Below are 60,948 nucleotides of genomic sequence, written 5' to 3'. Positions count from 1 at the left end.
CGCAGCCGTTTTGTTGCTATGAATTGTTGTAAAGATTAAGCTATTTCTGGCAGCGACGTAACAAAGCATGAAACAGTTTTTTTTTAGGTATGTCAAAATCTCTGTTTTATTCTCGTTTTCAGTGGTGTATCCATTTTTCTAATTGCTCAAGTTTGATTAACAAAAATTTGAAATTTGACATTTAATATGGCCGTGTATTTTTGCATGATGTCATTTTTGAACGCTCATGATTTAAATAGTGATTCTTATACATATGCTAGAGATTGTTTTGAAACAATGCATTTTAGGATAAGAAATCACCTGTTGCACAATGGCATTTAAACAGACAGGCAAAGAGGAGGCGAAGACCACCGGTGAATGCAGCGAAGTTATACACAAGAAGGTAATTTTACACTTTGCGATTACACTATGAGATTGTTCTGAAATGTTGTGTCTAACAACTTAAACAATAGCACCACACAACCCCACCACCACCACCAACACCATCAACAACAACAACATCTACAATGCATATACAACTGCTTCTAATTAAGCGACGTTTTATTCATATAATAACTACACGATATCCATATTGCCAAAAGTGTTATCATATATATGCACAATGAATAACAGTCATGCTAGTAAGTCCTCTCATACATTTAGTTCATCCAGTTTGTCAATGCAGTCGTGTTGCTGTTATTTTAAAGCCTCTATAACGCTCTAAATCAACGAAAAATTTCGTAAAGTTTTTTCGTAAAATAAAGTTAAACAATTATAAATCAGTGTTCCTTATGGCAATAGCCAAATTCCAACGCCAGATGTGGTCTAGTAATATAGATGTTTGAAGATACAAAATGCTCGCTTTTATTATTGATTTGCATATTTAATTCCATTTTAATTTCCTGCAACGATATCTATTCATACGACACATGAACAGTAACATGGTACCATTTAAGTGTTCGTGTGTCGTATGAAGAGATATATTCGCGGGAAATTAAAATAGAATTCAATATGCAAAACAGTAATAAAAACGAGCATTTTGTATTTACAAAAATCTATGTAATCATACCACATCTAGCGTTGAAATTGTGGCTATTGCTTTAAAGAACACTGATTGTTTAGGGTTAACTTTTTTTACGAAATACTTTACGAAATTTTCATTGATTTTGAGCGTTATAGAGGCTTTAAACACCAACTTTTATGGTTTAACAGGGTGACGCTCATGGAAATGGCCATAGCAGAAAGTGAGTACTTGTGTTATTAGATCAGTACAAAATGTTGCGTGTCTATCTTCTTTGAGAATTGGGTACAGGGCAAAATAAAAAAAGAACCACGCAAGTTCTTCATTTTACAGCTATACACTTTGTATTCAAAAGTATATATTTACGCACCAAAATCTTACTCTGTTTGTTAGTAATATAAACATCCAATAATTATTTCACCCATTTTAAGCATGTTGATAGTATACCTTAATACAGATTAAAACAAAGAACGAGCCTAATATATCGTAATCAAATAGGATCATACCTGATACGCACGTTCTTTGTTGGGACCTTTATTCATAAAGTTTATATTTATGATTTACCAAACAGGAAGAAACGTCTATTGAGTGCATGTAGTCAATTAAATAAAACGAAAAATATGAATAACACACACCAATACAATGTTCAGACTAGTGATACCTATTACATACATTGATCAATAACGTGGGCGAATAACTCTGATATAAATAATTGATTTGAACACATCGGTTGTCGTGTGTTGACATAATAACGGGATTCTACAGACGACACTCGGTACTAGGTTTATAAGTACATATGTTGTTGTATTATGTTCATGTGTCCAAACTTTACTGCTGAAGTTAGGCTAAATTATGCGCCAACAACAATAACATTTGAAGTACCACGATTTTATTGTACAGTCATTTTTGACACAAAACAAAATAATAATTTCATCTGAAAAATGTTCTTTAAAAAGTTTACCATTAATAAAATGTTGTCTCAAAATAATTTGATTACACTATTCAGGCATTATCCTAAGGACGCTCTTTCTAAAACTTATTTAAATAGTTTCACTCCTTTATAACTTACGGCACGAAAGCTTAATCTTGGTTTAGGGAGTTAAAACTTCGTGTGACATATGCCCTTAAATTGAATTGCAAATGTAGATAAAACTTTGAAGAAAAATTATTGGGTAGTCATATACAAATGTTATATAAATGGTTTTTGTCGTTGATAATTTTTAGCGACAAGAAAGCCTAATTAGATAAATGATCTCTTGATGGTTTTCCAAATAAGCAATACAAATTGATTCGCTCTGAAGAATAATAATGTAATTCATTACAGCTTACACGTGAGTTTTGAAAGTGAAAACTTCAAACGACATTACATAAACAATCAAATGGAATTGTACGAACTGATCAAAGAAATTATCGTTGGTGCTTTTTAAAAGTTTAATATATTGGTTTGATCTGTTGTACACCTAAAGCACGGGGGCAAAATATATTTGGGATGAACAACTTTAACTTTATATTTCTATAAACTACTATGAGAATTGGCATTTAAATTAACAGGAATCAATTATGGACGGTCTTTAACAGAAGCCAAGCTTGGTATTATTTGCACAATACCAGTTGATCAATATTGAGCAAAATTATGCCACAATGTTACTCTCGGTATATATTTGGGATTCGACTCTTTTAATTTTGTTGACACCTGTTAAGTGCCTTCACTATCGCTTAAAAACATTTTTTTTAAATAGAGCCCATTTTCTTAGCAGCTCATTAAATTGCAAATATATATTTATAAATACTTTATAGGAAATTTAAAAATATTTACAGAACAGGATGAAACAAGACTATTACCAAGCCATAAAAATCCCCTACATGTTAAACTTCACAATTTTCAGCAATAATTCTAGTCTATTTGTTGCCAAAGCAACCAGAATTATTGACGTAGGAACAAAATAAAATGACGTGCATAATCTCTATATTGCCATCTGTCCATGTTTCAAGTTTCATGAAAAAATATGAAGAACTGTTAAAGTTATCGCAGAGCGCAAGCCATAGTTCCCCTCCGGTTTCACCGGTACAGGACTAAAAAGCACGGAGGGGGGGGGGCGCTAAGGGCGATACCTGCCTTTCATATATTAAACGTGTAATAAACAACTTCCTACAATTTAATGTTCTTTTTCTACTGACTAGAAGCTTGTTGGATATTTGTTTCTAGATGTACTGTGTTTTCTTTTGATTAGAAAAATAACCTTTTAAATTATATATTTATTAATAAATAAATTATTCAGAACGCAGGTTAACGTATTCTGCGATTAAAGTTGTAGTTATCAAGTTAAACTAAATATTTAGTTTTGTCTCGTCATTTTCCAACTATCCCGGGAAATTCTTGAGAACTAACAATGCTATGGAGTTCAATGTTTTAAGGATGCATTTCAGATATGAAGCATGGTAGCGAAAATGTTACTAAATATTAGCAAAATGTTTATTTTTAGACTACAAAATCCTGAGCAAGACAAAGTCGACGAGTTACAGACGAAAGTAGACCTTCTTGAAAAGACATTTGCGTAAGCATATTATCTATCTTATTAACGCAAATGTAACATTTTGCTATAACTGCATATGCTGTGCATGCACAAAGTTACCAATAAAACACGATTTCCTCCAATATCTTGCACATTAAACAATTCGACATTTCTTTTAGAATTTTATTTTCATTGTAAACACAATAACATTTTTTAGTAAGTGAAGACATTAAATTCACAAAGAATATATCCGTTTAAAAAAAAGTTACTTCTAATAAAAATTATGTAAAAGAGCCTGTTTCGCTGTTTCCGTTTTTAACTATCAAGACTTCTGTATGAACCGTTTTACAAAAGTGATATCACAGTAAATTATAGTTAAAACTTAAAAGCTTATTAAGTATTATTAAGACTAAAGGATGCATACAATGACTGCAGAGACTATACATACCATTCCAGTGATCGTTTAGATGTACGTCATTTAGAATGAAAGTGTGAGCATATTATTAAAGGGATAAATCGACGGTTTTTACGTCAATTATTTTCATAAATTAGATAATGCAGTCTTGGTAACTGGGGTGTGGGTATTTTAGTCAACTACACTATGTATATATCGTGCAACGATTAAAGAAGCACATGATGTACAGCAACTTTTCATTATCGATTTGTTGAATCAAATATCTTCCCTTCTCTTTTGTTAATCCCACTCATTGCTTGGTGTATACTGTTCATTGGTGTAAGTGTCAGGTAATCAAAGCATACTCACTGTAATGTATACGCTGTTTTGCAAGTTATCATTACACAAATATCGATAATATTATTTCGGTTTTCAAATTTCCTCTGCTATCACTAGTTATGTTCTGTTTTCTTGCCTATTGTTGTATTTATTGTTTTGGTACAATACATAAATAGCTAAATGTCCTTAGAGCTGGTTTGATCGATCATGTTATTTTTTCCAAATACAGCTAACACGTTGATAAATGTAAATGTGGAAGAAAACTTCAGAAAATGTAAGACCATAACGAAAACTATTTTTTTTTTATAATTTAACTTATTTGCTGATGTACAGTCGAAAATCCATTCACACACCATACTCACTATCGGAAAATCACCACGCGTCAGTTCGAATTATTTGATACGACACATGTGAAGATTTTTTTTGGCGACAAATACGATCAAATGTGTCGGTATCGGCGCAAACTTAATCGTTATAAATTTTATTGTGCCATTTAATGTTATTTAATAAATTGAATATAACAATGCACTCATTTGTTGGTTTACCATTGCACACGTTAACTGGTTGTATAACGCTTTATACCGGAAATCCCCTTTACTGTATAATAGCATTCCCCAATCTCAAAACATTGCACGCTACATATTCTTTTCCAGGAACGCAAAGAACTCGTTGAAAACCCACTGGTATGATTTCTATTGTAAAACAGCTGATGTAGGCACGACGACAGACGAAAAAATAGCCGAGGTATGAATGTTGTTCGAGAGCATCAACGATATAGAACAAATGAACTTTAATACAATTTAAAATAAATAAATATAACAAACCATTAATACCGTCTCTCTCTATTTCTCGCTCTCCCCAAAATAAAAATAATATCTATATGTTTGAAATGTTATTAATGTACTTAAGTCCAATGTCGGGTAATAATACGATCTATGACGATTGTATAAAAATGGTGGTGTATTCAAACAACAAAACAGCTTTTTGTTCGTATGTTTTGTGTCTTTGCTTACTTGCTTGCTTGTTTGTTTGTTCGTCTGTCAATCCGTTCGTTCGTCCGTGTGTTTGTTTGTTCGTTCGTTCTATCGTTCGTTCCTTTTTGGAATTTTCGCTGTTTTCAACAGTATTTAACTTTATCACGGTGGTCATTTAAACTAAAACACGCTTTTCCTTGGCAAGCTGTTTACCGGTGCTTTTCTTTGACCTTTTTTTGACTGTTCCAGAGCGGCATATGCAATTGATAAATTGGTTATATAATGATATATATATATATATATATATATATATATATATATATATATATATATATATATATATATATATATATATATATATATATATATATATATATATATATATATATAACCACGTACTGAATATTCGCCTGTTTAAATAAAACATCAATACTCTAATATAACCCTATAGCATAAACGTTATGTCATGCTCTACGATATATTCAACATCATACATTTGCATGTCAAGAATCTACTTTATCACCTGACTGTATTGTATCTAATCGAATGTATCTTGATTTAATAGGATATCGTCTTGAAAGAGGAAACCATTCAAGAAATGAAGTAAGTATATACAAACTTATTCAAGTACTGATTGAAGAAACATGTAGCTTCCATTATTTACTGACTAGATACAAAACTGTCTTGTTATTGATCTCCTAGGTCGTTCCCTTATATCAAAAACATATTTGAAATGTCTTACATTTACAAGACAACAACACAAAACGTTAACGAATGGCCATTAAGTAATTGTTTAAACCGCAGTTCCGTAATTTTCTTAGAACTGCTATTCGATTTCTGGAAAGTTAGTGTTTGCTTATTATAAAGATATTAGTTGCCATGTTTAGGATGATCATTCGCGAGAATTTCGGTGCTTAGTTGAAAGTAGGTCATTTTTTATCTAGTCCAGTGGGATGTTTACTTACATCACACGACACATTATTGTATTTGCGTTTGAGGTTTTATTAGAAGTTTGAAAATGTGTTAAAAGTAGATAATGTGTTCAAAATTGTAAATATATTTTCGGAAAAAACATGACCACAAGCTTCTTATTTCCATTCATGTAACTAATTATAGAATAAGCACATGTACATATTAACAAACTTAAGAAACCAATAAGAAGTGCCGAACAGACAATACATTGTTTACATGATACGTATTACCACGGTGAGCTAAAGCTAGCTTGTAATTTGTCAAAATATTGCTGGTTGACGATGCTGCGAAGCAGCTCGTCTAAGTCATCATACCATTGTAGCGCGAGCCGCCGACTACCTGAGACCGCCACCGAGCGCTATGTGCGCGGCCTCACAATGCCGATGTTCCTTCCGAAACCCTCGGAAGGCCAATTACAAAATAACAATGTAATTATAATTTTCCTTAGGCTACCTTCTGATTATGAACTTAAAATAATCGAGTCGCTTCAAATATATACAATGCGACCAAAGAGGGGACCGATGCCTTCAACGAATCCTCCGGCTTCCGTGAAACTACTGGTTACCGCCTCCGTGAGGCTACTGGCTTCCGCGAAGACACTGGCTCACGTCACCCCAAGGCCTTAGGTGAAGCTTCCGTCACTGCCTTGTACGACGTCCGTAGTATCCAACACTCTGAAAACCCTCTCTAAGAAACAGGAACTCTGCAGCCCGGGCAGCACCGTTTAAAGCTTGCAGCCAACGTAAATACACAACTGCTCCAGAATACTATTCTTTTTAGAGTAACGTCCCTTTTCTGCAGATGTTGATCACCTCGCATACACCGGAGAACTGACCAACCTGCCTATTTGCAAGCCTTTTATATACTGGCGAACAGAGCGCCACCTAGCCAACGGAAAGACACGATCCGGAAACTACCGACGTTACCAAATTCCCTCCGCACTCTACGGAAATTACCGATCATCATTTCTCCTTCACTTACACAGAAACTAGCCGAATATATATGCAGGGGTTTACTAAAAGCATTCCTTAAATATCAAATACTCTTTAAATGCTTAATACATTATTTTTAGCTATACAATTAACTTACTTTATGAAGAACAAGTTACCATTTCACATTGTTTACCTGGCAAATTTAAAACTAAGAGAGGTAATTATACTGTAGCAGTGAAGAAAGGCAAAGCATCTATATCGACCACGAATCCTTTCGTTATATTACCCACGCCTCCGATTTGACATGAGTCCCTTCATGATTTCAATATACAAAACTAATACAATCAAACATTACAAGTAATCCAAAAACTGCACATAAGCAAACTACAACAAGAGCTAACATACACCATGCAATAGCGAATCTCTTCATGAGATAATAAATGTATCAAGATCAGTGCCAAAAAAAAACAACAACTCACTACTTAACATGGTTCGTACTGAACCGAAAACACAAAGTCCCCATTATCATACCCAATGATAATGACACCGAGGCTTGCCGTGCCTCCGCATATCTCTCAAAGACATGCTGGCCATTCACCTGTAACTGAGTTACTAGAGGTCTCTCTTGCATAGACTGTATAACCTTTAAAGGCTTCAATGAAGGCCTTTCTCGCAAAGTGACGTTTGCGTCGAAGACACTCGACTTTCCTGAAGTCGTCTTCTCTTCATCGCGAGACCCACATCCATAATCAGGATACTTTCTCTTCAAGTGAAACTTTGAACCGCAGGTATAACACCCTCATTCCATGACGCTTGGCCTTGAACCATATCTGGGTTGTGAGATTTCCGCGGTGCCCATGAACTGACTTAGCCGTTTGTTGAGCATGCCAACCATCTTTTGAAGCTCATTTATTCGCTTCATTGGCTTATTGCCATCTGTAGCTACCGCAGACACATGTCTGTCAGGCTTAGTTCTTTCTGCACGATACAAAGCTTCGAGCTCCACAGCGTGCCTGATGGCATCATTGCGGCTTACTGGTCGGGCCTGTTTGATGCGTAGTCTCATGTCCGCACTTTGAAAAGCATCAAGGAACTGATCTTTGGCCAATGTTTCTTTCAGGTCTGCCGGTGCAGAGGGGTATGCCAGGTTGTTTAATCTTCGAATGTCTTGCCCCAGCTCTCCCAACGTCTCCGATTTTTTTTGTCTGCGATCACGTAACTGCACTATGTACAGTCCCGTCTGGTTAGGATGCTCAAAACGTTCTTCTAGGGCTTGCAACAGTGAATCATAATATCTGGAATTGTGTGCAAGGTTTCCCAATACCCCTTGCGCTTGGCAACGCAACGACACTGCCAAATACAATCCCCTGTCGTTGTAGTCCCATTGGTTAATCTCAGCGCACGTCTCAAAATCTCGCCACGATGATTGACCATCATACGTAGCTGCCTTCACGGAAGCTGAAGGCTTCAATGAAGTCTTCTTTCTTGTTGTTACGTTTTCACCGGAAAAAAATATCTTTGATTGAGGCTTAGGTGTCTCTGTTTCTAAACCAGGAGTAGAGAAGCGAGTCCGGATTTTGTTACGCTCTAATATATCAAGTTCCTTCTCCAAAGTCAACGTTTAACACTTTGCAACGAGCGCTTCATTTTCCCGCTTCAACCGCTCCATTGCTTCAAGAAGACTTGCGTCACCACCTTGAGCCATTTGAACTGTCGAAAGGTTTCTGTACCCTATCCCACCGCTGCCACCAAATATGTAGCGCGAGCCGCCGACTACCTGAGACCGCCACCGAGCGCTATGTGCGCGGCCTCACAATGCCGATGTTCCTCCCGAAACCCTCGGAAGGCCAATTACAAAATAACAATGTAATTATAATTTTCCTTAGGCTACCTGCCTTCTGATTATGAACTTAAAATAATCGAGTCGCTTCAAATATATACAATGCGACCAAAGAGGGAATCGATGCCTTCAACGAATCCTCCGGCTTCCGTGAAGCTACTGGTTACCGCCTCCGTGAGGCTACTGACTTCCGCGAAGACACTGGCTCACGTCACCCCAAGGCCTAAGGTGAAGCTTCCGTCACTGCCTTGTACGACGTCCGCAGTATCCAACACTCTGAAAACCCTCTCCAAGAAACAGGAACTCTGCAGCCCGGGCAGCACCGTTTAAAGCTTGCAGCCAACGTAAATACCCAACTGCTCCAGAATACTGTTCTTTTTAGAGTAACGTCCCTTTTCTTCAGATGTTGATCCGCTCGCATACACCGGAGAACTGACCAACTTGCGTGTGTGTATCTGAGATTTATTTACAGGTCGTCCAGCGTCTTCTCGACTACAGATGTATCGACCTGCCCCTGTGACCCTTCAGGGGAGAAAATAAGGTCATATTAAACATCATAGCACGATGGGCAATGAGACCTTAATGTGACTAGATGCTTTTTTTTTTTGTTTTTTTTTTTGTTTTTTTTAATGGATTATGTAGTGGTTTGCCTTTTATCAAAATGGTTTTTGCAAAACTTGCATATTTGCAAGCCTTTTATATACTGGCGAACAGAGCGCCACCTAGCCAACGGAAAGACACGATCCGGAAACTACCGACGTTTCCGAATTCCCTCCGCACTCTACGGAAATTACCGATCAGCATTTCTCCTTCACTTACTAGTACACAGAAACTAGCCGAATATATATGCAGGGGCTAACTAAAAGCATTCCTTAAATATCAAATACTCTTTAAATGCTTAATACATTATTTTTAGCTATATAATTAACTTACTTTATGAAGAACAAGTTACAATTTCATAGTTTTTACCTGGCACATTATAAAAGTAAGGGAGGTAATTAAACTGTAGCAGTGAAGAAAGGCAAAGCATCTATATCGACCACGAATCCTTTCCTTATACCATGAAAAAATTCTTCACAATGGCAACCTATGTAAAAGAGCCAATCTGATTGAGATAGCTCGATTTTTCTAATCGGGCATACCTCGCTGATTATCATTGTTAAAGGTAAAGGAAGCTCAGCTATAAAAAGGACAGGATATTCTGGGAAAAAGATTTAATAATGGTTTGAAAACATTAATTTTAAATCAGTTATATTCAATCCATTATATGTTTATAGATCAATGAAAAAACTATGCATTTTTTGTATTGTATTTGACATTTGTCGTAATTTTGTAAATAAATTGCGAATGAAAACGTGTATAATTAACGTTTAACGCGATCATGAGCGTAAAGAAAACGAATTATTTTAAACCTACCATTTGTAAACGTTATAGCGGATATAGAATATAAACAACATAATAGCCGTTCGATATCTATGAAAATCGCTTTTATGCGTGCTTTCTCATTTTGCATATTTAATAAACTGATCAAACAGAAATTACAGAGCCACATCGTGCACATACCATGTTTGATAATTCATTCGTTTGTTGGATATTGTTTTCTGTTTTAAACACATATAAGGTCATATCGCGGAGATTTAGTTAACCTTACCATGTGTTCATGGGCGAACTCACGTATTCAAGTGCTCTTACGACTATGTGCTCATACCTACTTTCGGGAATCATGATAAAAGTATTGTCGTACTTAACGAACAAACATGCTAAAGCTTATTGAATTAGAGAAAACACAATAATCAAAAGATTTTTTTTTATATGTTCATACAGATGGGAATGTGAAATCACATCCGTACACAATTATCATTAACATAGGAAAGGAAACAACGAAATATAAAGTTTGGTATGATAAACTTGTGAAATTAAAGAGCACGGTGTAATTAAAGAGCATGTCAAGGTTTGAATATATCTGCTGAAACGTCATGTTATAACCCACAAACGTTTTACTGTAACAGAACGTTTTTTAAGATAAGTGGTACAGAACATACACGTCGAATATTTTTTTTAATAAAAAAATTCTTGTTATATTTGATCAAGAATGTAACCCGTCTCCCAGATTCGCTGAATGGGTCAAGTTCCCCTCGGGTACTACTTCCCCGTACCCCCAAATGTTTTTTCGTACCCAAATTTATTTTCCTACCCAATTTTTTTCCTACCCAATTTATTTTTGTAACGAAATTTTTGTTCGTACCCGATTATTCTTTGGCATAATTTTTGTACCCAAAATTTTCGTACACATTTTTGTTCTGACCCAAAATTTTCGTACCCACATACACAATTGTGGTGATGTAGATAAACTTAAATTGATGCTTTTATATCCATCCTTTTCAAAAGCATCGTCACACCAGTACTGTCAGTACTTCGATTTTAATACAGTTTGTGTTGTTATGTTCAAGAATAAACATTTACAAATACATTGACATAACAACACGTGTGTTTGCTTTCACGTAGAAATCTAAGGCGTTTCCAACTAGAGGCTGGATCGATGGGTATATATATGTAAGATAAAAATAACTCTTAATTTAGCATGTTTTAGCTTACAGGTTTTCATGCACTAGCGTTTAGATACCTATGCGCGTAATATTTTGAGAAAATAGACACACATTTTCGTAACAAGATTCTCCAATACAAAAATGTTTCCATTAAGGAAAAAAGTGACATCTAGGTTTCAAACAAAGGTCAGGGACCGTTTAAAACATTTTGTGTTATTGAACATTGGTAAACACAAAGTACATGAGTGGGATTTAACATGAATTTCGATTATTTTAATACAATTTACAATACACATATTATTATATAAGAAACTGTATAACATTAATGAATAATAAACAAAACTCATTTGGCAGACCTCACAATATTTCGGACATGTGCATTTGCAGTACGGAGTCATACACAGTAACCAACAGAACCACCGATAACTTTCTGAATTGTTCCAATGACTCGTTCACTTTTCATAATACTTAATAATGTCAGAATGATAGACCCCATATTTGAATGGACTTAAATTACCACCATCATTTTCTTTAGAGCCTGGTTCCAAAACAGAATCATCATTATTTTTGATAAAAATTTGTGTAAAGACAAGGATTAATTGAAACTATTTACAACAATCTAAACATATCCATATCATGTCAATTTTTATGCGTTTAATATAGATATTGATTGTTGTTTGATTAACTAAAAAAGTAATTACATGAAAAAAGGTGACGCATGATTTGCGCGCTATCGCATAAACATACAAATGGTACTTTATAAAGCATTTCTCCGTGTATTTTCGTCTGCTGTGGTCATAAAATGAGCAGCAAATTGAAACATAGCAACTGCTTTCTGATGAAACAACTGCTGAAATTCAAACATTGTTGCATCGCCATACAGGAGGCTGACACAACATTGGATTTCAAAGTAATTTAGAGCAGTAAAAAACTATTGCAGACAAATGAATTGCGTTTATTTGATCTATAGTGATTTATATAATAACGAGGTCAGTAAAATATTTATAATTAGAATAATAATTATGTGACTTTTTGTTGTTGATAATTATTTCATTTATGTTTTGCAGGGAGCTTAAGGAAAGATGCATTCGAGTTGAGAAAACTTTATCCACAGAAATTGGTACACTTATCGAAGAACTATCTGCACTAGATGGAGACATTTTGAAACTGAAAAAAAAGTATTTGCACATATTTGTACTATACAATGAGTTTTTTTCCATAAAATTATTAAGATGTAAGTTCTATATTGTCACGTAACAGTTGACGTCTAACAATTATTTTTTTTCTTTGTAGAATACGTCATGCTGAATCCGAAAAGATGAAGCTTATAATCCAGTAAGGTCAAATTTGTTTCATATACTTGACATTTATTTGAACCTTGCTTTAACTTTCTTAAACGTAATGAAAAGGGGTAGGAGTGGAAATAATCCGACCACCGCTCGACGTTCAAGTATTTATGATAACGACCGAAAGTATATCAGGTGATGTCTTGTATATATTGAATATATATAAACATCATTGAAACCTTTTCAAAAATAAACTGTACTATAAGGGAAAAACATTACAGTCAAGGGGACTAACTTATATGTATACAGTCTATTCCGTTGTTGTGTTACACGTATTGCTTTTAATTTCATTCTAGTATCGGATGGAAAAAACCACATCTCAGTGATTCTAGTTTATGACTCTAGAGTTTTTGCATAGCTAACTTGTCTTAAGAAACGTAGGAATATGCTCCCAAATCACAAGAAATTCACTTGATCTTTGTTTACCTGCTTGTGTGCGTGCGCCAAATCGATATTCCGCTTCATAATGTATTAAACACTGAACAAATAAAAATGACTACGCGACGTCGGCGTGTACCTTTTTTGACGTATCGAGTGTTTATTAAAAGTTTGTTATTAAGAACGTTATCAACAATAATATTACCCGAATGAGTTTAAAGTACAATACAAATGCATGGCATAACGTTTAACAACCATACTGTCAAAGCTGTATATATTAAAAACTAATCAAGGCCATGAAGTTAAAAAAAATACATATGATCCCTATAGTTCCCGCAAACTTTTGCGTTAATTTTTCCTGGTGAAAAACTTTAAATCCACGTAACCGACTTACAAAAAGTAGAACACAAATGTGGTAATTATATTATCTTAACAAAATCCCAATGGAAGTTTCGAGCCTATATTTTATTCATTCCTTTCTCTTCCTTGCTAAATTTCTAAAAAATTAGGATGGACATGGCAGTGTATTTTTACAGTATAGCATTTTAGCCTTTAAAAACACTTTCAATAACTTTAAAATGATCACAGACGGGTATACATGTCGTCATGTATTGAATACTTTAAATTGATAATATATGCATTTTTCTATGTTGAATTGAGCTTAAAAGAATTAACAGGTCAAAAGAGTTAGTTAAAAAATGATAACTGACCAATTATCTGCAACTTATCTTGCTTCCAGTTGTTTATAAAAAATATATATAGTATTTCCGATATTTTACATGACTGGTGAGTCCTCAAAGCCGAAATGATCCGTAAAACAAAATAGTTCCTTTGTGTCGTATGAACGAATCTGCACTAAAACCAAATTTAGATTCAAATCGTACATCGAATTATTTCTGTCGTCAGTTGTCAAAACAAAAGTACGGTTGATATTCAAATGCATTATTTTTTTTCTTTCCGGGATATTGTTTTGATTTGTTGATGCTGGATTAACAAATATAAGTGTATGTGAAGTGAACACACAAAAAATAAACAACGGTTGCGATAGACACCTATCAACTGATAGATGCCCATAATATCACTTTAATAGGCATTCTGTTATGTTTACGAAGATCTCCATTCAACAATAGATATAGGATGTTCACGTCTTCAGCTCACGTCGCAATCGCTAGATAATTTTATCAAGTGAATGCTTTGTTTTTATATAATGGACAGTGAACAGCAATTATTTTATGATTTTTAGATATTTAAATTTGTCTGCTTGATTTTAATTAGTATATATTTTCTTGTGAAACGTTTCGTTATATATGTGTTATCATTTGAACAATTCTTTATGAAACTCCCTGATGTTTAGTTCATGTACACGGACCAATAGGCCATAGGTGATACATTTAGATAAGTTTTGGTAAATTCTATGCATCAGTATTCGAATTAAGTTTTGATCGGACAAGACAAGATGACTGATAAAAATTTACGTGCAAAATAATAACACCCAAAAGTTTAAATATTTGTTTAACCAATAAAATGTATTGAATCCACCAGACTTTGACTTTACTTATATCAATTGTATATTTTCCATGTTCAAATATTTTTATTATTGTCTTGTTATTATTAAAACTAAATCAAAATTGTATAACAGATTGCGGGAAAAAGAGGAAGAAGTTGAACAACTGAAACAACAAAGAGATCTACTTCAAAAACGATATAAGTAGGGTTGACATCAGTTTTTTTAATACTTTCACATTTTCTGTATTTTCAGTTTTCATATTTTGTTCAAGAAAAAACCACCATGTTTTCAGTCATATTTCAAACTGAAATGCCTCCATATTAACGATGAATGTGATTTGCTCAAACTTTATGTTTATCTTACAGCAAGATGAAGGAAGCAAACTTTATGTTGAGGAATGAAAAGAATTGTTATAAAGGAACGCAAGAGAGGTATACTGTAAAATAGAATTTAAACTATTATACGGATGTGAGAGGTGAATCTATTTAAAATGCATATAGTTATTTGTAATTCGAAGAACAGTTCCACAGTTTCAAATAAATCATGTTGATTGGAAACAAAAGTATTTATTAATTTAAAGGGGCCTTTTCACAGATTATGGCATTTTTTAACTTATTCATTAAATGCTTTATATTGATAAATGTAAACATTGGATCGTAAAAGCTCCAGTAAAAAATCAAGAATAAAATTAAAAAAAGTAAAAGAACATTGCCCGGAGCAGGTTTCGAACCAGTGACCCCTGGAGTCCTGCCAGAGTCCTGAAGTAAAAACGCTTTAGCCTACTGAGCTATTCCGCCGAGTACACATACTTGACGTATTTTATACCTTATATAAGCAATCTTCGTAGTTTCACAAAATTTAACGACAAAAACAGAACTCTCCAAATTATTCAATCGTTTCGCGTTGCAACGCTTTATAATTTTTAGGTTTTAAAATCGTCAAAAGATGCATATAATGGCTATATTAGACCATACTGTTTCCTCACAAATATCATACCTAAAACGAAAATTTGCGAATCTGAAACAACTTTTTTCAATTTTGTCAATTTACCAAAGCGTGAAAAGATCCCTTTAAACCGTTTTATTTATTTGTATGTTGGAACACAATATGATTCTTATGTATGTATTGGCATCGTAGGTCTACGTTGGACAAGATCTTAGAAATGGAAACTTCGCTTTCAACCGACTCAGAAAAAATGGCACGACGAAAGGAGTTGTTTAGAAATCTAAAATTTGAAAAAACCGACAACGCACCTTTGGTATACTAACTATTGGTATTTAAAGAACAAACCGCAGTATGGACGTAACTCTTGTATTTTATAATTCAACCCCTACATTGAGTTATCACACAGCCCAATAATAATATTGTGGTTGGTTTCATTAGTACAATACATTATGTTCCTTTTAATATGTTTATTAAGAGGCTTATCGTTTCCCCGTATTAAACCATTATACCATTTCCAAATAGAGGTATTGTAATCACTATTCGTTTTACAGATAAAGTTAGACGAGGACATGAGCAAACACCGAATTGCAGTCATGGATATGTTTTGTGCCAAACGAGACATAGCTCATTACACCGGAGTAATTTGTCTTACTTTACAAGGACGTTCTGATTTGATTCAAGAGGTAAGTGTCGTTTAAAACGATATTTTAGTAGGCAAATAATCATAAAATTTGATCAACTGTTAATGGATGAAACTTAACCGATGTAAACTCTAGGTATAAAATACGTATTAAATCTATGTCTATTATCTATACGACGTTGCCAATGGTTAAATTTAGCGTTTATAAATCTTTGTTCATCATGTCAAATAAAACGACAAATGAATCCAATGCGTTCAATAATGATGAGATGTATATATTGAGTGAATTATTCACTTAATTTATTATATACATGTTTAATGCTTTTTACAAAATACAGGTTGTATCAATCGTTGAAATAAAAAATCCCGTATTACGCTACTCGCTGTTTCCAATTCCGTATTACCATACTAGCCGGACTACTGCGAGCCATTTAATGACGTCACATTACGCGCACCGAAAATAGAAATATTTTATATTACGAAATATATTACGTAATACATCGTGTGACGTCATTTCTGTGACGAAACACAATGGTTTTAACTAAACTCTCTGAAATTTAAGGACTAACGGACGTGGTGTTTTTTAACAGTAAACTATTTGTTAAAAACATAGAAATAATTCAAAACGTATTTTGGAGTGTGTGTTTATCATGCATACATGTATATTTCGATAGGAATACAATAAAATAGGGTAATTTAAACTAATTTTCGATAAAGACACGGAAGATAGAAGTGGAAGTGCATATCGTTTCAACGTTTTTGTTATAAATATCGGATTTAAATTTAAAGTTGTAAAGTTAATTGTTATAAACATTGGATTAACGATTGCATTTAGGTTAGCGTTTCGGAAACCTGTGTTTTTCGTTTCGAATGTTTACACGTTAATTTACATAAACTGTATTTATACGCGTCTTAAATAAACTATGGCGTACCGAACTTTTAGTCATTGTTTTGTCAGTTTTGTTAAAGTAAAAAATACAATTGTTAACTGTTTTCGTTAGTTGTTGTATATAATAAAAGGAATATTACGCTAGTCAATTTTTCCAAGAGTTTGTATCACTCTCGTGGCTTGTGCTATTTCGCATCACACTCGAGGCTCCGCCTCTCGTGTGAAACGTCATCACACAAGCCACTCGAGTGATACAAACTCAGGGAACAATTGACTAGCGTAATATTCCGTATGTATTTTTATGAATGTAATACGTTCCATGGTATTGTTAACCATGACGCATGGGTGCACAAAACAAGGATAAATTAAGGAACACAACTGAAAAGAGTCCAGCTTCAACTGTGACTATTATTATGTATAAATGGTCGTGTTTTAGATTTTAAAGACGTCAAATTTATTGCGTTCTGATTTCGATGCAACATCAATTCTATTGAAAAAGCTTCATGAAAAATCAAATGAAATTACTACTTCGACAATTCCCGTGATAAAGCACGCAGTTGACGGACACGTAAGTGACAATGTATATGAAAATTATGTCATGATTCGAAATATTACTTTACTTTGCACTTTGATAACATTTTGATGATACAAATTAACCTATTTTTTTTAATACATAAATTTTAGGAACGTAAACTAGACATAAGGCCTCTAACCAGGAATGTCGCAGAGATAGAAACTGAATTATCGAAAATATTGTCCAGGTAAATAAATTGTATTATATTCCCAAATAATCACACGGCCTTGTTTACGTATACTTACGTTAACACTGCTTTTGCATGTAAGCTGCATCCGGTTTAATAGTATTCAACTGGATAAAGTTCCGCATTCTGTTTAGTTAAGTTTCCCTGATAATTTGTGTTTCATCAAATGCATCAAATGATATTAAAAAATATATGTAAAGAACAGAATGTGCCACATATGCATGAGCTATAATCAATGTCATGGCAGTCAAAAATACAACTGTATTATTGAAGTTTGATTGGTTTGATTTTCATTATAAATGAGTGTGAACATATTAATGGTCTATTGTTAAAGGCCAATTATAACGTAAGGGGATTTTCTTTACGGGAAGTATCGACTGTATTTCTTCTGAAAATGGGCATGTTTTGAGCAATAAATGTATTAAAAACTTAAAACTTAATATTGCCATGCTGACGCACAATGACGCTGATAAAAAAGGTTATGCCAGTATACTTTTTGAAGTTCTTGAATTCTTATAGTAAGTAAAGGATATTTTAGTTCGATGAGTACGTCCATGGGTAGTGTATATACTTATATATATGTTTCAGGAGAGAGGAAATATTTATAGCTATCCAGGAGAATATAGTCACTATATCCTCATTGAAGCGCAAAATATCAGCAGGTATTCTGTAGAATAGAAAATCACAGAACGCTGATAAGGTAGGGTATCCGTAAATAAAGGCCGCGTTATTTTTCGATGTTGCTGTTTTCAACATTTATTGTAGATTGTATTGTAGTTAAAACGACTCAATTCGGCAAATTCGGTTTATTTCGTTTCTTTCGTAAAATTGTCGGTTTTCTTCGGAAATTATTGGTATATTATAGGTATTATAGGATCGCTTGCGGCCTTTTAAAAAAGTGATATCGAACCGGAGCGTAAAATAAGAGGAAAAAAAGCCGATCGTGATGATTAATACACTTTGTATTGCGTAACGGTCTGGACTTAATATAAACCAATTAACCATACATTTTTGAAATTGTATACATTTATGTGCAAACTGTCCTGACATACAGCTGTTTTAATCCTTTTTATTAGGTATACATCTTTAAATAAGCTATTGGTTTTAACTGAATATGACTTTGTGTGATTTGACTCGAAGGCTTGCTTGATTTAAACACGCTGTCTTAAATATAGTGGTTTCAAGCACGGCCTTTTAGCAGCAAGTAGAAAAGCATATGTGCCTTCATAAGATGAATTAACTTATAATTGTTTTTGCTGATTCCACTTTGTTAATAGGGTATTAAAACACTAAATTTAACTACCCAGGGTGAAATAATTAATATCAACAGAAAACCGGTATAACTTTAAATGTTTTAACTAGTATTTGATGGTCAATGTTCAAAATATGTGGCATGTCAATCCCTAGAAAAATTCACATTACGGAAATAGCAAAATACTGTATGTTTGAAATAGGGACCATAAGGACAGGTTGTCATGAAGCTTACATGATCAACGCTTTTTTATCCTTGTTGTTTGAATATGCAGAAAAATCCATGATTTCAAAATCCGACGTATTTTCGGATCAAAAAGCATGTACATGTATTATGTACACCAATATGTGCTAAAAAACGCATTGCATAAATGAACATGCGCTTTATCCGAAAACCTTTTCGGGCTCGGCTTTATTAAATAACTTTAATAATCATAAATTGTGTAGTTTTACCAAATATCGTATTCCGAAAATGAGTAGTATTATTGTCTTATATATATTGTCTATATAAGTCTTATATTTGAACCCCACTGAAAGGTAAGATGATATACCAAATAAACAAATATATGTTCCGTGTGACGGCTATGTGTCGCTCATTCTGTCCTTAGCTCGTTGAGATCGTCCGGTCATTCTAGAATAGTGTCCGCTCTCTAACTCCATCGTGCAGAAAAGTGATTTTTTAATCAACATATTCGACACGGTAGTACTAGCTCATGAACACCATTTCTACCGTGAAAGTCAATATCATAATAAGAAAAGAAAGTCCAATATTTTTTTTAATTGGAATACGCATATCCGAACGATCAACATTGTCGACAGCTCTTCTTTCATAACTTCATTTATGGCATATATAGGTGGTTTGTATATACATATAATTTAAACACGCACGCACGCACGCACGCACGCACGCACGCGCGCACACACACACACACACACACACACACACACACACACACACACACACACACACACACACACACACACACACACACACACACACACACACACACACACACACACACACACACACACACACACACACACACACACACACACACACACACACACACACACACACACACACACACACACACACACACACACACACACACACACACACACACACACACACACACACACACACACACACACACACACACACACACACACACACACACACACACACACACACACACACACACACACACACACACACACACACACACACCACACACACACACACACACACACACACACACACACACACACACACACACTCATGTATGTTTTATTAAACGCATATTCATTTATTTACTTCTTGGCAATGTAGATAATCATGTATTTGAAGTGAACCAAGACGAAAATCACATCCAGCGATGTGCGTCTACATATATCGGAAAGGTTTTTCAAGAGCAGTCAACGATCACAAAATTTTGGTACAAACTTAAAGCGGCGCTGATGTATATAGGAGGTCAAGGGAAATTATTAGAAGTCTATCGAAAACACATTGAAGAAGAAACATATTCCCACAGATTCCTGAGGTTACTCAGTCAAGTAGACCAGGTATGCATTCGCGTTTGCTTACAATAAGTATTACATGCTCGACGTGATTGTTTAACTTTTAGGATATAAGAATATTTCTAATAGTTTAAGATCATATTGTTTCAAATGATAAATTAATACTAACATTTCATGCATACTTATTATAGAATTGGCAGGTGATCGGTGAGATGTGCAGTCTAAGCTGTGGCGAACGGAACAAAGAAGCAAATGTACTGTACAGTTTTGCTGACAACATTGTGAATGTCAACACTACAACCTGAATCGAGTTGTTCTCAAAGACGTTTTCTTACATAAATGTCGATTGCGATTCATATGATTACTGGTACCCATTTGTGTTAAAATTTATTTTAATATTTTCTACGTAAACAATGACAAACAGACAATTCTTTTATTTGCGATGGTGTATTGCATATGATGAAACAAGTCTTGATTATTTAATGTTTGTAAAGACATGTTTTACTAAATGTTTCAACTGTTTTTTTTTCATGAGAAACGCGTACTAAAAACGATCATAATATAGGTATGTGTGACGATGTTTTCATAGTCAAACAATTAATTAGACATTGTATGAGGTTTTGTCGATTTGACGTTTTCCTTTTGTTATTTGTGTAAATAACAGTGCTGAACTACGGCATATTCAATGACCCTGTGCGATTGTGTTTGAGATTTGGCGCTGATCAACCATCTATAACCCTAATGCTACATAAATCCGGATATTACGTAACTTGTGTAATGTCTATATAGGACATAATTCATTGGTGTGCGTATAAAACATGTAAAGCATATATACACCATAAGTGCTACGTATGTAGCACTAACCTTCTATATGAAAACAAAGGAATAAATCTGCAAACGTTTGAACAGTGAGATCTACTAGGACTTAGCACTTTTTCATTTGATTTATTGTATACAGAATATATAATGTTTACTAAGAGCAATGAAATATTCCTGTATACTAATGTGAATATTTATTTTTTTATTCATTTTTCGGAAATAAGTATTTATATAAAATGTTCGTTATTAACGTATTATATCTGTATTGAATTACCCGCGTTATATTTTAGATAAGGACTGAAGGCGGTGTTCTTCGTGTGGTGTATTCTGATGATTACAATCAGATTCGGAATTGTCCGCTTTAAATAGTTTTTTTGGAAGCGTTCCTTAATTCATTATTTCAATAATGATTTTATAAAATGTACCACTGAGTGCCTATAAGATGAAAAAATACCGGCAAATGAACTATATAACAGGTAAAGCGTAAAAATACCTTTAGAGTAATTATGGCGCAACCTTCTTTTGTGAATGTCATACTGTATAAGTTTAATATCATTTTCTTATGTTGTACGTCGCCCGCGACAACACAATGTGCCCTTTTAAGCGTTTATACTTATGAACGAACTTATATGCAGTTACATTCCAATTGCAAAGTGATACGTGTTTGGTTGTTGTTGTTGTCATCTTTGTTGGTTATGTATTAGTAATGAAATTGTTCTAATGCGCAAGAAATGAGTAGTTTGACTAAGGCATGACGTTACTTCAGAGTTGATCGTCGCACTGTGATTGTTTTAGTTTTGTGTGTAAATATATATAATTCCTTCAAACTTGATATAATATTTTTTTATTATAAGAATACGCACATTTTGTTATGGACACGTAACAAGCTTTTAGTTATGCCCTTTTGAAAGTATGAACTTAGTTCATGTGAAATTCGACTCGTACTTCATCATAGTAAAGTGTTTTGTCTGTTCTCTAGTCCTAATAAAATCAATTTACACAGCAACAATGTTATTTAAGTAAGGACGTCCTCACTTTTCAACAGAATTTTTTTCTGAAACTTGTTACTTTTTTCCACAAAAACATGTTTAAAAAACTGTTAATTCGAAAGGTCCCACTTGTCGTCCGATTCCAAGATTTGTTCAGCGTGTATATAAGTATTTTACATTGCGCAGATTCGGTTTTATACAGACGATTACCTTAAGCTTTCTTGTTACTTCATCGTTTTGTTCAAAGTAGTATCTAGAAGCGGTTTGTACAGTCGAAATCGGAAAATGATTACAAATATTCGAATTTAACGCTAAGATTTCTGAAATTGACAAATGATATTATAAATAATATAGCGGTATAATTTTGCTATGAAGTTTTTTCGTTTATGCAAAATACTGGACATGAGCCTGAACCTGTAAACCTTAAAATTACTGTTTTTATGGTCAAAACCAATTAAATATAATATGATATGAATTAAATAATTAATGGTAGCTTTGTTATTCATGGGCTTATCTTTATAATATAGATCTGTATAATTATAAATGTAAAGAACATGACCGGATTAAGGGAAAAAATGAAGACCCTTTAGAACAGTATTTACTTTCAGCAAACTTATAGCAGTTAAAGTTTATCTGTGGATATAAGCTCAAGTCAACTTGACAACAATGAACATCTCCCAGATTATTTGGTTCCGATTTAATACCGTATATGACTTAAAATAGCGAACATGAACAGAAAAGGCTTGTTTGATGTTTTTCCATTTTTTTCCATTCGTTCCTTGAATACAAACACACTAAGTATATGAATACTGTAAAGATCGACTGAAAATGTTGGGTGTTTTTGACATTATCATTTTTGTAACTCTGAATACATAAACGCAAATATAATCCAACCCCTACTTCCTGTCACCCCTCATCGCCGGTCGCCCCGTGTAGGCGGCCGGTCTGTGCCGCGACCGTCGATAAACACTATATAATGCACCCCTCTTTAGCGGTAACCCCGTTTCTCCGGCCAGCGGCCAGCAATTTTGCATCCCAAATGTTAAACTCACCCCCATATGAGTGGTCACGCGAGAGTAAGTCAGTCATGTACACTGGATAAATTACACCGACGCAACGGCGAAAAAAATCGATACGTACGTCCAGTCTGCGGTTTAGGCTCTGCAGTACTGAAGCGTGATGTGTGATAAACATTTTGACAGCCAGTTTGCAAATTGCAATTAATTAGCGACAGATTATCGGGTTATCGGGTTAAAAGCAATATGCGACCGTTTGATCTTTTTGTTTCCGCACATGCGAATATAATCTATTAGTACTGGAAAAGAGATTCTTTTGAATCAAACTATTTCAAGCACACATTTATGACAATTATCGGCTAATTATCCAAAAATCAATACACGCACGCATGGGTATGACGTGACATTGTACATTGGTGCATAATTTTCGTGCGATTTTGTCGGGACAAAGGAAATACATGAGGACTTTTTTGATGCTAGAATTTGTAAATGTCTCGTTAACATAAATCAATAAGGAGTGTGTTTCGGATTACAAATTATGATTCTCATTTGGGAATTCAACAAAACATTTATATTTGTTTTATATTTACAATGATTTCAATATTAATTTTGATAAAACCATTTACGCGGCGAAATAAATGTTTTTATAATATAATGCATGAAAAGCACGATTACCAGTAGGATTACACCTGGTTGCTATTATCAGTCTCTTAAGTAACTGGCCACGATTTTATCGTGGAGGAGATCACTGTCGGGACCAATTTGTGCGGTAGGTATTACAAAGACATTCAACTGCAATAAACCAATTTTATTATCGATTGATTGATAGTGACACGGGAGTTATTCACGCATAACTGATTCACAACTGTACCCATCTTAAGTGCATTGGGGCCATACAACGCGCATTCTGTAAACAACGAATCATGAGAATGATTCTTTTTCATTGACTTGGTTCTGATGAGGATGATATTGATGATGATGATTAGAAAGATGAATAGAATATATTTTTGAATGGAAATGTTGTTTAATAGCTGACTTTAGAAAGGAAGAAATAAAATTATTTTAAGTCTATACATTGTTTAATACATGAACACATATTTACCATTGTGTTTATACAAAAATTGAACAGTTGACCATGCACTCATCAACTCTAGACTACCTATGACCCAACCCCCTCTTAAAAGGCCACCCCGCTTAAGCAGCCAGTTTGGCCGTTTCCCTTGACTGGCTGCTTAAGAGGGGTTGGACATGCATAATCGATCGACTGGCCACAACGCTGTTCTTATGCAATACACGTCACGTCTTGTTTAATGTTCGATTTTTAAGACAACAATACCGATTTAAAATTCAAACACGTCGTGTGTTTTCCATCTAGGAATAATTTGTTTATCAAAACGTTGCAGAAAGAGCATTATTATTTCATGTATTCGTTCATATGCGGTCGTTTTGCTTTTATCCGCGGATATTTGCCATATACGGTTTTTAGACGGACCGGATGCTTGGTCCAAATTGGCAAGTAGCAAATATGGTTTTTATGTATATTTCAGTGGATCTTCATATAATCTGATTAAATGCATACTCTTTGTATTGTGCTTTTTTACTATAATTAGTCAATGGAATATTGATGCAACGGATTACTAAGGATTTATCTCATTTCAAGGTATAAAACATTCATTCACCAAACATATAATTATACATCGAAAGACATATGTGTCGCCTAATGAAACAATTGCGGTTGTTTCACCGAATAATATTTGTTTACATTGCGAGTATAATGGTAAAATGAATCAGGCATTACCGGATAGCTGGGTCTTTATCGGAAAACCTGTGTCAGAGGTTTTCTCAAACAAACTCCCATACGTCATAGTGTAAGATCAGTGAGGCTTAATTTTGTGGAATTATTTGCATAAAAGTATAATATATCACATAAAATCTTTAATTGGGATCACAGAAAAACATGATTACATATCAAAGATTAAAGCAATATATAACAGCAATGTTCATTTTGTCAATTACAAAACACAACACAAGAAGGAACAAAAACATTGCACATCAAACAACACAATACATGTAAAAGAATGCTACTAAAGTATCAAAACGAATACACACTTTACTGATGCAATTTGTACAATATCGTATCCGTTTACAATGTTCATGTTGCAGTAGATAATTATTAACGTTGCCCAACTGCTGGCAACACATTGAGCCGGTGTAAGTATCTCATAATCGATGGCGAATAGGTCACGCGAGTTGTGTATCGTGTTATTTCTTAAAATTCGACCAGCATTTGTAAACATATTACAACGTATATACATTTCCAGATAGGAAATTTTTTATGTCTGCGTTGAAAAAGACTGAGTTCATGGAAATCGCTGCACAATCAATGAAGGTATGGCTGTTCAAAGCGATGCAACCTGTTTTCGGATCATGTTGAGTTTAACACCTTGTTATATATTATTATGTTTGATAGTGAACACGTTGGTTTTTCGTTATACTTTGATTATTTTTAATTTAAAATGATCTTTTCACTAAATCAATATCGTAGCCACACGCTAACCACCTGTGATCACTGTTACAGCCAAACAATTGTTACACGAAACGATTTTTCAGAGAAGTTGGCTTTTAATTATAATTTGATTATTTTTCATTAAAAATGATGTTTTTACTAAATCAATATCATAACCACACGCTAACCACCTGTGGTCACTGTTACAGCCTAACAATTGTGACACGAAACGATAATTTAATGTACATATTATGTATGTTTGTCAGACGTTTTTCCAGAAGCGCAGAGATTTTTAACTAACATTTTGAACACTAACATTCTGACGTCAATATAAAATTAGAAATAGGATGCGATCAATTTAAATATCGCAAAAACACATGCATGAGCTGAAAGATAGCTTGCATAATATGTTCACAAGTTTGTATGTTTGAATGTAATAAGTGTCACTCCCGCTGAACTACGTTACAATGAGAGGTGCGTCTGTACGACAACGCGATACGGCGTCATAACTACAACGGTTACGGCTTCTTCCCACAGTTTGTTGACGATACGGGACGTTGTTTAAATAAATGTTAAATAACGGTGATTTTGAATAGTTTTTGTATGTGTAAGCCAATGTTTATTTCAATACGGATATTGTGTTCCTCTTTCATAGCTTGCCATGTAATTTATTCCTATGTTATCGATAAAGTGGAAGTTTTACAGACCTGTATAGACAACTCATAAAATCATTGGAATATAATTCAAAGTCTGATATTAAACAGAAGAAAATGCAAACAAACGTAAGCAAGAACGAATATTGAATCAATCTTATCCAGATCTGCCTCAAAATTAACTGCATGTAAGTGTAACGAGATAAATTTTGATGAATTAAAATGTTACGGCGTCTTACAGAGAGTGTTACAGTGCATTTAATACAACATGTTTAAGGTTACGGTATAGTATCGACGGGTACTGGAGGTTTCGGTAAATAACAAATTCGGTAAATTGTATTTAATATAGTAAATGTTGTGGAGGTTTCGGTAAAATTAAATCATTATAGAGGTATACCTACAATGAGGTGTGAAGGACACCTTTTATTGGCTTACATTAGGTGCATATATTTGCAAACTGATTAATTGTTAATTGATAAATTAATTCAATGCCTACAGTAAAGAATTTAGGGGCATGAATGAGCTACCACTGAACTTTTTAAAAAGAATAATTTTTGGTACCAAACCAAAAAATGTAGATTGAATTTCAAATGTAACTTTATTGACAGTACATTTACGATTTAAATAAATCAGTACCATTTTTTTTAAGATTTGGTGCATTTATTTAAAAAAATTAGTTCTTTACATTCTTTACAGTAATTGAGGTAATTAGTAACTAAGTAATTATGTTAATGATTTACTCAATTTACTCAATTGAAGGAATGCACTTTTTACAAATTGTGCATGAAAGAAATAAACTCATGATATTTGTTTTATTCTTTTATTTAATTTTTATTCATACATATATACATTTACATAATTTACAACATGCAATATATAACAGTGAAGATACATTTCAATAATATCAGTCAGTTTTAATTATGTTATTTAATTTTTATACATATACACATTTACATAACACAATACAAGCAGATTTTAAACATACAAGTACATGAAGAAACTCATCACATTATTCACTGTCACACAGAGTTCAGTTCAAAATCATTTAACAGTTCATTCGTCGTCGTCAAACATGGTGCACCGCAGTTGATGGTCCCAGGGCATTGATGTGACTGATGGTCCTCAGTAGGTCTGTTGTCGACAGTTTTTCCTCTTCATAATCGTCCCAGGCTTGGTGAAGTCTCCCATGTATTTCCACAAATTTCTTCCTCCTGATCTTAAAGATTGCCCCTAGAGTTTGTATTATACGGACAACTGGGGCATGAGAACAGATATCCCTTCTGTTTTGTGGCAATATGCGTCGATGTACACGGTCGGGGTTTTCCCTTAGGCACTTCGTTGTTGTTGCAATCAATGATGACCTCCATACTCACGTCCAAAATGCTACTATCGTGAAACGAAATCTCCATAGTTGTAAATTTGACTTCCTGCAGGCGCTGTAACGCTGTAAAGAAGGCACCGTAACATGTCTTAGTCGTAAGAGAAGATACCGTAACATGTACACGGAGTTGACATGCAACAAATATTTTGCAAAATCGGATAGAAATCACCAATAATAGTATACACATGGGCATCACATGTTTGTAAAAGAGTGAACTTGATACAAATCATTGAAAATAAATATCGTGACAGAAACTGCAAGCCAGAAAGAACGAATTAATTGGATTTCTTTTGTTTAGAGCTTGAACTTCTTTCTTTTATCATGATTTCACGCTAGAAAATGTCTCGATAGCTTAGGTAGTTAGTAAAGAAACATTAATAAATGAAAATAAATGCCATATCCCGTTTTACGTGTAAGTTTAAACAAAGAATGTACCTGTATAAACGCGTGTGTATGTCTAACTGTCAAGACGCTGTAACCGTTGTAGTTATGACGCCGTATCGCGTTGTCGTACAGACGCACCTCTCATTGTAACGTAGTTCAGCGGGAGTGAGTGTGCTTTTTACCGCTGAAACAGTATATTTGGCGGTGTGATGCCGCCAATACATGATTTTTTTTGCATGTGATTGCCGTCGCATAGACAGGGTGGTTATATCTATGCGGCGACGCAACACAAAGTTATGATGTTTTGTCCATGCGGCTTAAGTGCCGCAAAGACAAGTCTTGCTAAATGAACTATTTAAAACTAACGGATAAGACAGATAACTCCACTACTGATGACGCTTATACTTATTCTGTTGATAGTGATCAATGGTGATAAAAATAATAAAACAATTATTATGGACGTTTTAGATGCAACATTAGATATGAGCAGAAAACATTCCGTACGTATGTATTTAGATTAATTTTGGAGATCGGTAACCAAACTTAAAATATTGATATACTAAATATGGTTTACAGGTCTTTCAAGATGTTGCCTATCCCGTTTTATCAGGCCGGTCATTAAGCCATTTTGAAGAATCTTTGGCAAAATGTGCATTTATACAAAGCCAAGGTCAAGTTTCAACTTTGATTAAATCTTATATAAATCTTGGTACAAATGTGCGTCTTTATAAATATGTGCAGTTTATAACGCAAGTTCAACGTCGATGATTGTAAATACATCTAATATTGTCAAGCCTGTTTTTAGTATAACGCCAATAAAGTTCAGGTGGAGGTTTCTCTATATTATGTTTATATGTTCGTCCGTTCGCTTGCTCACTTAAGCAGAACTATTTTCTCTATATTCATTACTATGTTCTCGAGGTCATCAACAAACAGTTCATAATTAAAGGAAAGTGACGCACATCTTATACAAGACAGACAAACCTATAACAACTAAACGGGAAACATACAAAAGTATTTAACCTTAGTTTATTGTCTTAACACGTTAAATGCAAAATATTGGTGGCTACAACTAGGTTCAAGAAATGTCTAACCTTAAGCACTTTAAAGCTTAGAAACACTTATTTTTATGTGCTGACTTTATTTTACGAAATATTACGAAATATTTGTTGATTTTTTAGTATTTATGCGGCTTCTAAAATACATTTCGAAGTTAACAAAAAGACGATGTACGACCTCCAAATACATAAGACAAATAACAGCTAAACAAATTGCACTGGAACCAAACATGCATGTCTTATAAACGACTATTGTTAGCAGTGATAGAACTGTTGTAAACCATTGATGCCAGTTCATGAACAAGATAAAAGATATAACCATATTAACATAATTGCAACTATCTGACGAACAATTAAGAAGAATCAGATTATTAAAAGACTATTTCATAAACACTATCCATATCAAGAGAACCATCATACGAAAAAAATAATTACCATATAATCTAAAAATTCTGGGTGACGTAAATCACTTTCATCGAAACTTTGAGTGTAACAAAAAATAAGAAACAATTCAAATGTAAAAGGAGACAACTCTGAGTGTATTTATTTTTAATCGGTTTCTGTGGTTAATCGCCCCTCTTTGATGGCAGTGTGTATCGACTTTAGGTTTTGTGTATACGATCAACATCGAAAACTTTTTGATACCTTTTTAAACGAATTAAAACGTTAATGTTTGTGAAAACATGTTTTTTGCTACTTAATTTGATAGTTAATGTTTCTCTATATATCGTCATTTGATGAAAAAAGACGATTTATAATTAACAATACATATCAAGTGTTTCCCGTGTTCAAAACTAAACAAATTAAGCCAGCTGGATATATTCGCCGAAAAACAAATGATCAGGTTTGCTTACTTTAAATTGACAAATTACAAAATACAAACATATTACATTGGCTACATCCTAATTGTAGGTAATCAAAAGTGTATAATGGACATATCGAAACTCTGTTCAGTTTATGCCGAAAAGGGTAGTCTGGCTCGAATGCTAATGGGGTCGCAAAAACAGCTAGTTAAGCTGTTGCCAAAAGCCTATCAATTCGTATCAGGAAAAAGATCTATACTAAACAAAGATTGGAATCATCATCATGGGACTGCGTGAAACCTCTTCTTATCTCGCGGCCCACTGCTATGTACCTTTACACTCGAGAATTCTGCGTGTACACTAAACATGATTTTACGACATTCATCGTCGAATTAAAATAAGGGAATCACAAAACAAAGTTTCGATATTCATCAAATTTTTAATATTAACCAAAGTGATACAAGAATACTACATCACTACACGCCTCTGCAATCATATTAAGAGATAAGACGTAACAGCTGTTAGATTTTCAAAGAACACCTCATACAAATCCGTAGTCGTAAGAACACTATATCATTTTAACTAAATAGTTCCGGAGATATTAATTAGCGCAACTGTTGTAAGGTTTGAGGCCAAAGCAGTCTTTTTATGGAAAAAGTTCACAGCTGAATTTCTTAAAACTTTTAAAAATTAATATTCTAATAATAGTTTCTTGTAAATTAGAAACATTAAACACACTAGCCGAAAATGAGCATTATAAGTTAAACTGAAATAGTTGTTGATATATTTATTTGAGAAAATTTGTACTTTTTTTAGGCCGACTCATAGTTTTGTTATTGAAAAGCTGATATCTGCCTTTGCATTAATCTTTGTTTTGTTTTATTAAGCAACTATTGAAGTTTTTAAAATACTGCCAGCGTGAACTAATATTTGTGATTTCAATTTAAAAACTACTAGTGCCCATTTTCCTATTTTGAACTGGCAATCATCATCATCATCATCAGCAGCAGCACCAAAAGCAGCATCAGAAGCATCAGCAGCAGAAGCAGCATCATGATCATCAACAACATCAAGAAGAATGTCAATATTATTATCAACAACAGCAAAAACAATAAAAACAAAATTGCTTTATTTCCAGTTAATACTCACTGATTATTTGTGTGAGCTCTTTTTGAGTAAGAAGTGCACTTTTCAGATTTGTTATTTATTAGAAAACGATTACTTTGTATGAATGCGATTGATGGTGAAACTAATCTAGGTAAATGTACATATACTTTCCAATGAACTCATTGAACTCATCGGTTTAGAAATAAAAACGATATGTATAAAAGGTATGACGAATCCATATAAAATTTATTTACATATTATCACACACAGACCGTACGTCATATTTTTGGATGGGCCGTCAATAGAAATTTAAGATGTCAGATAACAAGAACACTTTAACATAACATTATTTAAATATACTCGCCCCTTAAATTCTAACGACAGTTTTTCCTATGTACAATCCTTTCTCTATAGGGGATTCAGTGTTCTTTAAATTAATAAAATCACAGCTTGTAACACTTTTTCTGTTTAGTCATCATTGTCCTAGTAACTAGAGAAACATGGTAACTGGCGAAATACATTGTGGACAACAATGACGTACATTCGACCATATCTAGCGGTCAAAATAGTGTTAATTATACACGAACTGCTTATATAAACGGCTTATATAAACAGGTTAAATAAGCCTAAATAGTAAGAAATAATTTAACGACCGGAAAGTGATGGGCATTGTTATAAATAGTTGAAATTTGATGTCTAGCAGCATAACTCTTGCTGCATTTAACAAATATATATAACCCGCGATAAGTAAGTTTAATAAGCATTAAAACATATAAAAACGGAATGCATGATATCGGTAGTTAAATAAAATAGCCAAAATTAGGTTTGTTTATTGAAATCGAATGCTAGGCATTTCCAATGACCTAGGCAAACAAAGGAATGAACATCTTTAATTTCCGTAGAACAAACTAACAACCATCATGCGCGAGAGCGAGGCTTCACGCGAGAGCTGAAAAAATTCACGGTCACCATTTTATTCAACGCCAGAAACGAGGTTAAGTCCCGCTTAATCATTTTGTATCCCTTCGTAGTCTATTCGAAAATAGTGCTTATTTCCGAAGATTTCCGTTTTTCTTGTTTAAATGACACACAGAATCGCACCCATGCATTTTGTGGCTATTTCCTGCATCCTATGTGTGTGCAAAATTTAAGGGACTACGTTAAAAGATAAACGTTTTGGGTTCGTTTATTAAAGTACTGTGCTTTTGTCGAAATCTCATTTCATGTTTTCCAAGGCTGCTTTGCATTTGGGCGAATTTGATGTTCTTGGAAGTTTCAGGAAGGTAATTTTCTATTGCAAGTATTTGAAGAGGACATATACATCTTCAAATGATAACAGGCGTGCACAATTCGATACATAGTAAAGGCAAGAAAGAGGGTTTGAAAGTTGGCAGTTTCGTAATTTGACCCATGGGAGTTAAAGTTAGAGTTATCCAATAACAAAACAAATAGTACGGTTGATGCTAGTCATTAAACCACTTATATATATTACGAATTTCATATAACAAATATTGTTGAATTTTTAAATGACAATATTTATAATTACTAACAAAAGTAGGAAGGGTATTCGTAACATCATAACAAGCCAACATGATGATTAAAAATTATGGTACACGACTGAGTATAAAATGTGTGGGACAAAGTTGTTTCACATATTTAAAGCAAAGAAAACTTCCCGTTTGCAGTCATTTTTTAAAGTCTTTTTTTTTAAAGACGAGAGTCTTTTAACAAAGGTGACAAAACAAGCGCTTTTTTGATAACTGTGCCATTCTTCAAAATTTTGCACGTCCATTACATGTGGTTGTTGCTTATTTGTTATGTCAAAATTAAGTAAATTTAATCTGATTAACGTACGTCACAGCTTAAAAAAAAGGTTTTTAACAACTTTTAAACAAACGGGTTGGTATTTTTTTTCAAATGTTTCATGTTGATGAATTGTTCGGTACCACCTTCAGTCCGATATACTTATGTCATAACTCTGGCGTTACAAGCTTCAACTAAACAAGTCGGTAGTTTTATTAATATTGCATTTTTATGCATTGTGTGATGCATATTTTATTTGCATTATTTAAAGAGTTATAACTTTTTACAGTTCAATGAAGATAAATCTTTACTTTATTTTTTATTTTTCAAGCTACCTTCAGTTATATTAACATATGTCATAGCTTATTTTCAAAGGGCTCTTTTGTTACAAGCTATATACTAAACATATTGGTATGTGTGCAAATGCAAATTGCATTATTTGAAATTTATTACTTTGAAAAAGCACATAGAGGATGAACATTTAGTCATTTATTTTTAACTTTTAAACCAAATTCTGTCCGATAAACATATGTTACTGATTTTTTTTCAAAAAGCTTTTGCATACTTATTTTTTCAAATGTAATAGTGTGATGCTTTAGTGGGACAATGTTTATTTGCACCGTTTGACAAGTCACAATTTTGTATAAAAAGGATACATTTTACGCATATTTTCATTTTTAACCACCTTCATACCGATTAACTTATGGCACAGCTTCATTCGAAAGGCTCTATTATTACAAGCTCTACCATCAACGATTGCTTTTTCCACAAGTTAAACGTTGTGATGCATTGTTTGGTGCCTGTTTTATGTTGAGCGTTTGTAAAAAACACACAACTTGTATGAGCTCAAAGAAGAGAGAGAATTATTTGACCACATTTAAACCCATTTACACAGGTCACGGATCCGTTCATAAGGCTCCGTCATTAAAAGCTCTACCAAATTTTTTTTTAAGTCCCATTTAAAAGCAGTGTATCTATTTCAAATGCATTTTGTGAAAACACAATATTAGGAGTAGGTAAAAAAAAGGAAGAAACTGTTATACTTTCGATTAATAAACCATCTTAATGCATGTATATCGCGTGATGAATATTTTATGTAAATTGTTTTGAGAACACATTTATTGCTTTAATTGCTGGGAGAAAATATAATGTCATAAATTTAACACTTTAATTCTGCTTTGCCAATTAAGAATCCTCTGACCGTTTAAATAATTAATTTCAATTAGTTTAATTGCCTTTTGTGGTGCAGTTGTTACTCGAAACTCAGTGATAACTGTTTTTTTCCGGGAATGTATATTTTTGATAGGACCTGAAATCTTTTTATTTAAATAAGCATATGATAATGTTACATAATAGTCTTATATAGTAGAAGTCGTTTTACCTATAAAAGTATCCATTAGATGAGTACTACGGATAGTGAGGTCTAATGACAAACATACCAGTGAATTATACTTGAACAGTTAAAGGATTATAGTAAAAGAGCAGGGATTTCGACTGAATTAATATGGTATTTTCCTTCACTTCTGTTTAAAATTCGTCTTGTTTTGTATTTTAAAAATGCCTATAGGGATCAACAAGGAGCCTCTTCATGTAATACGAAAGGTTTGAGCCCGCACACGAAAAATGCCATGATGCTAACAAAGCCCAATCACCTAAACAAACCCAGTTCACTGAGAAATTTACAACTGATTCGTCTTTCGCAACGTTGTGAAATACGGACAGTGCTGACATACACTGTTGATGATAGTTATGCTATGAAGACTGATATTGATTCAACACCCGAATTTTGATTCAGTTCTTTGCCTGTGATATTGCAAGCTAATACAATCAAAATAAAAACAAATACGAAACAATATCTTCTATATGGAAGGAGTGCTACATCGAAAATAGAAACGATTGAATGTAATTGAATGCAGGTCTTCCAGATATCGACTTGAAGACATCAAACGTTCATTGCTGAAGAACCAATGCATGAAGAAACTCCTTCCAATATAGTTTAGAAACATTCCAATTATTAAATTCAACTGTCGCAGTTGTTCACGCTTGACACAAGTCCAGAATTGAACTCAAAAGTGACAGTTGGATTTTCGAAAATGTTCATAGAAAAGAGTGTTCAAATTTCGGGTCCGATTCCTAATGTAAAAAAATGTTTTTTTCCCTCAATGACGAAGGCATAAAAATTAACAACGCCAATTTCTTAAATTTAGTAAAAAAGACGCTTTTTTCCCAATCCAAATGCCCGGGCAACTTTTCAAAAATGGTAAAAGAACAACAACACTGCAAATGTGTTCGTTGAACGCATGATAAACATAAACTTTCAAAATGGTTTAAAAACAAATTAACTGGCATTTTATTCTGATTAGTTTTTTTTGCATTGTTGTATACGTCAAATGTATCAATTAAATCTACCGTATAACGTGGTCAATAGGGATTGTAGTGTTTAATTGTATAAATAGTCAATTAAAAATTGTGTATTTCGATATATTTGCTTATGGAATGGTATTTTATACAATTTAACTGGGTATTGTATAGTGTTATATTGTGCACAATCTTGTTCAACAAAATGATTTTTTAAATTTATATATGTCATAGATATCTAATATTATCTTGATACATGAATGGATGCTTATTACACTTTTTCACATGGTTTAATTATTATCTTGTATAGATTCCTAAACATGTTTATGTTTCATTACTTTATATTTTACAATTATCACGGGTTAAATATTGATAAAAAAAACTATAATTGACAGAAAATTATATATAATATATATTCTTTTTGTAAAAAATCAGTTGCATGTTCTGTTGATTATTAGCGAAAATGATAACAATCATAGCAAAACCTGACTGCATTGACTTATTTTGTAACTGATTTTTAATCAGAAATGCACAATTAAAGACTAATTTGAATTGCCTTACCTCTTGAACTCTGATTGTTGGTCAATGCATGAACACGAAATTCGGACAAATATATTCCGCAAATGTAACACGGCACTCTCGAGCTAGCTTCGATTTATTATTTACCACCTTATTGGTATAATCATCTTTATCCCGTAAAAGATAATATCTATTTTAAGAAGACATTGTAAGGAAATTAAATGGATATTACAATATTAAAATGCTGCATGAAAATTGACTGCTTTACAATTGAAGGACAATACTTAATTTTTATTTGTTTGCTTATTGCAATGTCTTGAGTAAATTTTGAGTAAGTCCATGATTTCTGAAAACGAATGGCAATAGTTAAATTTAAAAACCGCTCGTTTTAGCATGCGCATATTTTCGATAATCATGAATCATAAGCAGCTTGTCAAAACTACATATGTAATTATCGATAGAGAGTTTGGTAATTGTACCAGGAGAATAAGTATGCAGCAGATGAACACGACCAATTAATTTCATATGGTTGAAAAAACAACATTACATATTAAACATGATTTTTATATAAACAATATTGAATTACTATTAAAAGAACAAAAACATGCGAAAAGTAAGCAAAATTAATTGCACTATAAAATAATTTGCGCGTGATCGATACAGTAAGCTTTCAATCTATCGAATTATCGCGCACCGGTTTTGGCGCATCCCTGTGTTTATTTAATGCTGTTAATGTATGTTTGCATAGATGTCTGACACATAATGAAAGACGGAAACACATAAACTCATTCAGGGCTTCACCTTATTCTGTTGGGCCGTGTCCTCTTAATTGTTTATGAAATATGATTTGCTATCACAGTTTGTTGTCGAGTTACCCACGGTCAGTAGTATAGAAATTACCAAATGAGGTTTCAATTCATGGTAGATGGTAAATATAGGTAAGTAGGTAAATGTTACAATGTGCAATAAACAAACAATAACATTTGTATTCCTTGAGAATTTGAAAAAAAATCCGCAATAATCAAAAAATTAAATTGTTTAAAATCCCTACACGCAAGAACATGATGTATTTCCACATGTATTTGATTCTACTCAGCAATCATTCTTTAAGTAACTGATACCACTTTTACAAGGATTGCAGGAAAGTGTCTCTCTGTATAAACCTTTTTTACACTTAAAAGGACCTTCTTTTACTTAAATAATGGGGCTTAATGAATATGCATAAAGTGTCATCCCAGATTACCCTGTGCAGTCCAAACAGGATAATAAGGGACCACTCTTTCTGCATTTACTTTATTTTCATTTAGAATAGACATCATTTAAATTAAAAATTCCATAAAAGTGGAAAAAGTTGCCTATAATTTGCCTGTGTAGACAGGAATGGCCGCTCTGGGACGACACTTTTTCCACATGCATTAAAACCAGTTTTACAGAGCAAGGCTCAAAGAGAACAACGCCAGAGTGATTGCAGGGGTCATGCTTACTCAGACACAAACTCCAGGGGTGTCAAGGTGGTATGGTCAGCATTCGGTATCCACTTCCTGTTCATGGGCGTATCCAGGGTATCGCTGAAAATAAATGATAGACTCTTAACACTGGACGTATAAAATAGATGATAGCCCCTGATCACTGGATGTAAACAATAGAGAATTGCCTTTTATCATGTAATGAGTTAAATAGATCATTGCCTCTAATCATGGGGTGTGTAAAATGGATCATAGCCTCTCATCATGGCGTGTATAAAATAGATCATAGCCTCTAATCATGGGGTGTGTAAAATGGATCATAGCCTCTCATCATGGGGTGTATAAAATAGATCATAGCCTCTGATCACTGGGATGTGCAAAATGGATCATAGCCTCTCATCATGGGGTGTATAAAATGGATCATAACCTCTGATCACTGGGATGTATAAAATAGACAATTGCATCTAATCACTTGAGTGTGTAAAACCAATCATAGCCTCTAATCACTGGGTTGTATAAAATAGATCATAGCCTCTAATCACTAGGCTGTATAACATAGATTATAGCCTCTAATCACTTGGGTTTATAAAATATATCACAGCCTCTGATCACCAGGGTGAATAAAATAGATCATAGCCTCTAATCACTGGGCTGTATAAAATAGACCATAGCCTCTAATCACTGGGCTGTATAAAATAGATCATAGCCTCTAATCACTGGGCTGTAAAAAATAGATCATAGCCTCTAATCATTGGGCTGTATAAAATATAACAAAGCCTCTTATTATGTGGGTGCATAAAAAATCATAGCCTCTAATCACTGGGATGTATAAAGAAGATCAGAGCCTCTAATAACTGGGGTGTATAAAATAGATCATAGCCTCAAATCACTAGGCTGTATAAATTGACCATAGTCTCTTATCACTGGGGTGTATAAAACAGATTATAGCCTCTAATCACTAGGCTGTATAAATAGATCATACTCTATTATTATAAGGTTGTATAAAATATATAATGATCTCTAATCAATGGGTTGCATAAAATCCATCATAGCCTTTTATCATTGAGGTTTATGAAAACGCTCATTGCCACTTATTACTTGACTGTATAAAATAGATCATAACCTCCAATAACTGAAGAGTCTCCAGCGTATTGCTGAAATCATACCTGACCAAAGCCTCCAATCACTGGAGAATGTCCAGCGTTACGCTGATCGTAGCCTCTAATCACTGGAATGTATAAAATCATCAGGTTACAGGACATTTATGGCTACAATTATGGCATAAAATTTTTGTTGGCAAAATAGTCTGTATTTTGTCATTATTCTACTCAATTTGAATATTGCTTAGGATTTTGCTAAGAAAACATTTGTAGCCAAACATAACCTTTTTGAACAAAATGTGGTAAGTTGTAGCCATTGGATAATTTAGGAAATGGAAGAGTAAGCTCAGGGATCTAGCCTTTGACTTAAAACTATGTTGTTATATTTGATGAACGGTAAGCAACAACATTCTTTGTCACCGTAAGCCACACAAACATAAAAAGTACATGCGCTTCCTCTCTGAAAATATACTGATATAATTGTACACAATTGCTGGTAAGAGTAATAAGCCTTGCTTTGTTGTAACCTCGCATTATGATGCCAAAACATATGTGGAGTGCAATTGCATACGTGAAGAAGAGATAGATATATGGTTATGTTGTATGTTTGCATAAAAATGTATTCGGCCAAAATATGGCCCTAAAGCTCTCACATGAGCTCAATGATACCAAATGTTTTTGTTTTTTTCTATTTTTTTTTTTATTCAATATCATACATACAATAAAACATGTATATGATCATACAACACAGTGATTGTACAAAGCAATAAAGTTCAGGCATGTTATACAAGATATGCTAATATATATATATTTTTTAGAGAGAAAAGAAAAGAACAACAGAGAAATAGTTATGAAAAATGATGAGTTGTATAAAGTCGGAAGAAAGCATACTGGACTTGTGTGTTTTATTGTATATTCACAATGATCTTGTCCGATTGAAAAAATAAATAAATAAACAAAACTATTTTAGAGGGATAAACTAACATAAGAGTGAAATGTATATAAGTGGACAAAACATTATGAGAATTTAATCCGATTCCATTTTTGTTCAAAGATTTGTAATGTGTCATTACTGAGGGCTATTTCTTTCTCAATCTGGATTTTTAGTTTAAGACTATGGACAAAACAATTAAAATTTGGTACTTGTTTTTTGTACTTCATGTTTAAGATAAAATATTTCATCAATATAACCATAAAATTCACAATATTATTACAGTCTATTGATTTCAATGAGTTAATTCCGAAACTTACATTTAAGAAAGATAGTTTAACGTTTAGTTGATGTTGTTCAAGAAAAGATATTAATTGATTCCAAATAGGCTGGATGTGTTTGCACTCCCAAAAAAGATGTTCTATAGTTTCAATGTTTTCACTGCAGAAGTCACACATATTTGAGTTAGATAATTTGCAATTATAGAGATATTTATTTGTAGCTATTATTCTATGGATGTATTTATATTGAAAATTTCTCAGTGTGCTTTCAATAGTTGCTTTATATGGCATGGTAAATATGTGTTTCCAATTAAGTTCATTTTCTCCAAAAAGGACTTGCCATTTAGTTTGGATTTTGGAGTTTTCTGTAGGGATTTTAATTTGTAGTGTGTAAAATATTTTATTTGTTTTGTTTTTTCTTCCAAGTATGTTTTCTACAAATGTTGTTTGAGTACATGGTGTATTATTTGTATTGATTTCAGATTTAATATGTATGGGTATGCTTTTGATTAGTGTGTAGTACTTCAGAAAATTATTTGAAGGTATTCCGTATATGTAGCATATATTATCAAAAGAGTAGAAATCCTTAATTCTGTAGTCATATAATTGGTCGACATATTTAATGCTTCGTTCAAACCAGTCTTTATAGAAAAACGTCTTATTGTTTGACGTTATGTCTTTATTATTCCATATTATTGTTTTACTGCTGGTTTGGGTTTCTAAGTTATGAGTGACATCACTCCACGCTGATAGAACATCAGACAGAAATATGTTTTCGTTTGCAATTTCATGTAAGATAGTATTGCTGATGTTACATTCAAAGAGTAAGGAGTCACCATATTTTTTTAGGATTTTCTGGTAGAATAATTTCCATTTACTCGTATTGGTATTATCTAGGTATCTTTTAACCCAGCTGCATTTGATTGCATTCAAGAATGAGTCAATGTTCGTTAATTGGATACCTCCATTTTCTACAGATTGAATTAACTGAGTTCTTTTTATTTTATCAGACTTACCGTCCCATATGAAATTAAATATTGCTGATTTTATATCGTTAATAACATCAATTGGTGGATTTGGGAGAACTGTAAATACATATATTAACTTAGGAAGTGCAAACGTTTTCAATACTGTGTTTTTTCCAATAAGTGTAAGTTTACGATGATGCCATGATTTTAAGCAGTTTTTAAAATTCTGTAATTTAGGTAGTATGTTTTTTAGAACTGTATCCTTTTCATTATTTGTGAAAGTAATTCCTAACGTTGTGGCTTCATCGGATGTCCAATTAAATTTCATTTCTTTTTTATATTGAACATTGCTTTGTTTTAATTGACCTACTCGTAGCACAGTACATTTACTTTTGTTTAGTTTAAGACCCGATGTCATTCCGTAAATGTTGAGTATTGACCCGAATATCTAGTTTTTGACCCCACTTAACCCAGCTGTAAAACGTGGACTTCAAATTGTAAAGATAAACATTCTGAAAAAGTTTAAACACGACTGAGTAATAAACTTGGCTTCTAGAGTGGTCACAAGCTTTTTTTTTAGATTTGAGATGGTGAACTAGTCTCTAGACGTACCTGACACAGATTCAAACGTGATATTGGCAAGATCAATTTTCCCATCAGGCTTCATCAAGCTTAAATCATAAATGTTGGCCATAGAGAGTTTAGCATTTTCTTAAATCTGACCTGGCGACTAAGTTACTAGAAGCATATGACCATGTTTCGAACATGGCTTAGATAAACAAGTTTTATCAAGACTGAGTCATAAATGTGGCATCTAGAGATTATTATAAGATTTGACCTAATAAACTTGTTTTGGGAAGCATCTGGCCTGGATTCTGACTCAGCCTAAATATTAAGATAAATATTCTGACCAGGTTTAATCAAGATTGAGTCATAAATGTTGCCTCAAGATTGTTTACAAGGTTTGTCTAAGTCTGGACCCGATGACCTTGTTTTTTGGACGCAAGTGTCTAAGATTCAAACTAGTTGTAGATATTGTCATAATAACCATTTTGACTATGTTTTATCAACTTATCCATACGATGAGTCACTAAATAAAACTTCTTGAAAAAACATGCTAACATATTATTAAACGATCCCCCCAATCTGAATAAATCATTTCAACGAAGTCTTTCACGCCAAGGTCAAAATGTTTTTAGACATCATTCAACTAGAACAAGTTGGTTCATGGTTTGATATAACAATATGAGCAATACTTACCAATCAATGTCAATTCAGCCATTCTGATATTCACAAAATTGCAAAATTGCAGGCACTTGAAATATATATATATATATATATATATATATATATATATATATATATATATATATATATATAGTTTTATAAGTAAAATGTAATAATCCAGATTGTGAATATTATATAATAAAAGTAAAAACACGTGTCTGGGATTTTAAATATATATTGATTTAGCCATCGCGTTTCGCATAGCTCATCAGGGCATAATACAATATATTACAACGTCAAAATGTCATGGAGATAACGTCATATCAATTATGACGTCATAACGTCAATAAATATTAAATGAAATTTAATTTGGGTTTAAATACATGTATAAAATGTTGTTCTTTTGCTAACCTAGCTGAAATATTGTTCGAAAATAGCTTATAAAATGGAAATATTTTAAATTTTGGTTCATTATGTGAACATTCATCTAAATGTTTACTTAAAGGCATCTGTCTTGTTGAGGGGTCTCGCATTTGTTGTTCATGGACAGATCGCCTATTTCTAAGTTTATCGCCAGTTTGGCCTATATAATATTGTTTGCACCCATTGCATAATAATACATAAATCACATTTTGTATATCACATGACATATTAGTTTTTATTTTGAACATTTTGCCATTAAAATCAAAAGAATTCCCGTCAATAATATAACCACACAGGGCGCATCTAGAGTCATTACATTTGGATACTCTTGGTTCTTGAGATGAAAAGTAAGATTTGGTTAACAGACGTTTTAAATTAGGTGGCTGTCGCTTACATTTTATTATCTTCTGATTTGAAATTATTTTATTCATAACCGGGTCTGTTTGTAAAATGTCAATGTTGTTTTTAATACGCCAAACAGTTCTTTATTTTTTGGATTTTGTGTTGAAATAAGTGGAATTATATTACTCTTGTCTTTTTGTGTTGATTTTGAAAACTCCAACTCCAATGGTAATACCAAAACATTTACAGAAAAAAGAAATACCGAATGAAAATATCGATCAGAAATCAGTTAGAGAAAGGGCCGTATTGAATGACTTCAATATCCAAACAGAATTGCAGTCATTACGTGCTTCTTCAAACTGTGAGAAATTCAAGCGCATCGACGAAGAAATATTCAAATTGATAAATTCAAAATGCAACGGAAGAACAGCACGGACACTGGTAGAACTTTGGAAAACGGAAACGCAACGAAATGAAGAAATTTCACATAAAAGATGGGGAAACAATGAAAAATGGCTTTCAAAATACGAAAAAGAATTCATAAAGGAACATGAAAATAAAAATCCATTCTTTAAAAAACAAGACTTCGTAAACAAAAATCAACCCTCTTCATATGCGGATGCTGTCCGAAAAAAATACCACCAACTACCAAAATCTGAAAACAACATACAACTACAACAGTCAAGAAAGAAACACCAATAAACAACATTCGCAAAGAAGAAATCTGCAACAAAATCAAACAAGCTGTTTACAAAATATAGATGTGGAAAGTATTGTAAGAGAAGTTCTTTTAAAAATTATTAATACCAACATCGAATTACATAACAATTTCCAAAGAAACAATTCCACTTCAAACAGAAGCAATATCGAGATAACACAAGGTCTTCATACAGAAGAAACTATAGAAACAACAACAATACGAGCGACGACATATTGCAAGATAACGACGACAAACCAAGCGATTTAACGTTGATTTTTTAGAAGGAGGCAGGGAGTGGAGCAGTCCGACATAGAAACTTTAGGTAACCTAGCTGAAAATTCAAAATTATTTACCAAAATTTACAATTTTTCAAAAAGATCATTATCTCAAACTGAAATTGACGTCTTATTGAGGGGTTTTAAATTTACACCAACACCTAAATATAAAAATGATTCTTATGATCAAATAAAAGATGTGGATGATTTTCATAGATCACTTAGGCTTAAAGAGTTTTTTAATAATAGTGATCATAATAATACAAACAATTCTATTGTAAAAAATCAAACGTCATTTTATCCACCTAAACATAGAAATAATACACTAGACCATTATATAAATGTTACTCGAACACTTTGCCTTCAACATTCTCAAATGGAAAATGACACTAAACATAACATATCATTAAAAGAAAGAAAAGCTATAGATTTATTAGCAGAAGACAAATCCATAACTATTAAAGAAGCAGATAAGGGTGGCGGAATTGTTAAATGAATACAGACTTTTATAGAAGAAAATTATTAGCAATGTTAAATGACGTTGAATATTATAAACAAATCCCTGATAATGGTAGTCAAATAACACTTTCAAAATACGCAATTTACTAAAGGAAAATAATAAACTAACTCAACAGGAAAATGATTTCTTAGTAAAATTCGAATGGAAAACAAGCCTATTTTATGGTCTTCCCAAAAATTCATAAAAGTAAAATCATTCAGGATGCAATTAAACATAGCAATTCAGAATATATAGAGTTAATGGATCCAGACGATTTAAACTTTCGCCCAATAGTCGCTGGAACTATCTGTGAAACAAGTCGTTTAAGTTCTTTTATTGGATATCTTGTTAAAACCGTTTGTAAAATATGTCAATAGCAATATAACAAATAACATAGATTTCCTAAAACATATACCTTCACAAGTTCCAGAGTCAAGTACATTAGTATCATTTGATGTAATTAATTTATATTCTAATATACCGCATACTCTTGGTTTAGAAGCTATTGAATATTGGCTTCAAAAATATCCAGATTCGGTTAATGAAAGGTTTTCGCAACGGTTTATAAAGAAGGCATAAAAATAATACTTGAAAATAATAACTTCAATTTTGATGATAAGTACTACAACCAATCTAAAGGGACTGCAATGGGTACTAAATTCGCGCCAACATACGCTACATTGGTAGTGGGATTTTTAGAACAAAAACTATATGCAAGAATTGGATCAATTTATAATGATGAATTTCTTTCTTTTATAAAAACATTTTGGAAAAGATTCTAGACGATTGCTTTATTTTCTGGACAAAATTTCCCCATGAACTTCAAAACTTTATACTATTTTAAAACAACTTACATTCGGATATCAAGTTTCAATGCAAACAAGCACACTCGAGTTACCATTTCTTGATATATTGATATAAAAAACAATACTGAAATTAATACTGATATAATTACAAAGAAACTGATTCTAAACAATATCTTAATTTTACCTCGTGTCATAATAAACACACAAAGATAAATATTCCTTTCACTTTAGCGAAACGGATCTGCACCATAGTTTCGAATGATAAACTTAAACTAAAACGTTTAAATGAACTTAAACATTCCCTTATTCAAAGAAAATATCCACAATCTATTATAAATACAGGTATTAAAAAAGCACTTTCCATCCCTAAACATGAATTACTTTCAAAATCAACACAAAAAGACAAGAGTAATATAATTCCATTTATTTCAACACAAAATCCAAAAAATAAAGAACTGTTTGGCGTATTAAAAAACAACATTGACATTTTACAAACAGACCCGGTTATGAATAAAATAATTTCAAATCAGAAGATATAAAATGTAAGCGACAGCCACCTAATTTAAAACGTCTGTTAACCAAATCTTACTTTTCATCTCAAGAACCAATAGTATCCAAATGTAATGACCCTAGATGCGCCCTGTGTGGTTATATTATTGAAGGGAATTCTTTTGATTTTAATGGCAAAATGTTCAAAATAAAAACTAATATGTCATGTGATATACAAAATGTGATTTATGTATTAGTATGCAATGGATGCAAACAATATTATATAGGTCAACTGGCGATAAACTTAGAAATAGGCGATCTGTCCATGAACAACAAATGCGAGACCCCTCAACAAGACAGATGCCTTTAAGTAAACATTTAGATGAATGTTCACATAATGAACCAAAATTTAAAATATTTCCATTTTATAAGCTATTTTCGAACAATATTTCAGCTAGGTTAGCAAAAGAACAACATTTTATACATGTATTTAAACCCAAATTAAATTTCATTTAATATTTATTGACGTTATGACGTCATAATTGATATGACGTTATCTCCATGACATTTTGACGTTGTAATATATTGTATTATGCCCTGATGAGCTATGCGAAACGCGTTGGCTAAATCAATATATATTTAAAATCCCAGACACGTGTTTTCACTTTTATATATAATATTCACAATCTGGATTATTACATTTTACTACTATATAACTATATATATATATATATATATATATATATATATATATATATATATATATATATATATATATATATATATATATATATATATATATATATATATATATATTTGTTTGCATAGCAACCAAATGGTTTCACTTGTAGAACACAAAAATACCACATTCGCAGGAAATAATCTAGAATTTACAATCTATGGGTCCCTGAACTCGCAGATTTTAGACCAATTAGTCCCAGGCCAAAATTAATGAGTCCACCTTGAAAAAGAATGGGTCCCAAATTTTGAAAGATACCAAGTAGTGAAGAAAATGAGTCTAATTCACACTAGCTCAATAACTATATTTTGCATTAAACTTTTAATAATCATTATCTCAAAGACATGTTGAAACCAAAAAAAAATCAGGGTTATCACTATATGTTTGCCTTTACATAGGCTATAACATTATCTGTTACATGAATGTAACCTGTTACAACATTTCAACTTGATTCAAATCGATGATAATATATTGTTAAGATCCGAATTGCGAGCTTGATAATATTATTGTTAACGTCCGAATTGTGAGCCGTTGACCAACCGTTATTAAAGGGGCCTTTTCACAGATTTTGGCATTTTTAACTTATTCATTAAATGCTTTATATTGATAATTGTAAACATTGGATCGTAAAAGCCTCAGTAAAAAATCAAGAATAAAATTAAAAAAGGAAGAGAAACATTGCCCGGAGCAGGTTTCGAACCAGTTGACCCCTGGAGATTCCTGAAAGTAAAAAACGCTTTAGCCTACTGAGCTATTCCGCGAGTACCCTTAGTTGAGGTATTTTATACCTTATATAGAAATCTTCGTAGTTTCACAAAATTAACGACAAAAACAGAACTCTCCAAAATTATTTCACTCCAATTCGCGTTGCAACGCTTTATAATTTTTAGGTTTTTAAAATCGTCAAAAGATGCATATATATGGCTATATTAGACCATGGTAAATGTTCAGTATTACTGTGTCCTCACAAATATCATAACTAAAACGACAATTTGCGAATCTGAAACAACTTTTTTCAATTTTGTCAATTTACCAAAGCGTGAAAAGATCCCTTTAAATGGTTAGAGTTGTTTGTTTTAACACCTTATTTCGGAGGCATTTTTTCGTATTATTTATGACTAAGTTACAAAAGTATATAAGCAGGTTTCATCCGGGGACTCTAGAAAATATATAACACTACTCTATTTAGAAGGTCTATTTAAAAGGTCGATTCTAATTGGTTCGTATTATACAGCAGCGGCTCGACTAGATGCCAATCAAAAGACTTGTTGCAGTCTTTCAAGCCTCATTCGGTTAAACTCAACGTTCATCGCTACACTTTTGACTCGTACCCAAGATGGTTTGTACTTATCGTGATTCGCGTATGTGTTTAACGGATTCGTTTCAGCAATGCGTCCGAGAGGACGCACATATTTCAAACCTATGCGTCTATTTCGATATTTGTGCGTCATAGACGCGGGACGCGCATGTAGATTATTCCCTGCATTCGAAAGTTTTCATTTCGCGTCTGAATCGCTCTATACTATCAAATGAGGATTACTGACATTTTCTGTAGCGGTCTACGTCTTTGCAAGGACCTTTACAAACATGTTTTATAGGTCATTATTGCATAAACTCTATCTATAATGCCTTCTGGTGGGGTGGCAGAAACTTGGCAAAAGGAGGGCTTGAACGGAGAAATCGTGCTTTACAAGGCGATTCACGTGCCGTTCAAGCCCTGTTATGTGTTTTTCATATCCATAATCTGGTCCACACGCAGTTACTTCCCTTCTCCAGCATTCGACGACTTTACAAGCATAAATGGGGAACTAAATAAGCACCAGTTTCCTCATGCATGCAGGCATAATGGCAATGACTATTTCAATCCACTTTTCAACTTATACCATCTGCACTCTCTTGACAACAGCGTTATTGTATTGGCAACGTCAATGAAGTTAAGGTTATTTACTCAACACTTTCAAAAGGCTATGCTGTAAATTTAAGTGATTATGTACCTTCAACGATCCTGCTGTAAATTCCAAAATAAGTACTCATTTCTTAATTGCGCGGATGCATTTCAATTTTGCATTAATCCACTGTTTAAACACATTTTAAATCGTAAACTGCCTATCCGAAGGTAAAGCCTCGTCATTTCGGATGATGACCGAGTGAGGCATATGTAAAACACAACCTTGAACTGTATTGAAAAAATCTAATTATTTTGTCGATGTCGAATGATCAAAACATTGTTTTCAATGTTATTTTAATTTATTTTGGTATGTGTGATTTGTTTATGCAATAATAGCGAAAATACACATTTTCTCGGACATGATCATCTGCGGGCGCTCTCAAAATCCGTTCCTGTCCGAGTGCGCAAGGATTTTTTCGAGCGCCCGCAGATGATCATTCCCTCGAAAACGTGTATTATCCCTATATTGATGTTATGTGCTTCAATCATTTACACACGGTGCTTTATTTTATGACAAACAAGTTAATTTCTATAATATGTGAACAAGCCCGTTATGAATGCAGTCGGGGAAAATAAGATATAGGAAATACAAACATTTTAGTTATACTTAGTCAGGATAAGATAGTGACAAATGGATTTTTATAATATACTTTAATTTCAGGTAAGAATATGAATCATTTATTTCTACTGGGGCTAATAAATTATACTAAGACAGTCACTGACACACAAGCTGGCATAAAATATAATATATTGCAATATATGGTTGTTACTGGTTGAGTCGTGGGTTCTGTTTGATTCGTGGGTATAGAAATCGCGTGAAATCTCGCGATAGAACGTTCGTACATGATGCAGTTCGTTACGGAAAAATGTTTTGACACGGTCACCATTTTTTTCCGATAAAAATGCGTCAAAAACAAGTAAATAGTGTAATTCGTCATAACTTGATAGGTCCTTATGAAGTATTTTCTCATTTATGTATTGTTCATATAGTGTTTCAAAGTAACACAAAATTGTTTATTTGAGTATTTACCATGCTACATCGTCTGTTGACATTTTTTCACAAGAAATTAACCTGTCCTGCAAGGTCAGTTTAAAGGCTATTTATAGGGCGCGCCTATTTATAGTATGCAAATCTTGAAATTCTGGCAGCCAATCAGAACCCACGAATCAACCGGAAGCTTGTTTTCATGATGGTAGTTTGACACTATCAACACAGTCGATTATTTTGATGTTTAAAGACGATAAACATTTGAAAAAAAAGCAACACATCTTAAAGACGAAAGGTTAATAATTATTTTCATTATGATTCATGGTCATATATTTATAAAATATTTGAGATGCAACATCTTTATTAAAATTACCCACGACTTAACCGGCATATAGCATATTATCCTAGCCAGAGGCGGAGGGATATTGTTTGGCGTTGTCTTGGTATGAGTATATATATATATATGCATAAGAGGATGATGCACGCCAAATGGCATTGTACACCATCTGTTAAAAACAGAGTTATGGCCCTTTCTATTTTGAAACAAGGGACAAAATTGTCACAAAACCAGGTTTTCATTGTGAAAAAAAACTGATAAAGGGAGAAAACTCAAACTGAACTTTTGAAATGAACAAACAAAATTACCCCCTTTGTAAGTTTGTTTAAAAAAAAAATCTATTTTTAGTCGTGGCGACCTTGACATTGGAGATATTGACGTGATTCTTTCGTGCGACACACCGTCCCATGATGGTGAACAAATGTGCCAAATGATTTTAAAATCTCACAATGAATGACATAGTTATGGCCAGGACAAGCTCATTTATGGCCATTTTTGACCTTTGAACTCAAAGTGTGACCTTGACCTTGGAGATATCGAGTGTAATTATTTCGCGCGACACACCGTCCAATGATGGTGAACAAATGTGCCAAATGATTTTAAAATCTGACAATGAACGACATAGTTATGGCCCGGACAAGCTTGTTCCGCCAGCCCGCCAGCCAATCTAATAACCAGTGTTTTCCTTCGGAAAACCTGGTTAATTTCCTTCAGAAAACCTGGTTAAAAATGCTTTTTACTATAGGCACTTTTGTGTCCGGAGCCATATCTTGGAAGTGCTTTGGCGGATTTCATTGAAACTTGGTATAAGTATATATCCCCCGCCAGAGGCGGAGGGATATTGTTTTGGTGTTGTCCGGCTGTCCGTACAGCTGTCCGTCCTTCCGTCACTTTTTTGTCTGGAGCCATATCTTGGAATTGCTTTGGCGTATTTCATTGAAACTTCGTATGAGTATATATATGCATAAGAGGATGATTCACGCCAAATGGCATTGTACACCATCTGTTAAAACCAGAGTTATGGCCCTTTGTATCTTGAAAAAATCTGTCAGTTTGTTCATCCGTTCCGATTTGCGCCCATCCTCAAACAAAGCATATGTTGCGGGGGATATCAATTCTACGAATTTACTTGTAAGTATAAATTCATAAATAATATGTCACAAAATACATTTAATTATTAACACCACCTTCATATTAAACCATATATTACTTATCTCTATATATTATATATATGGTACATATAGGGTCAGATAGTGGTACATAAAGGGGTGGTACATAAGGGGACTGGTACATAAAGGGTGACATCCTTATTATATCTATCTTTATGTATTACCGTTGTGTAACACTGTAATAGCAATACCTACAAAGACTTCAACACCTGAGTAAAAACGATAATACATGTATATTTTTTGTTTTATCTTCAGGTCTGTTGTTTTGTACTCAGAATTTCTACTTTTCTGGTGCGTTTTCCAAACAATAACAAAAGATTATTACTTGCATGCAGTATTTTAATATACGTAGCTAGGTGCAGACTGTTGACACTATTCACACAAGAATATCATTGACAGACAAAATGCCACACAATTTCCAATGTCTCTCAACTGCATGCCTACAGTACACTCAAAATCATCTAATATACAATACAAACGGAAAAATATTACCGGTACTCTGATTCAGTTACAGGTATTGACATTTGATTCTACGCCCAGTGTTTCTCTCAAGTGTTTCTCTCACTAGGTGCGGTAAACATAACAAGTATCGTTGAAAATGATGGATGCTCCCTTGGAGAAAATCTATTATTATTGAAGGCGCGATGAGAAAGTGTAACAAAAATGTGAAGGAAGGAAAGAAGTAAACAAGGAAGTATTATTGAAGGCGCTATGAGATAGTGTAACAAAAGTGTGAATTAAGGAAAGAAGGAAGTAAGGACAAACTGCGAACTATATGCTTCCCCGAATTTTTTTGTACAGAAACAATTCTTGTTATGTGCGAATCAAGTCTGTACAAACCAAACATATTTACAAAGGTCGTGTATATACGAGCATCAAATATAAATTGAATATATTATAGTTACTTGTGTATTTACAAACATTTATATCAGTCATATGAAACAATCTAAACATTTAGTAATGAAGCCTTACTATATACAAAACTATATAGGCCTGAAAGGCGGGGGGAATGTGCGGACCCTCCTTAATGATTATTGTTAACCCTTTGCATGCTGGGAAATTTGTCGTCTGCTAAAATGTCGTCTGCTGAATTTCTAAAATTAGCATTTTCTTTGATTTTTTTCAAAGAATACTTTCAGAATAGCAAACAGTTTGGATCCAGATGAGACGCCACAGAACGTGGCGTCTCATCAGGATCCAAACTGTTTGCAAAGGCCTTCAAAATTCGGTTCCCGCACTGAAAGGGTTAAATAGGTAACCTTTTTAATTGTAAGTTACAGAACTTAATTGTGCTGTTTCCACATTAATTCAGCAAATACTTCATATAACATTGTGTTAGGTAAAAGTAAGTTGATGTTGATATCAAGTTATACTCTGTGATACTTAATAAATTTGACAATAGCCTTTACAAAAACACATCAGGTCTATCTGTACAAATGGAAAATGCACAAAACAGGTTGGAATTCATTTTAATGTGTGTGGCAAAAAATGGAATGCCCTTCTTCTCCTGGAATCCTGCTTAAACACTTTTGGCTTGTTGGACATAGATAAAAACATAGAAATTTATTGATTAAGAAATCAACCATAATGTAACAAATGAAAAACAATTATTTCCCCAAGAATGAAAACAACAAGATGTGTTTGTGAAACACAATGTCCCCCTATATGATGTTTGACCTTGTAGGATGACCTTGACCCTTCACCACTCAAAATGTGCAGCTCCATGAGATACACATGCATTTCAAATATAAAATTGCTAGCTTCAATATTGCAGGAGTGACATTACATGAGCAATTTTGACCCATATATTTGACCTTGAAGGATGACCTTGACCTTTCACCACTAAAAATGTGCAGCTCCATGAGATACACATGCATGGCAAATATCAAGTTGCTATCTTCAATATTGCAAAAGTATTCATAAAATTAGTGATTTGGGCCACATATATTTGACCTCTGACCTTGAAGGATGACCTTGACCTTTCACCACTCAAATTGTGCAGCTCCATGAGATACACATGCATGCCAAATATCAAGTTGCTATCTTAAATATTGAAATACTGCAAAAGTGTACATTAAATGAGCGATTTGACCCATAAATTTGACCTTTGACCTTGAAGGATGACCTTGACCTTTCACCACTCAAAATGTGCAGCTCCGTGAGATACATATGCATGCCAAATATCAAGTTCCTATCTTCAATATTGCAAAAGTTATTGCATATGTTAAAGTTGGCTCAAACCAACCAACCAACCAACAGACCAACAGTACTATAGTGGGGGACATAAAAAGCTACAAATTTTACTAAATATTATCACATTTTTTGGGGTCATTTTGAACACATTCAAACGCAAAGCCATTTTTGGTTTTAGATAATTATAAACATCTCTTGGAAATAACAAATGTAGCAAACATTTTAAAACACATTTTAGAACCAAATCAACAGCTCAATGCTACTTCATTTCAAGCACTTGAAGTCATAATGTATTTCTAGCAAAGTGTGAGCGTTCCCACAAGGGTTTTTCAGCCATCAAGTCTAGGCAGAAAGAATAACCCTTATAGCTTATCTGGGACAAACACTTTAAACACATGCATTTAAACCCGTTTTCTTCCTTCATGAGGGCTTGCAGCCATCCACGTCGTCAGGTGTCTTCTTGGGCCCAGGATTCAGGTCTGGCACGTGGTACCTGGGGCCGTTTACAGGCTTGCTAGGACTGCGTGCAGACTTGCTGGGACTGGCGCTCAGTGTGCTGACCTCCAACATGGAACAGTCCATTCCGCGCCGAAACTTGTCTGCGCAGGAACACACACAAAGATCATGTTCTAGACTATTAGAGCATGTGAATTGTTCACATACAATCAGAACTCATAATTGGAAAATGCATTTAACTAGACAGTTTTAACTGTTAACAGATATGTGATTTAGTAAAGTCTAAATAAAATAAATGAAAGTTACATGCAGGTGTGTAACATTGATTAATACATTAATTTTAACATAAAACGATACAGAAAACCTTTTTGAATAGTGCTTTTAATTATTAATTTTTAATATAAACAAGAGCACCGCAAAGCGGGATGCCAACACTCGGCTGCGAGTGCAGTATTAATTATTCTTTTTAGAGGTCACATTGACCTTGGAATTTGACCTAGTGACCCAAAAATGGGTGTGTGGCGTGTAGAACTCATCAAGGTGCAGCTACATATGAAGTTTCAAAGTTGTAGGTGGAAGCTCTTTGATTTTAGAGCATATGTTAAAGTGATATGCTCATCTAACAGTATTATGCTATGTTTATAGGTGTCTATCGCAACTGTTGTTTATTTTTGGTGTTTTCACTTCATATAAACTTATATTTGTTAATGCAGCATCAATATAATAAAACAATATCACAGAAAGAGAAAAATACTGCATTTGAATATCAACCGTACTTTGGTTTGACAACTGATCATGCATATACGATGTGAATCTAATTTCAGTTTAAGTACAGCTTTGTTCACACGACACACAAACACTAACTTCGATCCTAATAAAAGACAGTTTCACTCGGCTAAGAGGACTGTACTGTCATGTAAAATATCGAATATAATATATATTTTTTATAAACAACTGGTAGCAAGATGAGTTGCAGATAATTGGTCAGTTACCACATTTTAACTAACTATTTTGACTTGTTAATTCTTTTCAGCTCAATGCAACAGTGATCAAGAGATGTGTTTGTCAAAAAACACAATGCCCCCTACTGCGCCGCATTGGAATAAAATTTCTATTTATCATTTGGCAGGTATAGAAATCATCTCCCTTTAAAGGTTATTACTTCCCTAGTAGGGGGAGGGGGGGGGGGGGTCTCACAGTCAGTTATGACCATGTCAGACATCACTGACAACCAAAGCCTGTGGTTTAAAAGAGATCATAGCAAGAGTGTTTTTTTTTCTTTTTCATAAAATTCATAGCCAGAGTTGATCATGTATCTATGGACATTAGTCCACAGGTATGTAATGAACATCAAAGAAATTATAATTATATCATTTAAAAAAAAACTTTGACAAATCAATCATTTGGGTTATAAATAATCAAAATAAAAAATCTGTACAATAACTGTGAATAGAACTTCAATTCTTGGTAAGGAAATATACAATATGAGATTTATAATTATATAAATTACTTCCCTTGATAATAATTGTCTGTAAACAAATGTCTATTTTTAGTAGCAAATAATTAAAAGCCACTACCGTGACTGTAGATTCACCACTTAAAATGTGCAGCTCCATGAGATAAACATGCATGCCAAATATATGAAGTGGCTATGTTCAATATTGAATAATTTTCTCCCTTTTTAAAGCTTATTACTTCCCTTAAATCTGTATTTTTTACCGTAGACCGTAAAGGATGACCTTGACCTTTTACCACAATGTGTTTGTCAGAAACACAATGCCGCCTTCTGCGCCGCTTTGATTTATTTAACAAAATATACGTGAGCAGGTCAGATAACTATGTCCACTTAAAACTTATTACTTTCCTTGACTTCGTTTTTTTCGACCCGAGACCTTGAAAGACGATGTTCACCTTGAAATTTTACCACTCAAAATGTGCAGCTCCATGAGATACACATGCATGCCAAATATCAAGGTGCTATCTTCAAAAATATTTAAAAAGTTATGGTCAATGTTTAAGTTTTTTTCCGGATGGGCGGACAGACACACTGACTGATGGACAGTTCAACTGCTATATGCCACCCTATTGGGGGCATAAAAATGCGCATATTATTTTAAGGTTTTAGCACGAAGCAGACGAGCTGGCAATGACAATACCCTCGTGTTTTCTCCGAAAAGAGCCGAGCTAAAAATGATGCAGTGTAAAAGAATATCTCATCATGTAGATAATCCTCGAGACCGTACAACAGTATTATTTTAACTAACTACCTACTTGTTAATTAATATTTAGATTTTTCACAATATTTTAACCACACTTAAATATACACTACAGCATATGTTAATGGGACTGTCAACCTCGACGACGAAGAAAAGATGTAAAATACCGTATTTTTTACAATTATTAGTTTATATTGATTAAAATATCACGACTGGTATATTACATTACTTGAAACAAGTTGTTAAGTTTTCATATTTTCAGTATATTTGGTAATAAAATTTACTGGGTATGTCTACCAGGCAAAGACCTATAGAATACACAGATTGGAAACTTCGCGCCTTATCGGGCTATCTCGAGGCGGGGTCACGTGGTCGAGAAACTGATAAGAACACTTTGGATCAGCAGACGATTTACTCGATCAATCAATCGGAGGATTTCGAAGACAGCCGATGTATCACGATTGCGATAAGATAGAGACGTGTTCAGTAGCAACGGCTACGATTATCGAGCAAAGTTATGCGAAAATGTTAGTTCGCTATAGAAAGGCGGCTGTAGCTTGGTCAATAATGATCCAATTTTTATAAAATAAAGTTTCATAGAAACCTGAGTAATTATGCTTTTACAAAATCTCGATTCTATTAACCTTAAATATGAATTTATAATGCAGCGATCGTTAGGTGTAATAGCGCTATAAGAATTTCCAAATCGCGGCGAGAATGCCGTTGAATAATTTATTTGAAAGGCTTTTGCTGATAAAATTTTCTTGTATTCATTTTTAATCCAAACATTTAAAACCTTATAAAATAATATTATTTCAAAACGGATAGAAATATGTGGACACATAGATCTAGGTCTCTGATAAAAACAACATTGCAGTATAATAAATGCTATGATCGTTAGATCCAAAAACAGTTTCAGTTAGTCTTATTTCAATATTGATTCTGTGGATTTTTTCAATTTTTTTAATTCTCTATTTTTTATTTAGATCTTATTCATGAGTTATAGGTTATCAAAGTTTTGTTTGTAACCAAGTTATTTTCCCATTGGTAATAAATAAAAGCTCTAAGTGTCATGGACAAGGATTTCGGGAAAAAAACAACAAAAAAACATTTCACGCGCGTGTAAATTGTCGGATCAATTAGCAAACTGAAGGAGATGTTATGTTTGTATGAAAAATGACAAAGGTTTTCACAATGAGCCAAAGTACGTTTGACGACAGGTGTGTACAATAGGGTATAAGAGCTAAAAATTGTACCAACTCTGTACAAGGCCAAAATCCTTTAAAATGAACATTTTCCTCCAGTTTGTTTAATTAAAACCTAGATAAACATATCACCAAGCATAAAAATCTTACTTTATCTATTTAGGATGAAAATAAAAAAGTTTATCAAAAAGAACAAAAACACGTTTGACAGCAATCGTGTACAAAAGAGGAAAAGAGCTTAAAATTGTACCAACATTGTATAAGGCCAAATACTTAGATTGAACATTTTCTTCTACGTTTTTGTAATTTATACTTAGATTAACATCTCTTCTAGCATAAAAATCATACTTCAACGATTTGGGATGAGAAGTAGAAAAGTTTAAAAAAAAGAAACAAACCACTTTGGCGACAGGTGTGAAAATGATTGAATGAAATAACAGTATAAAATTGTACAAAGGCAAAATCCTTTAAAATGCCTTATTTTTGTCTTCTTTTTATAAATCATACCTAGATTAACATCTCACCTAGCATAACCATCTTACTTAATCAATCTGTGATGAGAAATGAAGAAGTTTTTGAAAAAAATCGTTTGGGCCTTTCGATTTTTCAAAAATTATCGAAAATGAACAAATCCATTGTTCTCTTTCAAATTCCGATAAATTAATAATACATAAGAATAATAACTACCAAAACCTGAAGCATTATCAACAAAGAAAATAAAAACTTATTATTTACACAAAAAATATTCAATGTTTGTTTGCGGCGACCGACTTTGCCAATAATTGATTGCTTTAAAACAAAATGGCCGCAAGTAGCTGGAACAGGGAAGAATCTACAGGTACACCGGCATCTCCAAAATCGATGTCACGTGACCCGCGTCCGGCGTTAGATATTATCGCATATCGCTATCGCGAAGACGAGAGTTTCCAATCTGTGTTATCTATAGGTCTTTGTACCAGGTAACTACCAGTTAACTATAAATAACGTCAGTAGATTGATCATATTCGTCACGTGGTAAACCCAGGAATGCAAATTGTACATGAATAGTGAATTGTATATATTTTATACATAAAATGAACAATCTACTTGCGTTATTTATAGTGTGTATATCGTTATGTCACCTATTTTCGCGATGTACTTTCTATTTCACATCACAAAATTTTATTACCGAATATACTGAAAATATGAACTTTTTTCAAGTATTGTAATATACCAGTCCACAGGTGGAAGTAACGTACCCTGGATAGTATTTTTTTTTTTTTTAGGAGCCCAATATATTCAAATAAATATATAAAATCATGTGTAATGAGAAAAAATTGACAAAGAGCCATGAAAAAAAATCCCCAACCGCTGATATTGGAATCATAACAAGGTCATTAACTAGAATTTATCATAGACCTGTCTTTGCAGGTCGCAAAAATGTCAAAAGTAGCTTTAATTCAAAGCATGCCTTGATCCTCCTATGGGCAATTGGACAATCTTTCAAAACAAGGGCTGTTTGTAAAACATGCATGCCCCCCCATATGGGCTGTCCATTGTAGTGGCAGCCATTGTGTGAATACGATTTTTGTCACTGTGACCTTGACCTTTGACCTAGTGACCTGAAAATCAATAGGGGTCATCTGCGAGTCACGATCAATGTACCTATGAAGTGTCATGATCCGAGGCCTAAGCGTTTTTGAGTTATCATCCGAAAACCATTTTACTATTTCGGGTCACCGTGACCTTGACCTTTGACCTAGTGACCTCAAAATCAATAGGGGTCATCTGCGAGTCATGATCAATCTACCCATGAAGTTTCATGATCCTAGGCGTATGCGTTCTTGAGTTATCGTCTGACAACCACCTGGTGGACGGACCGACAGACCGACCGGCAGACTGACATGAGCAAAACAATATACCCCCTCTTCTTCGAAGGGGGGCATAAAAATTGGGGGGGGGGGTGGGGGGGAGTGAGAGGGGGGTATAATGTGGGGTGTGGTAATTTATAAGTTGTTTAAAAAAAAAAATTATAATGTGGGGTGTGGTAATTTATAAGAGGTTAAAAAAAACTAGTGACCTGAAAATCAATAGGGGTCATCTGCGGGTCACGATCAATGTACCTATGAAGTGTCATGTTCCTAGGCAAAAGCGTTTTTGAGTTATCATCCGAAAATCATTTTACTATTTCGAGTCACCGTGACCTTGACCTTTGACCTTGTGACCTCAAAATCAATAGGAGTCATCTGCAAGTCATGATCAATCTACCTATCAAGTTTCATGATCCTAGGCGTATGCGTTCTTGAGTAATCATCCGAAAACCATTTTACTATTTCAGGTCACCGTGACCTTGACCTTTGACCTAGTGACCTCAAAATCAATAGGGGTCATCTGCGAGTCATGATCAATCTACCCATGAAGTTTCATGATCCTAGGCGTATGCGTTCTTCAGTTATCATCCGGAAACCATTTTACTATTTCGGGTCACCGTGACCTTGACCTTTGACCTAGTGACCTCAAAATCAATAGGGGTCATCTGCGAGTCATGATCAATCTACCCATCAAGTTTCATGATCCTAGGCGTATGCGTTCTTGAGTTATCGTCTGACAACCACCTGGTGGACGGACCGACATGGGCAAAACAATATACCCCCTCTTCTTCGAAGGGGGGCATAAAAATTGGGGGGGGGGGGGCGGGGGGGGCGGGTAGGGGGGTGGGGGGAGTGAGAGGGGGGTATAATGTGGGGTGTGGTAATTTATAAGTTGTTTAAAAAAAAAATTATAATGTGGGCTGTGGTAATTTATAAGAGGTTTCAAAAAACTAGTGACCTGAAAATCAAAAGGGGTCATCTGCGGGTCACGATCAATGTACCTATGAAGTGTCATGATCCTAGGCAAAAGCGTTCTTGAGTAATCATCCGAAAACCATTTTACTATTTCGAGTCACCGTGACCTTGACCTTTGACCTTGTGACCTCAAAATCAATAGGAGTCATCTGCAAGTCATGATCAATCTACCTATCAAGTTTCATGATCCTAGGCGTATGCGTTCTTCAGTAATCATCCGAAAACCATTTTACTATTTCAGGTCACCGGGACCTTGACCTTTGACCTAGTGACCTCAAAATCAAGGGGTCATCTGCGAGTCATGATCAATCTACCCATGAAGTTTCATGATCCTAGGCGTATGCGTTCTTGAGTTATCATCCGGAAACCATTTTACTATTTCGGGTCACCGTGACCTTGACCTTTGACCTAGTGACCTCAAAATCAATAGGGGTCATCTGCAAGTCATGATCAATCTACCCATGAAGTTTCATGATCCTAGGCGTATGCGTTCTTGAGTTATCGTCTGACAACCACCTGGTGGACGGACCGACAGACCGACCGACATGAGCAAAACAATATACCCCCTCTTCTTCGAAGGGGGGCATAAAAATTGGGGGGGGGGGGGTAGGGGGGGTGGGGGGAGTGAGAGGGGGGGTATAATGTGGGGTGTGGTAATTTATAAGTTGTTTAAAAAAAAAAATTATAATGTGGGCTGTGGTAATTTATAAGAGGTTTAAAAAAACTAGTGACCTGAAAATCAATAGGGGTCATCTGCGGGTCACGATCAATGTACCTATGAAGTGTCATGTTCCTAGGCAAAAGCGTTTTTGAGTTATCATCCGAAAATCATTTTACTATTTCGAGTCACCATGACCTTGACTTTTGACCTTGTGACCTCAAAATCAATAGGAGTCATCTGCAAGTCATGATCAATCTACCTATCAAGTTTCATGATCCTAGGCGTATGCGTTCTTGAGTAATCATCCGAAAACCATTTTACTATTTCAGGTCACCGGGACCTTGACCTTTGACCTAGTGACCTCAAAATTAAGGGGTCATCTGCGAGTCATGATCAATCTACCCATGAAGTTTCATGATCCTAGGCGTATGCGTTCTTGAGTTATCATCCGGAAACCATTTTACTATTTCGGGTCACCGTGACCTTGGACCTAGTGACCTCAAAATCAATAGGGGTCATCTGCAAGTCATGATCAATCTACCCATTAAGTTTCATGATCCTAG

General features: G+C 33.8%; 2 protein-coding genes across 5 annotated transcripts in view; one reads left to right on the top strand and one right to left on the bottom strand.

Annotated features, from left to right (window-relative positions):
• The first annotated feature begins 5,790 nt into the window (after nucleotides 1-5,790).
• On the top strand, nucleotides 5,791-22,674 carry LOC127843217 (uncharacterized). The gene is made up of 12 exons (XM_052373080.1): nucleotides 5,791-5,823; nucleotides 12,578-12,688; nucleotides 12,804-12,845; nucleotides 14,874-14,942; nucleotides 15,107-15,172; nucleotides 15,879-15,999; nucleotides 16,238-16,369; nucleotides 17,652-17,783; nucleotides 17,900-17,976; nucleotides 18,565-18,638; nucleotides 20,576-20,790; nucleotides 20,937-22,674. The coding sequence occupies exons 1-12, from the start codon at nucleotides 5,819-5,821 to the stop codon at nucleotides 21,048-21,050; spliced, it is 1,158 nt and encodes a 385-aa protein (XP_052229040.1). The 5' UTR covers nucleotides 5,791-5,818; the 3' UTR covers nucleotides 21,051-22,674.
• Nucleotides 22,675-51,854: 29,180 nt separating this feature from the next.
• The window catches only part of LOC127843213 (centromere-associated protein E-like), a 91,885-nt gene continuing 82,791 nt past the window's right edge, over nucleotides 51,855-60,948 (bottom strand). For 2 of the 4 annotated variants that reach the window (XM_052373071.1, XM_052373072.1), the window contains exon 29: nucleotides 51,855-53,621. In XM_052373071.1, the coding sequence (XP_052229031.1) occupies nucleotides 53,443-53,621 (179 nt within the window). In that variant the 3' untranslated portion in view covers nucleotides 51,855-53,442. The remainder of the gene's footprint in view (nucleotides 53,622-60,948) is intronic. The other 2 variants (XR_008032137.1, XR_008032138.1) reach the window with 2 other exon arrangements.

This window comes from Dreissena polymorpha, chromosome 8, assembly GCF_020536995.1.
Source record: "Dreissena polymorpha isolate Duluth1 chromosome 8, UMN_Dpol_1.0, whole genome shotgun sequence".
Classification (NCBI taxonomy): Eukaryota; Metazoa; Mollusca; class Bivalvia; order Myida; family Dreissenidae; genus Dreissena; species Dreissena polymorpha.
The sequence above is the reverse complement of the archived record's forward strand: the minus strand, read 5'-3'. Positions and strand labels throughout refer to the sequence as shown.

Excerpts from the sequence above, each read along its gene's own strand:
- LOC127843217 (XM_052373080.1), top strand. Across the intron at positions 14,943-15,106 it reads CTACTTCAAAAACGATATAA|CAAGATGAAGGAAGCAAACT; the intron begins GTAGGGTTGACA and ends TTTATCTTACAG. Across the intron at positions 15,173-15,878 it reads TATAAAGGAACGCAAGAGAG|GTCTACGTTGGACAAGATCT; the intron begins GTATACTGTAAA and ends TTGGCATCGTAG.